The sequence below is a fragment of the Bos indicus x Bos taurus genome, chromosome 7, assembly GCF_003369695.1.
Source record: "Bos indicus x Bos taurus breed Angus x Brahman F1 hybrid chromosome 7, Bos_hybrid_MaternalHap_v2.0, whole genome shotgun sequence".
In the NCBI taxonomy this organism is placed as follows: domain Eukaryota; kingdom Metazoa; phylum Chordata; class Mammalia; order Artiodactyla; family Bovidae; genus Bos; species Bos indicus x Bos taurus.
This window is the reverse complement of record NC_040082.1, coordinates 5,799,280-5,871,368: the sequence shown is the minus strand read 5'-3', so window position 1 is coordinate 5,871,368 and position 72,089 is coordinate 5,799,280.

The window sequence follows — 72,089 nt, the reverse complement described above, 5'->3', positions numbered from 1 at the left end:
TATTCATATATAAATTACATATTACTTGGTATGCAGTCATTATATAACCATTATAACTCTCAAACTCTATGGCTATTTTATTTCACTTTGATATCTAATATTTACTAGGAGAAATCTACATTTAGAGTAATATACTTGCTTTGTAATTTAGCTCTTCGTTTCCTAACAGATTTGATTTAATTAAATTACCAGGCCTATCTACACAATGGTTATATTTCTTTATTTTTCCTGATAATAATGACAGCTTACTTAATGAGCTTTTCTATGTATTTAGTACTAAAGATTTTTTCTCTATTAAATTATTTAATCATCCTAACAATTGTGGAAAGTAAATAAGTGGTTTAGTCACTAAGTCCTGTATGACTCTTCCCACCCCATGAACTGTGGCCAGCCAGGCCCCTCTGTCCATGGGATTTTCTAGAGAATACTGGAGTGGTTTGTGATTTCCTTCTCCAGGGAATCTTCCTGAAGCAGGGATCTAAACCAGGTCTCCTGCGCTGCAGCCAGACTCCTTACCAACTGAGCTACCAGGGAAGCCCAGTAAGTAAATAATAGTATATTTATTTTCAAATGAAAAGAGTAATAGTGGCATGGAAAGCTGAAGGCACGTGGGTGGATCAAAACTCACCTAACAGCTAAACATGCCTGAATATGACCCCAAGTACCAGATTCCCTGCTTTTCCCAGGTGGCTCAGCAGTAAAGAACCCACCAGCAATGCAAGACCTGTGGGTTTGATCCCTGGGTTGGGAAGATCCCCTGGAGGAGGAAATAGTAACCCACTCCAGTACTCTTGCCTGGAGAATCCCATGGACTGAGGAGACGGCTGGGCTACATATAGTCCATAGGGTCGCAAAGCATCAGACACGACTGAAGTGATTGAGCACACATGCACACAATCATTTCCCACTACATATGCTTTCCAGGTTGGGTGATCATCATTTTTCAAGATAGAAGGAGGATATGTGATTGGTCAGAGGAGAAATTCTGATTGTGTAAAATCCTTCCAGTTTAAGTAAACTGATCAAATTACCAAAAAGTCAGGTTAGAGAAAAGTGCTTTCAAGTATACCTTTGTTTTCTACTTGTGCTTTCTTAGATACAGAGTATTTTTTATTTTGATTAATCTTCAACAGTTGTGCCACTCACCTGAAACCACATCTGCCCTTGCTAGTCAGTGGCATCTGAAGCTGAAGCCTTTTGCTAAAAATGGCTCATCCTACCAATAGCTGCTAAGTCACTTCAGTCGTATCCGACTCTGTGTGACCCCATAGATGGAAGCCCATGAGGCTCCCCCGTCCCTAGGATTCTCCAGGCAATAACACTGGAGTGGGTTGCCATTCCCTTCTCCAAAAAAGAAATGGCTCATCCTACCAATAGAGTCTGCAGCTAATAGGAGTTTTTCTGTTTTTGTTTTCTTTTCCCCCTGAAATGACTTGCCACTTAATATTTCTCGCTCCAGCCTCATGACGCTCCCAAAGCCATTTTGCTTGAGTTCTTATGTCTTAGCAACCCCTGCTTTCTTTTCGTATGCTTAGCCTTTGGCCCGAGCCATTTACAAATCAGAAAAGTGCCTCCATATTAAAAACAGTTATGAATTTGAGACTCACCTGAATGGGCTTTCTTCTCTCTGTAATTTTGTTCACAAATTCCAGGGCTGCCTTGGTCAATTATTTTCCAAGTTTTGTCTCAAATTTATAGGCTCTTGGTTTAGCCTCTCTGAAAATACAAGCATGATTGAAAAATCAAGTAAAATACATAAAAGAAAGGCAATGCAAACAAACAAGCATCAGAAAATATTAAAAGTTTTTCTAAAGTCCTAGTGATTAAAACTGCTGAATCTCAATATCTGTATACAACAGACATATAGCTAAATGAAACAATATACTGAATAGAACACCAAATACCAAACTAGACATAAACACATTAACTAAAGCAATTTAAAGAAAATACTTACTTCCTTGGAAATTTTTTTATAAATAAAAAGGTACAAAATCTCCAAAATTAATATGGCAACATTTTAAAATATTCTTGTAATGAGGAACATTTGGAAAAAACATTTAAATGAAGCCATAAAAGTAAAAGGATTAAATCTAACAGAACTTTTAATTAAAAAGAAATCATTCAAGAGAAAAGTCGTTTATTCTACATAGAACCTAATAGTTTTAATAAATTAGGAAAAATGAAAAGCTTGGACACAACAAAATAGAAAATATTTTTAAAAGCAAAAATAGACTTCAAATATGAAAAAAATATCATAAATAAATTCAATACTGAAATGACAGTCTTGAGGAAATAATTGCAGTGTCTTCTAGAGACAAAAGGCTAATCTCTTCAAATGTGTTCTTATAGAAATCAATTATTAAAAAAGGAAAAATTGGAGAAAAGATACCATTAGCTTGACACAAAAATATGAAATAAAACAAAATTAAACAAAATAAAATAAAGTCTCCCAAATATTTGAAAATGCTGTGTATCACACATAGCCTGAAAAATATGAGAAATAAAATTGCAAACTGTTATGTTTTACACACTGTAGTAAAATAAAACTTGCATATATTTGGTAAAAACAAAGGATTTGAAAAAATTAGACACAAGTATCCTTTTTGCTATCATTGTCAATTAATGCACATATTTCAGAAACTGATTTGGGTGTGAATGTACCAGTTACACTAGCAATCCAACTCTCTAAGAAGCTGCAGTACTTTGCCATGATACAAATGGAAGGATATTTACCATAGCATTGTTTTCAATATCATCAATCTATAAATAAAAATAAATTATCTAAATAGGATAATTGAAATTAATCTTGGTACAGTTTTAAATTGAAATACTGTGTATTCTTTAAGGCAAATGACATAACTATTTCTCCTGATTTGGAAATGTCACCAAAATATGTTGTTAACTAGAAAGAAGGTGTCACAATAATATGTAGAGTATTTTGTTTTAAAATAATATACACATTTCTGATTGAAAAGATTGGTAAGTTGATAAGCGAAATGTAGATTTCATTGTGTTTTTTTGTTGTTTTAGAGTAAATTGTTTTTTTTCATTTCCACTTTTTACTATTTGCTCCTATTAATTTAAATATAAACAGAAAAATGTGCATTTAATATAGACTACATTAAATTCAAATTATTTAATTTAAATATATTTAATGTTATATTACTATGTAATTTCAGGCTCAGAATAAGGGCTAATAAAATGTTTAAATTAATTTACTCTCCAAGTTCGTGAGCTGAACTTTCAAATATGCAAAGATAAAGAAAATATGTACATAGGAGATTTTCAGAGACTCTGGATTTTTCTTCATAAAGAATATGAAAAAGACACATTCCCCAGTGTTCACTGCAGCAGTATTTACAATAGCTAGGACACAGAAGCAACCTATATGTCCATTGACAGATGAATGGATAAAGAAGTTTGGTACATATATACAATGGAATATTACTCAGCCATTAAAAGGAACACATTTGGGTCAGTTCTAACGAAGTGGATGAACCTAGAGCCTATTATACAGAGTGATGTAACTCATAAAGAGTAAAACAAGTATCATATATTAACACATATATATGCAATCTAGAAAGCTCATACTAATGAGCCTATCTGCTGGGCAGCAATGGAGAGGTAGACATAAAGAAGAGACACAGTGGGGGAAGAAGAAGGGATGGATTGAGAGAGTAGCATAGAAACATATATATTACCTTATATAAAATTAGACAGCCAGTGGAAATTTACTCCAAGCCACAGGAAGCTCAAATCTGGTGCTGTATGACAACCTAGAGGTATGGGATGCGTGGAGGTTGGAGGGAGGCTCAAGGGGAAGGGACATATGTATAGCTGTGGCTGGTACATGGCATAAAGCAACACAGCATTGTAAAGCAATTATCCTCCAATTAAAAACAAATAAATTTACATTATAAAAAGAACATATACCAGTTTTCTATTAGATGTAAATAGAACTATAAGGACCCCAAAAATATAAAAACTATACATGTTACTGATTATGAAGAAAATAAAGTGACAACAATTGACAAACATAATAGGAAGTCATAAAGGAGATTAAACAATTTAAATCTTGAGGTCATGTTCCTTTTCTTTATCCTCTTCAATGAGGAAAGCAATCTATACATACAGAAGTGATTAATAGGCTTGAAATACAAGCTATCTGAATAGCTTCTGGCTCTTGGAAATGAGGTGATAAATGATTCAAAGTTGGGGACAGACAAGTAAGCTAAAGTAAAGTAAGAATGCTTAGCAAAATTTCTGTATAGTATCTTGATTTTAGCTTAAAGATGGCTAATCTCATGAAGGAAGACAGTTTCAAAACCTCACCTTGAATTTACTGTTAATGGCTAGAATAGTTTGGCTTTTATTATTTTTTCCCCCTCCAATATCTTAAAACAGGTTTTTGGGTTTTTTTTTCCTTCAGAAATAAGCTTCTTGGCATTTTTAGTATTCATGATTTTTTTCAAAATAGGGACACCTTGTATCAGGCAGCTCCTTAAAAAATAAGAAACTGTCAAATTATTTTCACGTATTATGAGTTGCCTATTTTGGTTTCCCTAATACATTATGGAGATTCATGAAGAGTTAGGGAATGATCATTGATTGACCTTTAATGAGAATTAACTTAAAATTGAAAAAATATATACTTTTTTCATTTATTTGGGAGTCATATTCAATAGAGAGTACTTTGTGTCAAGTTTTAAGATAATTGACACTGAGAGAGCATTTATTCTATGTCAAATATATTACACATGTTTCTCCAAAGCTTTCTTAAGTAGGTAATATTATTCTTGTTCATAAATGGGAAAATTGATCCAGAAAAGTATATTACTTGTCCAAGGTAATAGTGCTTAAACATAGCAAAGCCATATTCAAACCAAAGTGTTTCTAATTCTAAGGCCTAAGATCTCATTGACTCAACTTTGCCTTCTCCAGCAAAGCAATTGTAGATCAGAAGGTGAATTAATTAATACTGACCAATTGCCACTGAATATTAGGCTTATTGTTTTTTAATTTTGTATTACGGGGAAATTTTCAAACATACACAAAAGAGAAGAAATAGTACTATGAATCGCAAGTGCCAGTTATCAACCATAGTCAACAATATGCAAAGTTACACAGGTTTAGTGTTAGATGGTATTAATGAATTATGAACTTTAAGGGGTATAATAATTTCTTAATATCTCCTAATATCCGCCATGCACATTTCCATAAATTTTTAGAAAAATATCTTTTTTCTTGTTCAAATTTTTATCTCTTATGTTTTAAGTCTCCTTGAGTCTGCATTACCATTCCTTATATTTTTTCTTTCCAGAACACTTGCTATCAAAAAGATTGAATTGCTTTCTTATTGAATTTCCCACCTTCTTGACTTGATTTCTTATATTCTTGTGGTATATATATATAGATATAAACATAATTTAATATGTTTATCTATCCTTCATATTTCCTACAATCTTATAGACTTGATAAACCCACGTTCAATTTTTTAGAAAGAATACTATCTATATGGTGTGTTCTTCCCACTGTATAATATCAGAAGGCACTTTAAAAGTCCAATTTTGAATAAGTTCACTGCCTGTCAGATAGATTCACATATTATAAATTCCTCATCAATCTTTCACCTAATAGTTTTAATGTCAATGGATGACTTTATCTAGATGCATAAAATGTCATTGTTTTTTGAGATATAGTTTACATCCCATAAAATTCACCCTTTTAAAGTGTACACTCCAATGGTTTTTAGTATATTTGTAGGGTTGTGTGATCACCCCACTATCTAATTCTAGAACACTTCTATCATCCAAACAGAAAACCTATATCCATTTGTAGTCATTCTCAATTATCTCCTTTCTCCATCCTCTAGCAACCACTAATTTGCTCAGTGTCTCTATGAATTCACCTCTTCTGAGCATTTCACATAAGTGGAATTGTGAAACACATGGTCTCTTGTGCCTTTTTAATTTAGCATAATATTCACCCATATTGTTACATGTATTAATACTTCATTCACTTTGATGATTGATGAATATTCCATTGAAGGAATGTATCACAGTTTGCTTATTTATTAGTCAGTTGATGGCAAACATTTGAGTAGTTTCTACCTTTTGTGTGTCAGTTGCTTAGTCGTGTCCAACTCTTTGTGAACCCATGGACTGTAGCCAACCAGGTTCCTCTGAACATGTGATTCTCCAGGCAAGGATATGGAGGGAGTTGCCAGTTCTTTCTCCAGTGGATCTTCCTGACCCAGAGATAGAACCCAGGCCTCCCACATTGCAGGCAGATTTATTATCATCTGAGTCACCAAGGAAGCCTTAATTATAAATAATGCTGCTATGAATATTCATATTCAAGTTTGTTTATTTGTTCATTTGTTCATTGTAATGGATTAAGTCTTCAAGCCCTTTAGTTATATACCTATTAGTGGAAGAACCTAAATATAGACAGATAATATTAAGAAATATATAGGGAAAAATTGATAATAATACCATAATGAATAATGAAAGTGAAAGTCATTCAGTCGTGTCTCACTCTTTGTGACCCCATGGACTATACAGTCCATGAAATTCTCCTGGCTAGAATACTGGAGTGGGTAGCCTTTCCCTTCTCCAGCAGAGCTTTCCAACCCAGGAATCAAACCATGGTCTCTTGCATTGCAGGTGGATTCTTTGCCAATGGAGCTATCAGGGAAGCCCATAATTAAGTATAGGGAATTTTAACATCCCATTTACATCATCAAGATCATAAATTTAATAAGGAAATAGTGGCCATAAATGACAAACCAGTTGGATTTAATTGAAATCTACAGGTTTCCATACAAAAATGTAAGAATACACATTCTTTTCAACTACGCATGAAGCTTTCTCCAGAATAGATCATATGCTGGCCACAAAAGCAGTCCAAACACATAACAAAAGATAAAAGTTAAGTCAAGAACTTTTCTAACTACAACGATATGAAACCAGAAATCAACTTTATGAAGAAAAATGGGCAAATTACAAAGAAGTGAAAACTAAGCAACATGCTACCAAGAAACTGATGGGTCAATGAAGAAATGAAAGAGGAAATTATAAATAGCCTTAAGACAAATACAAATGACAACACAACATTGCAAAATTTATGGGACACAGCAAAGCTAACTCTAAGAGATAATTTTATAAATATATAGTATAACAGTACCTCAGAAAAGTAGAAAAAACTCAAATATACAGTCTAACTTGATGTCTGGAGGTATTAGATAAAGCAAAGAAGAAAATAAAATAAAACAAAGTTGCTCAGTCGCGTCCTACTCTTTGCAACCCCATGGACTGTAGCCCGTCAGGTTTCTCCCTCCATGGGATTTTCCAGGCAAGAATATTAGATAAAGAAGAACAAGTAAAACTCAGAGTCAACATAATGAAGGAAATAATAAAGGCCAGAGAAGGGATAAATAAAACAGAAATGAAAAGAAAAACAACAGAAAAGATTAATGAAACCAAGAAATGGTTTTATAAAAGGATAAAATATTGATAAACTTTTAGCCAGATTCATCAAGGAAAAAGATTAAGGATCCAAACTTTAGGTAGTTAGAATAGGAAAAAGGAGTCCAAAATGGTGGTGGCTAAAAGACAAAGAAAGGAAAAAAAAAAAAACACACACACACACATGAAAATGGAACAAAAGAAAATCAGAAGACCAGAGTGAGAGAGAACCTCAGGTAAAACAAACAGCCCTCCTGGCTAGCCCAATTTACATATGGAAGGCTCAGCAGGGAGGAGACAAACATATAAATGGAGGAAGCCAAGACCTCTCATTTGGGGTGGCCCACCCTCACACCTCAAGGGTGTACTTTCCTTTGCTTGTGGAATAAAATTCTGAGCTGTAACCAAGCTGTAACACTGGCCCACCGTATCAAATCTTTGCTCTAGTAAAACAGAGCCAAGGAAATTGCACACTCCCAGGACATATCTGGTGCTGTGTCTCAGATTTCACCTGGCTGAAACAACTTCAGCTTGGCCTCAGTGAGGCAGACACCAAGCACAGCAGGAGTCCAACTCGGTGAAAGCTCATGCTGTGGAAGCTGAAAGCGAAGGACACCCAGTGCAGTGGAAGTGACAAGAAGCCCAGCGTGCTGGAAACCAGGACAAAAAGGAGCTCAGCAGTAAGCTCATGCAGCTTAGTCTCAGATTCCAGAAGACCTTCAGTTAAGGTAGGAGGTCCCCACCCCTATGGCTGGAAGGACATACGGCTAACAAAATCTTACTTCCTTTACAATCTCTTGTTTCTTGTTTCCTCAAACCCCCTGTGAACAGGCGAGCAGCAGTGGGTGCAACTGAGGGGCTCTGGCAGGGGCTACTCCCCAGTGTGTCCTGAAGGCTCCACTATCTGCTGCGCCTTAGTAGCTGTTGCCCAAGGGGGTGAGGGTTCTGCTGTCCTTAATCTCCTTTGTGCAAGGATCAGGCCAATGAAAATTGTAGACACAGGTCACGCATTTAGCAGTTTTCCAGCAAGTTATGAAAGGAGTTCCTCGGCACGATTTCCCACTGCTTTTTCCTCCTGTCCTTCAGTTCCTCTCTCCATCTATGCCACTGTTTACAAAGCATTGGGCAGGCCATCATCTTTACATTTCTGAAAGGTGTGTTTGAAACTGTTTACCCGATTGGGACTTAAACCCATATGGCAGGGACTCTGTGCTATGCTTAGTCACTCAGTCGTGTCAAACCAGAACTTTAACCTGGCCAAAACCCATGGTTCCTGGTTTTAGGACCTAATGAAGCTCAGGTTCTTGACATCTTATTGCAAAAAGATTTCAGTGAGATACACATTGATAGGTAAGAGTTAGATGTGTTCAGATTCAGAGAGATGCACACTCCACAGAGTGTGGGCCATCACAGAGGGTGTATGCAGCGGCCATGAAATGTGGTGTGGTTAGTTTTTGTGAGCTGGATGATTTCATATGCTAATGAGTGGGAGAATCATTCCAACAACTGGAGAACCACCCACTCCATGGTCTTTTAATAGTGCCTTGCAACTGTCATGGCGCCTCTGTGTGTGTCACCACGACTGACCATTGGAAACACCCTAAACTGCTCTTATGGAGGACGAGGGAAGAAACCAGTGATTTACATTCCCTCAGAGCAATAAGAGGATAAGCCTTATGGCTGTTTTGCCAGGTTCCCAGTCTCAGGGCACAGGCTTGGATTGCTTTACATCATGGTATCTATTCCCATCCACAGTGGACAAACTGGCAATGAGTTAAGATTACAACCCCTTAATCCTACCCAACACTAGTCACTCTGGAGCCCTGGGGACACCCAACTCCAGCCCAGGGATCCCAGGAGGTTGACCTGCCTCGGCCTGCCTGAGAATATGGTCCTCAGCAGGTTATCACACTTTGATCTGCTCAGGAACCCACCAGCCCAGGGCTCCCAGGAGATCGGCCTGCCTCAACATGCCCAGGGACCCAATTCTCAGAAGGCTGACAAGCCTCACCCTGCCTGGGGATTGGATCTCCAGGAGATTGTTACACCTCAACCTGTCTGGGGATCTGCACCCTGACCCAGAGATACCGACTCTCAGGCTGCAACAGTACCGGGTAGGAAAAGCTTAAGGAAGACTCATCCCTAAGGAAGTTGACCCATGGAAACAGAAGGAAGCCTATTAGTTTTGGGACCATGCCCAGTCTCATCAATAACTCAGGAGTCCAATGAGAACCCCACTGCCTTTCTGGCAAGCCTAAAGTAGGCCCTCCAAAAGTTTACCAATCTAGACTTAGACTCTTATGAAGGAAAGATGATTTTAAAGGACAAATTCCTGTCCCAATGTATATCAGACATCAGGATAAAGTTACAATAGCTACAGTAGCAGGACCCTGCTTCCTCTCTAGATGAGATGGTCCAGACAGCCACCAATACCTTTTATAAAAGAGAACAGGGGAGGGAGGTCAATGCCCAGGAAAGGGAGAGAAGGAAAGAGACAAGGCATGCCCAGAAGCTGGCTGCCCTCCAGGGAAGCCCTATGGCAAACCCTGAGTCCTTGAAGGACAAGGCACGAGGCAAATGCCTAATCTGTAGACAGGAGGGATGTTGGGCCAGAGAGTGTCTAAACTGTGACAAGTCTCCTAAAATGGCTTGCTACAAATGCCATCAATTGAGACATTGGGCGGCACTCTGCCTTTGGGACCCAAGAGCCTCAAGGTCAAGCGCCAAGCCTTCCCTCACGATGGTTCAACAGGAGTGAAGTGGCCCGCTCCAGCCAGCCCACCTGTCACAGATAACCATCACGGGGCTGGAGCCAAGGGTGAAACTGGATGTGGCAGGTAGGTCCAAGAACTTCTTGGTTGATACAGGGGCTACCCACTTTTTCCTGACCTCCTACTCCAGAGCCTTCTCATCTCAAATCTGTTCCACTTTGGGGTGCTTCAGGAAAAACAATTACAAAATATTCACCCAGGCACTCCTTTGTTGCTGGGATGGACAAATATTTTCACACCAGTTTCAGGTAGTCCCTGAGTGTCCTACCCCTTATATGGAAGAGATCTTTCCCTGCCTTCAAAATCTTGCAGTTATTGCATTCCTGATAGAAGATGTTTTAAAAATCTCTCTTGGGGGCAAACTATTTTTACCAGCCACCAAGTGAAACAACTCCTGAATGGGGGGGGGGGGGGCATTTATGGATGTCTGATCAAAGGATCCTCAGATATCAAACAGTGCTAATGGAAAATCCAAGCCCACTGTATCCCCTTGTGAGGTTCTTAACCCAACTACCCTCCTGCCTACCCCCAAGGGCTCTCTTCCCTTTCACTCTTGCCTAGAAACTTTGGATCACTGGACAAAACCCTGAGAGGGATTGTCAGAAGATCCTCTGACCAATCCTGAGGAAATCTGTTACAGTGATGGAAACAGCTTTGTCTTGGACGGAAAAAGAAAAACTGGGATATGCCGTAGTCTCCAACTTTGAGATGATAAATAGAGGCTAACCCTTTGCCACCAGGTACTTCAGACCAAGTGGCTGAGCTTATAGCCCTAACTCAAGTTCTAGAGCTGGGAAAAGGAAAAAGAGCAGCCATTTACACTGACTCCAAGTATGCCTTTCTGGTGCTACATGCACATGCTGCTATTTGGAAAGAAAGAGGCCACTTAACCACCCGAGGGTCCCCAATCAAATATGGTGATCAAACGCTTAGGCTTTTGGAGGCAGTCCACCTACCCGCTGAGGTTTCAGTCTCCCACTGTAAAGGACACCAGAAAGGGAGCACAGAAGTGGCATGAGGGAACCAAGCAGCTGATCAGGCAGCTAAGAGAGAAGCATTATGGGAAAATGACCTAATAGGGGTTGCCACCTTAGTTCCACAGATCTAATTAGCCAAAAACTCCTTCATATACTAAAGGTGAGACTCTTAAAGCTAAGAGTTAAGGCTTTCAAGATGATCATATGGGGTGGTTCCAAAAGGAGGGACTCCTTTTTCTGCCTGGGAACGTCAGTGGAAGTTGGTTAACTCCTTAAAGGCCACTACTCATTTAGGGGAGAAGGCCCTCCAACGATGACTAGAAAGGTTTTTCAGAGGAACAGGCCTCCAAATGACTATAAGGCAAGTCTTATAGTCTCCTCTTGTCCACTTGCCAATTAAACAGCCCCCAAGGAGCTCAAAGACCCCAGCTGGCCCAGCCCACCCAACGGAATGGGGCCAACCCAAGAGAGGACTGGCAGATGGACTTCACTCAGACGCCAGTTCTTCAAGGGTACAAATTTCTACTAGTCATGATGGATACATTCACAGGATGGATTGAAGGCTTTCCCACCAACATTGAGAAGGCTGAGGAGGTGGTTTAAAAAAAAAAAAATCCCACAAGATATACTCTTGTGGAGTGTCAACCAGGACCCTAAGAATTCTAAAGAGCCACCACTCTATGCTCTAGGGACTCATGTCCTAATTAAAATCTAGTAAGATGGATCCACAAAGGCTCAATTTCAGCCCACATGGAAGGGCCCCTACCCTGTAATACTTTCTATCCCCAGAGGGGTCAAAGTTCCAGGACAGGACTCCTGGATTCACTACTCATGGGTCAAGCCATGGAAGAAAACAGAAGAGGACATGCAATATACCTGTGAGCTCCTGGGAGATCTCAGATACTTATTTAGGACTACAAGTTAGTGCCATTCTAATGGACACCCCCAATATTAAGTTTCTGGAGATAAGATGGCTCAGGATAGCTCTAATTAGCCAACACAGCTTGGCAGGGGTTGTACTCCAAAATAGACAGGAGATAGAGCTCCTGATCCCTGAATAAAGAGGGACTTTAGCCATCTTGAATGAGATGTGTTGTTTCTGGGTAAATACCTCCAGCTAAGTTATGACCAACCAGGACAACATATTCAAAAGCAGAGACATTATTTTGTCCACAAAGGTCCACATAGTCAAGACTATGGTTTTTCCAGTGGTCATGTATGGATGTGAGAGTTGAACTATAAAGAAAGCTAAACTCTGAAGAATTGATGCTTTTGAACTGTGGTGTTGGAGAAGACTCTTGAGAGTCCCTTCGGGTGCAAGGAGATCCAACCAGTCCATTCTAAAGGAGATCAGTCCTGGGTGTTAATTGGAAGGACTGATGTTGAAGCTGAAACTCCAGTACTTCGACCACCTGATATGAAGAGCTAACTCATTTGAAAAGACCCTGATGCTGGGAAAGATTGAGGGCAGGAGGAGAAGGGGACGACAGAGGATGAGATGGTTGGATGGCATCACAGACCCAGTGGACATGGGTTTGGGTGGACTCTGGGAGTTGGTGATGGACAGGGAGGCCTGGTGTGCTGCAGTTCATAGGGTCACAAAGTGTTGGACACGACTGAGCGACTGAACTGAACTGAAGTTAAAGAAAGTCTCACAGTACTCAAGAAAACCATTCAGATCCTATGGGGTCTCAAAGAACAAGCTGAAGAGATCTCAGGGTGGTTACAATCTTTTTTGTGGGGATCCTTTTCCTGGGGAGGGGGGAATTTGGAGTTGGCTAATGCCTCTACTATTCCCTGTTTCCACCGTATTGATGCTGCTTATGATTGCTGCATGTATCATTGTCTAACCTACTTTGTCTCTGCCCAGGTCAACTATAACATGAAGTGCCAGTTCAACAAGGATCTATAAAACTACAGCTGACCATAGAAAATATCACTCACCCTTAGACGGACACTGATATAAGGAGAGATCTGACAGAATGTGATCCACTGAAGAAGGGAATGGCAAACCACTTCATTATTCTTGCTTTGAGAACCCCATGAAAAGGCAAAATGATAGGATACTGAAAGAGAAACTCCCCAAGTCAGTAGGTGCCCAATATGCTACTGGAGATCAGTATGAAAAGTATGAACAGTATGAAACAGTATGAAAAGGCAAAATGATAGGATACTGAAAGAGAAACTCCCCAGGTCAGTAGGTGCCCAATATGCTACTGGAGATCAGTGGAGAAATAACTCCAGAAAGAATGAAGGGATGGAGCCAAAACAAAAAGAATACCCAGCTGTGGATGTGACTGGTGATAGAAGCAAGGTCTGATGCTGTAAAGAGCAATATTGCAAAGGAACCTGGAATGTCAGGTCCATGAATCAAGGCAAATTGGAAGTGGTCAAACAAGAGATGGCAAGAGTGAATGTCGACATTCTAGGAATCAGAGAACCGAAATGGGCTGGAATGGGTGAATTTAACTCAGATGACCATTATATCTACTACTGCGGGCAGAAATCCCTCAGAAGAAATGGAGTAGCCATCGTGGTCAACAAAAGAATCTGAAATGCAGTACTTGGATGCAATCTCAAAAATGACAGAATGATCTCTGTTCGTTTCCAAAGCAAACCATTAGATATCACAGTAATCCAAGTCTATGCCCCAACCAGTAACGCTGAAGAAGCTGAAGTTGAATGGTTCTATGAAGACCTACAAGACCTTTTAGAACTAACACCCAAAAAAAGATGTCCTTTTCATTATAGGGGACTGGAATGCAAAAGTAGGAAGTCAAAAAACACCTGAATTAACAGGCAAATTTGGCCTTGGAATACAGAATGAAGCAGGGCAAAGACTAATAGAGTTTTGCCAAGAAAATGCACTGGTCATAAGAAACACCCTCTTCCAACAACACAAGAGAAGACTCAATACATGGACATCACCAGATGGTCAACACCGAAATCAGATTGATTATATTCTTTGCAGCAAAAGATGGAGAAGCTCTATACAGTCAGCAAAAACAAGACCAGGAGCTGACTGTGGCTCAGACCATGAACTCCTTATTGCCAAATTCAGACTGAAATTGAAGAAAGTAGGGAAAACCACTACACCATTCAGTATGACCTAAAACAAATCCCTTATGATTATACAGTGGAAGTGAGAAATAGATTTAAGGGACCAGATCTGATAGATAGAGTGCCTGATGAGCTGTGGAATGAGGTTCGTGACATTGTGCAGGAGACAGGGATCAAGACCGTCCCCATGGAAAAGACATGCAACAAAGCAAAATGGTTGTCTGGGGAGGCCTTACAAATAGCAGTGAAAAGAAGAGAAGCAAAAAGCAAAGGAGAAAAGGAAAGATATAAGCATCTGAATGCAGAGTTCTAAAGAATAGTAAGAAGAGATAAGAAAGCCTTCTTCAGCGGTCAATGCAAAGAAATAGAGGAAAACAACAGAATGGGAAAGACTAGAGATCTCTTCAAGAAAATCAGAGATACCAAAGGAACATTTCATGCAAAGATGGGCTCGATAAAGGACAGAAATGGTATGGACCTAACAGAAGCAGAAGATATTAAGAAGAGGTGGCAAGAATACACAGAAGAACTGTACAAAAAAGATCTTCATGACCCAGATAATCAAGATGGTGTGATCACTGACCTAGAGCCAGACATCCTGGAAAGTGAAGTCAAGTGGGCCTTAGAAAGCATCACTATGAACAAAGCTAGTGGAAGTGATGGAATTCCAGTTGAGCTATTTCAAATCCTGAAAGATGATGCTGTGAAAGTGCTGCACTCAATATGCCAGCAAGTTTGGAAAATTCAGCGGTGGCCACAGGACTGGAAAAGGTGAGTTTTCATCCCAAAGAAAGGCAATGCCAAAGAATGCTCAAACTACCGCACAATTGCACTCATCTCACACGCTAATGAAGTAATGCTCAAAATTCTCCAAGCCAGGCTTCAGCAATATGTGAACCATGAACTTCCTGACGTACAAGCTGGTTTTAGAAAGGGCAGAGGAACCAGAGATGAAATTGCCAACATCCCCTGGATCATGGAAAAAGCAAGAGAGTTCCAGTAAAACATCTATTTCTGCTTTATTGACTATGCCAAAGCCTTTGACTGTGTGGATCACAATAAACTGGAAAATTCTGAAAGAGATGGGAATACCAGACCACCTGACCTGCCTCTTGTTGAACCTGTATGAAGGTCAGGAAGCAACAGTTAGAAGTGGACATGGAAAAACAGACTGGTTCCAAATAGGAAAAGGAGTACGTCAAGGCTGTATATTGTCACCCTGTTTGTTTAACTTCTATGCAGAGTACATCATGAGAAACGCTGGACTGGAAGAAGCACAAGCTGGAATCAAGATTGCCGGGAGTAATATCAATAACCTCAGATATGCAGATGACACCATCCTTATGGCAGAAAGTGAAGAGGAACTAAAAAGCCTCTTGATGAAGGTGAAAGAGAAAAGCGAAAAAGGTGGCTTAAAACTCAGCATTCAGAAAACGAAGATCATGGCATCCGGTCCCATCACTTCATGGGAAATATATGGGGAAACAGTGGAAACAGTCTCAGACTTTATTTTTCTGGGCTCCAAAATCACTGCAGATGGTGATTGCAGCCATGAAATTAAAAGACGCTTACTACTTGGAAGGAAAGTTATGACCAACCTAGATAGCATATTCAAAAGCAGAGTCATTACTTTGCCAACAAAGGTTCATCTAGTCAAGGCTATGGTTTTTCCTGTGGTCATGTATGGATGTGAGAGTTGGGCTGTGAAGAAGGCTGAGCGCCAAAGAATTGATGCTTTTGAACTGTGGTGTTGGAGAAGACTCTTGAGAGTCCCTTGGACTGCAAAGAGATCCAACCAGTCCATCCTAAAGGAGATCAGCCCTGGGATTTCTTTGGAAGGAATGATGCTAAAGCTGAAACTCCAGTACTTTGGCCACCTCATGTGGAGAGTTGACTCATTGGAAAAGACTCTGATGCTGGGAGGGATTGGTGGCAAGAGGAGAAGGGGACAACAGAGGATGAGATGGCTGGATGGCATCACTGACTCGATGGACATGAGTCTGAGTGAACTCTGGGAGTTGGTGATGGACAGGAAGGCCTGGTGGGCTGCGATTCATGGGGTTGCAAAGAGTCGGACACGACTGAGCGACTGATCTGATCTGATTTGATATAAGGACTCTGAGGCTTGAGACTTGCAAGAGGGGGAGGCCCATGCCCCCTCACCATCCCAGATCTCATGGAACTAGCCAAAGAGACCTCCCACCCCCTTCTCCCCAAAATTGGGCATCTCATCTCTTAAGGGGGGAACTTTAGGTAATTCAGTTTAGTTCAGTTCAATCACTCAGTCGTGTCCAACTCTTTGCGACCCCATGGAGTGCAGCACACCAGGCCACCCTGTCCATCATCAACTCCCAGAGTTTTCTCAAACTAATGTCCATTGAGTTGATGATGCCTTCCAACCATCTCATCCTCTGTCATCTCCTTCTCATCCTGCCTTCAATCTTGCCCAGCATCAGGGTCCTTTCAAATATGTCAGCTCTTCCCATCAGGTGGCCAAAGAACTGAAATTCCAGCTTCAGTATCAGTGCTTGCAGTGAATATTCAAGACTGATTTCCTTTAGAATGGACTGGTTGGATCTCCTTTCAGTCTGAGGGACTCTCAAGAATCTTCTCCAACACCACAGTTCAAAAGCATCAATTCTTCTGCCCTCAGCTTTCTTTATAGTCCAACTCTCACATCCATACATGACCACTGGAAAAACCATTTCCTTGACTAGACGGACCTTTTTGGCAAAGCAATGTCTCTGCTTTTTGATATCCTGTCTAGGTTGGTCATAACTTTCCTTCTAAGGAGTAAGCATCTTTTAATTTTATGGCTGCAGTCACCATCTGCAGTGATGTTGGAGCCCAGAAAAATAAAGTCTGACACTCTTTCTCCGTCTATTTGCCTTGAAGTGATGGGACCAGATGCCATGGTGTTTGTTTTCTAAATGTTGAGCTTTAGGCCAACTTTTTCACTTTCCTCTTTCACTTTCATCAAGAGGCTTATTAGTTCCTCTTCACTTTCTGCCATAAGGGTGGTATCATCTGCATATCTGAGGTTATTTATATATCTTCTGACAATCTTGATCCCAGCTTGTGCTTCATCCAGCCCAGTGTATCTCATGATGGACTCTGCATATAAGTTAAATAAACAGGGTGACAATATACAGTCTTGACATACTTTTCCTATTTGGAACCAGTCTGTTGTTCCATGTCCAGTTCTAACTGTTGCTTCCTGATCTACATACAGTTTTCTCAAGAGGCAGGTCAGGTGGCCTGGTATTCCTATCTCTTGAAGAATTTTTCACAGATTACGGTGATCCACACAGTCAAAGGTTTAGGCATAGTCAACAAAGCAGAAGTAGATATTTTGCTGGAACTCTCTTGCTTTTTCGATAATCCAGTGGATGTTGGCAATTTGATCTCTGGTTCCTCTGCCTTTTCTTTTTTTTTTTTTTTCCTTTTTTTTTTTTTTCTCAAAGTGGTTAATTTAATGTTATATAAATTTTACCTAAATTAAAAAAAAATTACAAAGCACACAAAAGTCCTAGTTAGTAGATCTCAGTTGTAGACAAAACAGTTTCTCAAAGATTAAGTGACTTATGAAAGGACAAAAACTTAGAAAACAAAAACAAGCAAATCAAAATGAAACAAAAAATCCACTCTGAGACCAGAATTTTCTGGTCCTCTTACAGGCCAGGTAGGTCTTTGCGTCCTTACAGTGATCCTGTTTTATGTGTGGACATAATATTTAAGTTTTCAAGCTGTCACCATTCTCCACTTTGGACTTTTTATATCAACTCCCATGCCCTGTTGCCTAATCCAGTCAGCATACTGCACATTCAGCCTCCTCGTCTCTTATTCACTCACAGAGATACTAACAAAATGATAATCTAGCCTAAAGGAGGTCTTTGGAAAACCAGAAGCGCCTCCCTCTTTCTCTTGTCTAAAGAGAAAGTTCCTGAATGCCTAGTAGTAAGTTGAGCAGATAGAGAGCTTTGTTAGAAACTTATTATCCTGGGTTCCAGCCAAGTCTAGCTAAATCAGAATCTGAATTTTACTAAACTTCCTGGGTGATGTGCATGCGTATGAAAAATTTAGACACACTGCTCTGGAGCTGTAGAATTGTAACAGAGTCCAGTTACATGAAGTCTGAGGATGTTGGAGATGTAAACTATAAGCTGTGTTGGCCTATTGGGCCATTTGTTCTGAGCAGAAAATATGTCCATATCCATCATCTTCATCAGAATTTACTGAAAAGCTTGTGAACAGTGGAGAAAGCACTTAGGCTCTTCACCAAGTGACATCTAATTTCACAGATATGATTAGCCTCCATGATTCTTCTGTACCCTGGGAACAATAATTCTACCTCTCCTGTTTTCTAGTAATACTCCCAGTTCACAGGTAAATGTCTACAAAGGGATTATTTAAACTATCAAACACTACAGTCCATGGGAACTTCAGAGGTCATCTGGCCAGTGGTTCTCAAATGTTGTTCTATTGACCTATTCTGAACTGGCTATGTCAGAATCACCTGGGAATATTTCAAAAAGGCAGAGTCCTAGGATCAACTTATGTCTGGAAGAGGCACTGGAATGTGTGTTCTTCAAAAGCTCTCAAGGTGATTTCAATGCATAGTCTGGCTCCGAAACCATCCATCTAACTCAGCCCACGCATCCCCTCCACAGCTTCCCCACCACTTCAGCCTAAAGACCTTCAGGGACAAATGCATTTCATTTCAGAGCGCTAACTTAGAAAATTCCTTCCAACACACTGAGTCAATACCAGTTCTAAAACCAGATTGAACATCTGGAAGTTCACGGTCCACATATTGTTGAAGCCATATTGTTGTTTAGGTAGTTAGAATAGGAAAAAGGAGTCCAAAATGTCTGTGGCTAAACACAAGAAAGGAAAAGCCCTCAAAAATGGAACAAAAGAATATCTGAGGGCTGGAGTGAGAACCTCAGGTGAAACACACACTCCTCCTGGCTAGCGCAATTTACATAGGGTGGCTTCAGGGAGCAGTAGACAAACATATAAAAAGAGGAAGCCAAGACTGATTTTAATTTTGGAGCCCCGAAAAATAAAGGCCTCTCCTTTGGGATTGACCTGCACTCGTGAGGGTGTAATTTCCTTCTCTTGCTGAATAAAACTCTGAGCTGTAACTGAGCTGTAACACTTGACTGCATTTCACATCTTGGCTGGGGTGAGACAGAACCAAGGAAATTACACACTCCCCCAACACAAATAAACAAAACATGAAATAAAAGAGTAATTATAATTGATATCACTGAAATGTAAACAATTATAAGTGAATATTATGACTAGTTCCATATCAACAAATTGGGAAACCTAGAAGAAGTAGATAAATATCTGGAAACATGTAATCTTCCAAAATGAATAAAGAAGAAAGGTTTGAATAGTACAGATCACTAGTACTGAAACGGAATCACTAGTCAAAAAACTCTCAAAAAGCAACAGTACAGTCCCAGTCCCAGATGACTTCACAGGGGAATTCTACAAACCATACAAAAAAGTGTTAATCCCTATACTTCCTAAACCATTTCCAAAAATTGGAGAGGTGGGAACACTTCCAAATTCATTCTATAAAGCCACTATTATCCTAAAACCAAAATCAGACAGATACTGCAGAAATTAAAACTGAAAAATAAAAGTTATAGGTTAATATCTCTGAGATATATAGATGTAGATATAATTTGTTAAGAAAATATGAACAAACTGAACTCAACAATAGATAAAAAGGATCATATACCATAAGCAAGTAGGATTTCTTCCCGGAACATAGAGGTGGTTCAATATATGCAAAAAATCAGTATGATATACAGTATATTAATAAAATGCAGGATGAAAATAATGTGATCATCTCAATAGATGTTGTAAAGCATTTAGCAAAATTAAACATCCATTTATGATAAAAAAAAAAACTCTTAGCAAAGTTGGTATAGAAGGAATTTATTTCAATAAAATAAAGACCACTGGGCTTACCTCATAGCTAAGTTGATAAAAAATCCACCTGCAATGCAGGAGACCCCAGTTTGATTCCTGGGTCAGGAATTTCTGCTGGAGAAAGGATAGGCTACCCACTCCTGTATTATTGGGCTTCCCTTGTGGCTCAGTTGGTAAAGAATCTGATTGCAGTGTGGGAGACCTGGGTTTGAGCCCTTGGTTGGGAAGATCCCCTGGTAAAGGAAAAGGCTGCCCACTCCAATATTCTGGCCTGAAGAATTCCATGGATTGTATAGTCCATGGGTTCGCAAAGAGTTCGACATGACTGAGCGAATTTCACTTTACTTCTTTAGGGCAAACCTACAGATAATATCATTCTCAGTACTCACATGTTGAAATTTTTTCCTCTAAAATCAAGAAAAAAAGAATTCCGGATATCACCACTTTTATTTAACATAGTATTTGAAGTGCAAGTCATAGCAATCAGCAAAGTAAATTAAAGGGCATCCAAATTAGAAGGGAAGACATAAAAGTATACTTGCAGATGACATGATACTTGGCATAAAAAACTCTGAAGTGTCCACCAAAAAAATATTAGAACTAAAAAATGAATCAGTAAATTTTCAGGATACAAGGTTAATACACAAAAACCTATTGCTTCTCTATACATTAATAATGAACTCTCTGTCAGAAAGAGAAAATCTTCCAAAAGAATGAAATATCTAGGAATAAATTTAACCAAGGAGGGCAACAAGATATACTCTTTAAAACTTCAAGGCATTGATGAAAGAAATTGAAGATGATACAAATAAATGAAAAGATATCCCAGTTAATTGATTGGAAGCATAAATATTGTGAAAGACTTCATACTACTGAAAGCCATTTACAGATTTAATGTGATTCCTATGAAAATACCCATGACATTTTCATGAAACTAGAACAAATAATCTTAAAATTTATATGGAAACATAAATAGCTCCTTCTTCTTCTTCTTCTTTTTTTTTTGGAAGAAAAAGGAGGAAAGAAAAGCTCCCAAATTGCTAATGAAATCTTGAGAAAAAAAATAAAATTGGAGGTATCATGCTCCCTGAGTTCAGATTACACTGCAAATATATGGTCATTAAAGCATCATAATGTTGACAAAAAACAGATACATAGATCAGTGAAACATAATAGAGAGCCCAGAAACAAACCCTAACATATACGGTCAACTGCTGCTGCTAAGTTGCTTCAGTCCTGTCCGACTCTTAGCGACCCCATGGACTGCAGCCTACGACGCTCCTCCGTCTATGGGATTTTCCAGGCAAGAGTACTGGAGTGGGGTGCCATTGCCTTCTCCATACGGTCAACTAATCTATTGCAAAAAAAAAAAAAAAAGCAAAAATATACAATGGGTAAAATACATTTGATTCAATAAGTGGTTTGGTGAAATCTTCACAACCCTATATAAAATTAGAACATTTTCTCACACCATACACAAAATAAATTCAAAATGGATGAAAGTCCAGGACATGAGACTGGAAATCATAAAACTCCTAGAGAAAATTGCTGCATAATCAATACACTCATTTATAGAAGGCTTAGAAACATTTTTTTTAATTTGTCAACATAGGCAAAGTAAAGAAAAGCAAAAATAAACAAAAAGAACATAATTATATAAAATCTTTTACCACAGTAAATGGAACTATCAAAAAAAAAAAAAAAAGAGAGAGAAGACAACTTACTGAATGGGAGAAACTATTTGCAAATGAGATGTATGATAAGTGGTTAATATTAAAAATATATAAATAGCTCATACAAGTCAATATCAAAGGAACAAAGAACTTGATTTAGGAAATTAATATATCTATAAAACAAAAACAGACTTACAGACATAGAAAACAGATTTATAGTTGTTAATGGGGAGGTGGGGTAGCAGAGGGAAAGGAATAGAAGTTTGGGATTAGCAGAGGCAGCCTATTATATATAGGATGAATAAGCAACAAGGTCCTACTGTATAGCATAGGGAACCGTTTTCAGTATCCCGTGACAAACCACAATGAAAAAGAATGTGAAAAATAATATATATATATATACATGCTGCTGCTGCTGCTGCTAAGTCGCTTCAGTTGTGTCCGACTCTGTTGACCCCATGGCGGCAGTCCACCAGGCTCCCCCGTCCCTGGGATTCTCCAGGCAAGAACACTGGAGCGGGTTGCCATTTCCTTCTCCAATGCATGAAAGTGAAAAGTGAAAATGAAGTCGCCTAATCGTGCCCGACTCTCAGCGACCGCATGGACTGCAGCCTTCCAGGCTCCTCTGTCTGTGGGATTTTCCAGGCAAGAGTACTGAAGTGGGGTGCCATTGCCTTCTCCGATACATATACATAGGTACATATATATATATATATATATATGTATATATATATATGAAGTATACTTGATCTGTAATATTGTGTTTTAACTTTGCTATACAGAAGAAATTAACACAATATTACAGATCAAGTATACTTTAATAAAATCTTTAAAAAAAGAAAAGAAAAAAATGGGGCAAAAGTCCCTAATAGGCGTTTTTTTTTTTTTTCAAAGAAGACATACAGATACCCAATGGACACATGAAAACATGCTCAATGAAAACTTGTCACCAGGAAAATCCTAATCAAAACCATAATAATATATCATCTCACAGTTGTCAGAATGGCTATGCACAAAAAGACAACAAATAACAAAGGTTGATGAAAGAAGTGGATCAAAGGGAACATTAGTATACTGATGGTTGTAATGTACATTGGTATAGATTCTGCTGAAAACAGTATAGAGATTTCTCAAAAAATTAAAAATAGAACTGTCATATTATTCAACAACTCCATTCCTAAGTATGTAGGAATGGAATGAAAGAATAAAGTTAAAACACTAATTGTAAAAATACATGCTGCCCAGTGTTGATAGCAGCATTAATTACAGCAGCAGAATATGGAAGCAGTTAAGTATCCATTAACAGAATGCATAAAGATGTGGTATTTGTGTATGGAATGGAATATTACTCAACCATTAAAATGAAATTTTGTCTTTTGCTAGAACGTGGATGGATATGGAGAGTTCTGTGCTTAGTGAAATAAGGCAGAGAAAGGCCGATACATATGCTTTCAGTTACATGTGGATTCTAAAATTAAGCAGTGATTGAGTATTATGAGACAGAAAGAGACTCACAGATACAGAGAACAGACTAGGCCTTACCAGTGGGAGGGGAGATGAGCAAGATAAGGGTAGGGGTTAAGAGGTACCAAAACTACATATAAAACAAAGAAGGTTGCAATGCACAGCAAAGGGAATATCACCCATATTTTATAATAATTTTAAATGGAGTGTAATTTATATTAAAAAGAAATGAATGGCTTTGTTGTTTGCTTGAAACTGGGCTTCCCTGGTGGCTCAGTGGTAAAGAATCTGCCTGCAGTGCAGGAGCCTCTGCACTTAGACTGCACTCAAGACTTAGGTCCGATCCCTGGGTCAGGAAGTTCCTCTTGGAGGAGGACAAGGGAACGCATTCCAGTATTCTTGCCTGGAGAATCCCAGGGACAGAGGAGCCCTATAAGCTACAGTCCAGGGGGTCGCAGAGTCGGACGTGACTGAAGTGACTTAGCACACAGCATGCACATATTTGAAACTAACAATTTATTGACCAGAGACTTATTAATAAGTCTTTTGTTACCTGAATGTTATTAACTGGAGTGTTTCAATATTCATTTACATCACTGGCCACAGACATTAGTTTCTGCAAAAATCCCCCAGTCAATAGTATGCTAATACACTATTGTAAGTAAAATATATTCAATAAAAAAGGGTGGGGCTAGCCGAGGGTATCCTGGTCATCAAACCAATTCAACAACAGTGAGAATTATCTGATTATAAAAAAACACATTTCACTCCTAGACGTTAAAGTAACAACAACAACAACGAAAAAAAAAAAAAATAGGGAGGTGAGAGACTAATAATAGAATCGTGAGTCTGCTAATTTCTTCTCTTTTTTCTATGTGTACTTTTATATAGTTAAAGGATATTTAACGTTACAAAATTAACATTGTATAACTTTACATAACTTAGAATTTTCACTATAATGTTCCTTGCTTTAAAACCATGATTCTCACTCTGACTTTTCACTGTAATCATATTTAAAGCTCTTGATAATCCAACCACACCCTAAATCAAAACCTGTGAGGGGGAGACTCAGATATCAGTATTGATAAGGCCTCTCTGTTGATCCAGTGTAGAGCTAATCAATTCTGGGTATATTTCTAAATTTAAATCAATTTTTAGTAACTGTATCTCTGTGGTAAAACAAACTTCATCTGAAATTCATTTTCATTAATTTCTTCACTTTGACTTTAGCTTCATTTTCTTTGTTTAAATGCTGCTGCTGCTGCTAAGTCGCTCAGTTGTGTCCGACTCTGTGCGACCCCAGAGACGGCAGCCCACCAGGCTCCCCCGTTCCTGGGATTCTCCAGGCAAGAACACTGGAGTGGGTTGCCATTTCCTTCTCCAATGCATGAAAGTGAAAAGTGAAAGGGAAGTTGCTCAGTCGTGTCCTACTCTTAGCGACCCCATGGACTGCAGCCCACCAGACTTCTCCATCCATGGGATTTTCCAGGCAAGAGTACTGGAGTGGGGTGCCATTGCCTTCTCCGTGTTTAAATGCAATGGCATTTTAAACATGTCTATCTAAAGTGGTATTCTTTCTGTTACTTTATCTATCTACCTGCCTATCTATCTTTGTATATCTTTATATACAGTAAAGAGATACTGTCTATAGCATAGATGAATCTTGTCAGAGACTGTCTTCAAGTGTTAGGAATTTTGTGCAAATTTTTAAGTTTGTTTCTTTCTAGTTTGACAATGTTTAACACACATCCTTCGTTTTTACAAAAACAAAAGTCTTATTTTTGAAGTTGTATTAAATGACTTTAGCTTCATATTATTTATTGTTTGATAATTGGTCATATCTAAATTTATAGTTACAGTAATCCTTAATTCACTTACTAATGATTGAAAATATCATTTTATTACAAGTATTTGAGAGCAAAATATCTGTCTACAGTTTGGTGGTTGGTTCTTATGTGCATGGAACTACAAAAAAGCAATGAGTATTCGCAGTTTAATTTTAACATTTCACAGCTTGCAGTGATGAAAAAATATGTAACTATGATATGATATTAAATGGGTATACATCAAGGCTAAAGAAGGAAATGAATATCCATAATTAAATTTTTATATGTTATATCTTGCAGGGGTGAAATAAATATCTGTCAATGACATGGATGTTAAATGGCTATGTGTCAGCATCTAGAGCACAGAAATTAATATCCTCAATTAAATTTCTATATGTTATGTAAGATTTTGACACAGAAATTTCTTACAACTTGATATTCCTTTAAGAGTTTTTCTATCTTAGAAATGATTATATCTGTATATTTGCCCTTTCTAAAAACATGGTAAGGTTGGAGGAGTGAGAAAATTTAATTTACAGAAATTCTGCAATTTTTAAACAGTAAACGACTCATAAGTCACTTCACAGGTCTTTTAAAATTTTCATTTCCTAGTACACCTAGAAGTTTAATCTTTTTTCCCCTTCATTTTTAGTCCTCTTTATCAATCATCTTTAACCACTTTGATTCCATTAAAAGTTAATAAGCCCAGAGGGATGGTACAGGGAGGGAGGAGGGAGGAGGGTTCTGGATGGGGAACATGTGTATACCTGGGGTGGATTCATGTTGATATATGGCAAAACCAATAAAATATTGTAAAGTTAAAAAATAAAAAATAAAAAAGTTAAGTTAAAAATATAACTAAATATAATCACAAAATTAAGGATTCTATGGGAGAAAATGTATCAAATTGTAATAAGAAAGTACATAAATGATATTTTATCAATAGCTTGTTATATAACACTTTATGTATAGCTTCAATGTTGTGAAAATAAATAAAAATTTCTATAAATATTTTCCTTATATAAATAAATATCATGCAACTCTGAATATCTCTTAGGGCTGCAGAACTCCATCTCCTAACAAATTCTAACTGTTGAACACTTCAAAGAACATAGTTATAGGGTCACAATGCTAAAATTAACTCAGAGACTCTCTTTACTAATTTTTTTAAATGATGCTTATTTTGGAAATGTGTGAATAGCAAATGGTAAACTCAGTAATCTCAGTTTATTTAATCTTTTTCTGGAAATTCTGTGAGGGCAATATTTACTAACTATGAAAAATAAATATAGAATCTAAATTTTTGGTGGTTGTCACAAATGTCGCATATACAGAAGTAGAAATATAATACTGTACACATGAGACATATAACATTAAATACCAACATTATCTCAATAAAAAATAAATGAAAAGTCAATTGTTGCCACAGTATTTAAACTGTAAGACTAAGCAGGTATGATAAGCTAATCCTGGAAATGATGCAATTTTACTACCTACTGATTTTATATAAGAAACACAAACTCTTTAACAAATATTAATAATAAATCATTATTTCTTCTCATGTGGTTTTCACAGAAGGAATATATATCTATGCAACTTTTAGTATACAGATAACACACACACATGTGTGCCTGCTACCAACTTTCTAAAATTTTTGTTTTGTTAACTTAGGGGAAAATCAGCATTTTCAAATTCTAGTTGCCACTCACCAAATCACCTTTCCTCCAAGATTGCTCCGTTTTGATGCCAAATCAAGCTGTTACATTATACCTTCATCAGGCAAGGTCTGCCCGCGTATCCCGGCAACCACATGTTGCCGTTGCCTTGACTCCTTGAAGCACAAGATGAGAAGGAGCTTGTGAAGCTCAGGAAACAAGTTTTAAGAAAAAACTAAGATAAATATATTATTTCTGAATTGTTTTTGAGCCAGAAGCTTTCCCACAAATTGAGTCAATAAACTCTTAATTTTAAAGACATTTGCATTTACCACCTAAATAAAAATGTCAGATTACAAAATAGAAATAGATTTCAGATTTATGACTGTGCAATATAGATACATATCCAAATACGAACACTTCAAATTCATTAACTGAATATTTCTTTATTCTAGCTTGGGGAGCTTTCCCATTTTCATGACTTCTGTAATAAAACATATCTGAACACTGAAAATATGGAATAGTTTGAACACATTGTTTTGCATATGCTGAGCATGCTAAAAATAAAAAGAAAAATTTTTTAAATGCTCTCCTTATTGATTTTAATTATTCCTGGTATCTACTCTGAACAGATTGACCTCTTAATTGCATCAAGGATGATGAAAACTGTCTAGTTCCAGTTACCATAAAAGTCATACACTTTCTCTAAATTGCTGCTTATGAGTTGAGACAGGTCAGTAAGAGGCACCTAAAAGCTGGCAATGGTCCATATTCTATATTATATCCACTAAAAAGACTAAAGTAAATATTCAACTAGACATATTTTTATAACTCTAGGCTCTGAACATGCAAACACACAGTGATGATAAAAAAAAAAAATTGAACATCTTAATACTTAGAAGACACACCTCCAATATATCAGAACACAAGAAAAAAAGAATTAAAAAACCTAAGGAAACTGGAAAAACAACAGAATAAAATCAAAGAAATAAAAGAGGATATTAGGATGGAAAGCAATAAGATAGAAAACAAAAACAGCCAAGATTAAAAAGAAATAAATGTTGTCAAAGATTGCTCAAGATTTTGAGTCATTTTGACAAGGCTGATGAAATACACAGACCAAAGATAAAATTGTTAAATTGGAGATTTAAAATACAGCACTAATAAATTTATATAGTTAATGGCAATGGATAAATTTCTTCACAAGAAAGACCAAAACTACAGGAATAATAAAGAGAAACTTGTAATCATGGACTTATATGGCAATAAATTTTCTTAGTAATTTAAGACTTCTCTTTGAAATCTATTAATACTATTCCATATGCTAATGTGGGCATATTTTTCTATTTTGTTTTAAAAATTAAGCTACAATTGATATACAATATTATTTTACTTTTATGAGTATTTTGTGTTCATTTGACATTTACATGCATTATGAAATGATCACTGTGATAAAGCTAGGAACCATCCGTTCCCATACATAGTACAGTATTACTGACCATATTCCTTATGCTGTATTCCAACGCTGTGGATTACTTATTTTCTAACTGGTGGTTTATACCTCTTAATACCCTTAACCTGTTTTGCTCCCTCACCCTCCTCTTCTCTGGCAGTCACACTCTGTTCTCTTTAATGACAAACCTGTTTTTCTTTTGCTTCCTTTTGTTTTGCCTTTCAGATTCCACATATACGTGAGATTACACAGCATTTTTATTTCTCCGTTTTACTTATTTCACTTAGCATGATACTCGTTAGAGCCATGCACATTGTTGCAAATGGCAGGGTTTCATTTTTTACAGCAGAGGGATATCCTACAGCAGAGGGATATTCTGCTGAATAAATATATATATACATTCCACATCATCCATATTCATTCAACTGTCAATAGATACTTAGGTTGACTCCACATCTTGGCCATACTAAACAACGCTGCATTAAACACTAATGTGCATTTTCTTTTCAAATAAATGTTTCCCTTTTTTTTTTGCATAAACATGCACATATGAAATGGCCTGATCTATTTTTAATTTCCAGAAGCACATCTACACCATTTTACAAATGGGCTGCACCAATTTACAATCCCACATTTTCTCCTCAAGTTGGCCAACCTTGATATTTGTTTTCTTGATGACGATAGCCATTCAACAGGTGTGAGATAGCATCTCATCGTGCTTTCGATTTACTTTTCCCTGATGATTACTGATATTGAATATTTTAATGCTTCTGTTGTCCATCTGTATATCTTAAGAAAAATGTCTTTTGAGGCCCATCACCCATTTTTAAACAGATTGTTTTTTATGTTGAGTTGTGCAAATTCTTTGTATATTCTGGATATTAACCACTTACCAGAGAGACTGCTTGCAAATATCTTCTCCCATTCAGTAGGCTGCCTTTTCGTTTTGTTAACATTTTCCTTTGATGCACAAAAGTTTTGTTTTTAATTTAAATTTATTTATTTTAATTGGAGGCTAATTACAATATTGTATTGGTTTGGCCACACATCAACATGAACCCGCCACGGGGGCACACGTGTTCCCCATCCTGTTTAGTTTGATGTGGTCCCATTTGTTTATGTTTTATAGCCCTTGCCTGAAGAAACAGACCCAAAAATGTTGCTAAGACTAATGTAAAAACAGCTTACTGTGCAAGTTTTCTTCTCAGATTTCTATGATTTCAGGTGTCATGTTTGAGTTTTTAATCCATTTTGAGTTTTTTTGTATATGGTGTGGAAAAATAGTCCATTTGTCTCTTTCACAAGTAGCTGCCCCGTTTTCCCAACACCATTTACTGAAGATGCCATCTCTTCTCCATCGAATAGTCATGCCTCCTTTGTCATAGATTGGTTGACTATACAAGCATGGGTTTACTTCTGGTCTCTACATAGTGAGAGAATTTGGGATAGTGAGAAGGATAGGGTCTCACGCCTCTTTCAATGTTTTGTGGAATTCACTGTGAAGCTATCTGAAAGTCCTGGACTTTTGGATTTTTTGGAGTTTGTTTTATCACTGATTCAGTTTACTTATTGATAATTAGTCTGTTCGTGTTTCCTATTTTTCCCCCCCAATTCAGCCCTAGGAGATTGTGTCTTTCCAGAAATTTATCCATTTTTGGGGGGGGGGGTTTCCATTTTGTTAGCATATAATATAGTTGTTTGTAGAATCTATCATGATCCTTTGTTTTTCTGCAGTGTTGGTTATGACTTCTCTTTCTGACTTCAGTAACTTGGGCTCTCTCATGACTCTGACTAAAGGTTTATCACCCGTTTATTTTTTCAAACTATAAACTAGTTTCATTGATTTTCTATTTTGTGTCTATATTAATTTTTTTGTACTCTAATCCTTATTCTTTTCCATCTACTAATTTTGGGATCTATTTCTTCTTTTTCTAGTCCTTTTAAATGTAAATTTAGGTTGTTTTAGACTTTTCTTTTTCCTGAGATAGACTTGAATGGCTATAATGTCCCTCTTAGAACTGCTTTTGTTATATCCAACAGATTCTGAATTTTTTTCCATTTTCACTTATCTCCATGCTTTTAAATTTCCTCTTTGATTTTTTTCCAATGATCCATTGATTGTTTTGTTGTTTAGACAATGCATTTTTGTTTGTTTGTTTGTTTGTTTGTAGATTTATTTCTAGTAGCTGACTTCAGGTCTCACAGCATCATAATTGGAAAAGATGCTTAATGTGATTGCAACCTTAAATATATTAAGACTTGGTTTTTGGCCTAACATAATTATTTATTATGAAGAATGCTCCATGTTCACTTGAAAGAACATGTAATCTCTTTTTTTCTATTTTATTGGATAGAAAGTTCTGTATCTGTTAAGTGTATCTGGTCTCACGTGTGACTATGTTTCTATATTAATTTTCTTTTTAGATGATCTGACATTGGTGTAAATGTGAGATTACAACCTCTTTGCTGTTGTTCAGTCACTAAATTGTGTCTGACTCTTTGCAACCCCATGGACTATAGCACGCCAGGCTAGCCTGTCCTTCACTGTCTCCTGGAGCTTGCTCAAACACACATCCGTTGAGTCGGTGATGCCATCCAAACATCTCATCCTCCGTCGTTCAGCTCTCTTCCTGCCCTCGATCTTTCCCAGCATCACAGTCTTTCCCATTTAATAGGCTCTTCGCATCAGGTGACCAAAGTACTGGAGCTTCAGCTTCAGCGTCAGTCCTTCCAATGAATGTTCAGGGTTGATTTCATTTCTCATTGACTTCTTTGACCTCCTTGATGTCCTAGGACTCTCAAGAGTCTTCCCCAGCACCACAATTTGAAAGCATCAATTCTTGGGTGTTCAGTCTTCTTAAGCATCCAGTTCTCATATTGTACATGTCTACTGGAAAAACCATAGTTTTGATTATATGGGCCTTTGTCAGCAAAGTGATGTCTCTGTTTTTTAATATGCTATCTAGGTTTGCCATGGCTTCAAGTCCCTAACTATTGTTAATTGCCTCATACTACCTATATTTGTGTTAATATTTTCTTTACATATTCATATGGTAATTTACATATTTATAAGTTACATATATTTAAATTCTTGTTGGATTGACTCATCCACCATTATGTAATGTCCTTCTTTGTCTCTTGTAGCAGATTTTGTTAAGGTCTATTTTGTCTTATATAAGTATTGCTTTCTTTCCATTTCCATTTGTATGGAATATCCTCTTCTCCACTTCACTTCTCTTCACCTGTTTTTGTGTCCCACTAGTCACTCTATGTCTTTTGACTGAATCATTTAGTCCATTTACATAAATAGGAATTTTTGATAGATGTATATTCATTGACACTTCATTACTTGTTTTCAGTTTGTTTTTGCAGTTCTTTTCTCTTTCTTTCCTCTTCTTTTGCTCTCTCCCTTGTGAACTGATAAATATTTTTAGTATTATGTTTGGAGTATGTATTATATTTTAGATTTTTGGTTTGTGCTTAACATAAGATTTATATATAATAATTTATATATGTGTGATTATTTTAGGCTTGAATGTGTTTTAACAACACTTTATTTTGCTTGCCCCCACATTTGATATATCTGACATTGTCTTTTACTTTTTTGTTTTGTGTCTCTTAAGTATTGGGGATATATATGATTTTACTACTTTTGTTCTTTTAATCCTACCAATGAGATTTTTCCATTCATAATTTTCATATCACTAGTCATATTATATCACTAGTGATACTAGACATGGAACAACAGATTGGTTCCAAATAGGAAAAGGAGTACATCAAGGCTGGATATTGTCACCCTGCTTATTTAACTTATCTACAGAGTACATCATGAGAAACGCTGGGCTGGAGAAACACAAGCTGAAATCAAGATTGCTGAGAGAAATACCAATAACCTCAGATATGCAGATGACACAGATGGCAGGAAGTGAAGAAGAACTAAAGAGCCTCTTGATAAAAGTGAGAGAGGAGAGTGAAAAAGTTGGCTTAAAGCTCAACATTCAGAAAACTAAGATCATGGCATCCAGTCCCATTACTTCATGGCAAATAGATGGGGAACAGTGGCTGATTTTATTTTCTGAGCTCCAAAATCACTGCAGATGGTGATTGCAGCCATGAAATTAAAAGACGCTTACTCCTTGGAAGGAAAGTTATGACCAACCTAGATAGCATATTCAAAAGCAGAGACATTACTTTGCCAACAAAGGTTCGTCTAGTCAAGGCTACGGTTTTTCCTGTGGTCATGTATGGATGTGAGAGTTGGACTGTGAAGAAGGCTGAGCGCCAAAGAATTGATGCTTTTGAACTGTGATGTTGGAGAAGACTCTTTTTTTTTTTTTTTTTTATTAGTATACATGTGTTCCCCATCCTGAACCCTCCTCCCTCCTCCCTCCCCACACCATCCCTCTGGGTCGTCCCAGTGCACCAGCCCCAAGCATCCAGCATCGTGCATTGAACCTGGACTGGCATCTCGTTTCATACATGACGTTTCACATGTTTCAATGCCATTCTCCCAAATCTTCCCTCCCTCTCCCTCTCCCACAGAGTCCATAAGACTGTTCTATACATCAGTGTCTCTTTTGCTGTCTCGTATACAGGGTTATCGTTACCATCTTTCTAAATTCCATATATATGCGTTAGTATACTGTATTGGTGTTTTTCCTTCTGGCTTACTTCACTCTGTATAATAAGCTCCAGTTTCATCCCCCTCATTAGAACTGATTCAAATGTATTCTTTTTAATGGCTGAGTAATACTCCATTGTGTATATGTACCACTGCTTTCTTATCCATTCATCTGCTGATGGACATTTAGGTTGCTTCCATGTCCTGGCTATTATAAACAGTGCTGCGATGAACATTGGGGTACATGTGTCTCCTTCCCTTCTGGTTTCCTCAGTGTGTATGCCAAGCAGTGGGATTGCTGGATCATAAGGTAGTTCTATTTTCAGTTTTTTAAGGAATCTCCACACTGTTCTCCATAGTGGCTGTACTAGTTTGCATTCCCACCAACAGTGTAAGAGGGTTCCCTTTTCTCCACACCCTCTCCAGCATTTATTATTTGTAGACTTTTGGATGGCAGCCATTCTGACTGGTGTGAAATGGTACCTCATAGTGGTTTTGATTTGCATTTCTCTGATAATGAGTGATGTTGAGCATCTTTTCATGTGTTTGTTAGCCATCTGTATGTCTTCTTTGGAGAAATGTCTATTTAGATCTTTGGCCCATTTTTTGATTGGGTCATTTATTTTTCTGGAGTTGAGCTGTAGGAATTGCTTGTATATTTTTGAGATTAGTTGTTTGTTGGTTGCTTCATTTGCTATTATTTTCTCCCATTCTGAAGGCTGTCTTTTCACCTTGCTAATAGTTTCCTTTGATGTGCAGAAGCTTTTAAGTTTAATTAGGTCCCATTTGTTTATTTTTACTTTTATTTCCAATATTCTGGGAGGTGGATCATAGAGGATCCTGCTGTGATGTATGTCAGAGAGTGTTTTGCCTATGTTCTCCTCTAGGAGTTTTATAGTTTCTGGTCTTACGTTGAGATCTTTAATCCATTTTGAGTTTATTTTTGTATATGGTGTTAGAAAGTGTTCTAGTTTCATTCTTTTACAAGTGGTTGACCAGATTTCCCAGCACCACTTGTTAAAGAGATTGTCTTTAATCCATTGTATATTCTTGCCTCCTTTGTCAAAGATAAGGTGTCCATATGTGCGTGGATTTATCTCTGGGCTTTCTATTTTGTTCCATTGATCTATATTTCTGTCTTTGTGCCAGTACCATACTGTCTTGATAACTGTGGCTTTGTAGTAGAGCCTGAAGTCAGGTAGGTTGATTCCTCCAGTTCCATTCTTCTTTCTCAAGATCGCTTTGGCTATTCGAGGTTTTTTGTATTTCCATACAAATTGTGAAATTATTTGTTCTAGCTCTGTGAAGAATACTGTTGGTAGCTTGATAGGGATTGCATTGAACCTATAAATTGCTTTGGGTAGTATACTCATTTTCACTATATTGATTCTTCCAATCCATGAACATGGTATATTTCTCCATCTATTAGTGTCCTCTTTGATTTCTTTCACCAGTGTTTTATAGTTTTCTATATATAGGTCTTTAGTTTCTTTAGGTAGATATATTCCTAAGTATTTTATTCTTTCCGTTGCAATGGTGAATAGAATTGTTTCCTTAATTTCTCTTTCTGTTTTCTCATTATTAGTGTATAGGAATGCAAGGGATTTCTGTGTGTTGATTTTATATCCTGTAACTTTACTATAATCATTAATTAGTTCTAGTAATTTTCTGGTGGAGTCTTCAGGGTTTTCTATGTAGAGGATCATGTCATCTGCAAATAGTGAGAGTTTTACTTCTTCTTTTCCAATTTGGAGTCCTTTTATTTCTTTTTCTGCTCTGATTGCTGTGGCCAAAACTTCCAAAACTATGTTGAATAGTAATGGTGAAAGTGGGCACCCTTGTCTTGTTCCTGACTTTAGAGGAAATGCTTTCAATTTTTCACCATTGAGGATAATGTTTGCTGTGGGTTTTTCATATATAGCTTTTATTATGTTGAGGTATGTTCCTTCTATTCCTGCTTTCTGGAGAGTTTTTATCATAAATGGGTGTTGAATTTTGTCAAAGGCTTTCTCTGCATCTATTGAGATAATCATATGGTTTTTGTTTTTCAATTTGTTAATGTGGTGTATTACATTGATTGATTTGCGGATATTGAAGAATCCTTGCATCCCTGGGATAAAGCCCACTTGGTCATGGTGTATGATCTTTTGAATGTGTTGTTGGATTCTGATTGCTAGAATTTTGTTTAGGATTTTTGCATCTATGTTCATCAGTGATATTGGCCTGTAGTTTTCTTTTTTTGTGGGATCTTTGTCAGGTTTTGGTATTAGGGTGATGGTGGCCTCATAGAATGAGTTTGGAAGTTTACCTTCCTCTGCAATTTTCTGGAAGAGTTTGAGCAGGATAGGTGTTAGCTCTTCTCTAAATTTTTGGTAGAATTCAGCTGTGAAGCCGTTTGGACCTGGGCTTTTGTTTGCTGGAAGATTTTTGATTACAGTTTCAATTTCCGTGCTTGTGATAGGTCTGTTAAGGTTTTCTATTTCTTCCTGGTCGAGTTTTGGAAAGTTGTACTTTTCTAAGAATTTGTCCATTTCTTCCACGTTGTCCATTTTATTGGCATATAATTGTTGATAATAGTCTCTTATGATCCTTTGTATTTCTGTGTTGTCTGTTGTGATCTCTCCATTTTCATTTCTAATTTTATTGATTTGATTTTTCTCCCTTTGTTTCTTGATGAGTCTGGCTAATGGTTTGTCAATTTTATTTATCCTTTCAAAGAACCAGCTTTTGGTTTTGTTGATTTTTGCTATGGTCTCTTTTGTTTCTTTTGCATTTATTTCTGCTCTAATTTTTACGATTTCTTTCCTTCTACTAACCCTGGGGTTCTTCATTTCTTCCTTTTCTAGTTGCTTTAGGTGTAGAGTTAGGATATTTATTTGACTTTTTTCTTGTTTCTTGAGGTGTGCCTGTATTGCTATGAACTTTCCCCTTAGGACTGCTTTTACCGTGTCCCACAGGTTTTGGGTTGTTGTGTTTTCATTTTCATTCGTTTCTATGCAAATTTTGATTTCTTTTTTTTGATTTCTTCTGTGATTTGTTGGTTATTCAGCAGCGTGTTGTTCAGCCTCCATATGTTGGAATTTTTAATAGTTTTTCTCCTGTAATTGAGATCTAATCTTACTGCATTGTGGTCAGAAAAGATGCTTGGAATGATTTCTATTTTTTTGAATTTACCAAGGCTAGCTTTATGGCCCAGGATGTGATCTATCCTGGAGAAGGTTCCATGTGCGCTTGAGAAAAAGGTGAAATTCATTGTTTTGGGATGAAATGTCCTATAGATATCAATTAGGTCTAACTGGTCTATTGTATCGTTTAAAGTTTGTGTTTCCTTGTTAATTTTCTGTTTAGTTGATCTATCCATAGGTGTGAGTGGGGTATTAAAGTCTCCCACTATTATTGTGTTATTGTTAATTTCTCCTTTTATACTTGCTAGCATTTGTCTTACATACTGCGGTGCTCCCGTGTTGGGTGCATATATATTTATAATTGTTATATCTTCTTCTTGGATTGATCCTTTGATCATTATGTAGTGACCTTCTTTGTCTCTTTTCACAGCCTTTGTTTTAAAGTCTATTTTATCTGATATGAGTATTGCTACTCCTGCTTTCTTTTGGTCCCTATTTGCATGGAAAATCTTTTTCCAGCCCTTCACTTTCTGTCTGTATGTGTCCCCTGTTTTGAGGTGGGTCTCTTGTAGACAACATATGTAGGGGTCTTGTTTTTGTATCCATTCAGCCAGTCTTTGTCTTTTGGTTGGGGCATTCAACCCATTTACGTTTAAGGTAATTACTGATAAGTATGATCCCGTTGCCATTTACTTTATTGTTTGGGGTTCGAATTTATACACCATTTTTGTGTTTCCTGTCTAGAGAATATCCTTTAGTATTTGTTGGAGAGCTGGTTTGGTGGTGCAGAATTCTCTCAGCTTTTTCTTGTCTGAGAAGCTTTTGATTTCTCCTTCATACTTGAATGAAATCCTTGCTGGGTACAATAATCTGGGCTGTAGGTTATTTTCTTTCATCATTTTAAGTATGTCTTGCCATTCCCTCCTGGCTTGAAGAGTTTCTGTTTAAAGATCAGCTGTTATCCTTATAGGAATTCCCTTGTGTGTTATTTGTTGTTTTTCCCTTGCTGCTTTTAATATTTGTTCTTTGTGTTTGATCTTTGTTAATTTGATTAATATGTGTCTTGGGGTGTTTCGCCTTGGGTTTATCCTGTTTGGGATTCTCTGGGTTTCTTGGACTTGGGTGATTATTTCCTTCCCCAGTTTAGGGAAGTTTTCAACTATTATCTCCTCAAGTATTTTCTCATGGTCTTTCTTTTTGTCTTCTTCTTCTGGAACCCCTATGATTCGAATGTTGTAGCATTTAATATTGTCCTGGAGGTCTCTGAGATTGTCCTCATTTCTTTTAATTCGTTTTTCTTTTATTTTCTCTGATTCATTTATTTCTACCATTCTATCTTCTAATTCACTAATCCTATCTTCTGCCTCTGTTATTCTACTATTTGTTGCCTCCAGAGTGTTTTTAATTTCATTTATTGCATTATTCATTATATATTGACTCTTTTTTATTTCTTCTAGGTCCTTGTTAAACCTTTCTTGCATCTTCTCAATCCTTGTCTCCAAGCTATTTATCTGTGATTCCATTTTAATTTCAAGATTTTGGATCAATTTCACTATCATTATTCGGAATTCTTTATCAGGTAGATTCCCTATCTCTTCCTCTTTTGTTTGGTTTGGTGGGCATTTATCCTGTTCCTTTATCTGCTGGCTATTCCTCTGTCTCTTCATCTTGTTTAAATTGCTGAGTTTGGGGTGTCCTTTTTGTATTCTGGCAGTTTGTGGAGTTCTCTTTATTGTGGCTTTTCCTCACTGTGTGTGGGTTTGTACAGGTGGCTTGTCAAGGTTTCCTGGTTAGGGAAGCTTGTGTCGGTGTTCTGATGGGTGGAGCTGTATTTCTTCTCTTTGTTCAGTCGCGCTGTGGGGAGGGAGGGAGGGATGCTGCAAACAAATAACACTGGCGTGCGCTCGCAGTGCCTCAGCCACACTGGGTCTGCCCCTGCTCACGGCGCGTGTAGCCTCCCTGCCCACACTGCTCGGGCTCTAGGTTGTTCTGCCGGGAACAATCCGAGGCTGGCCCTGGGTTGCATGTACCTCCCAGGTCCAAGCCGCTCAGGTTCAGGCACTCGGGTAGTCCTCAGAGGCGCAGACTCAGTTGGGCCTGAGTTTTGTGCTCTTCCCAGGTCCGAGCAGCTCAAGTGATGAGGTGTTTGGCGAGTGCCAATGCTGCGACTTATCGCCTCCCCACCACTCGGTTATCTGGGTGTAAAACCGGCGCACCTTCTCAGGCAGATGTTAACCGTCCAGACCCCCAAGAAGTTTTAGTTAGCAAAGAAGCCTGCTTACAGTTTTATAGATAATGTCTCTCTGGGGCTGCGATTGCCCCCTTCCGGCTCTGGCTGCCTGTCACCGGAGGGGGAAGGTCTGCAGCCGGCTATCTCTGTTCAGTCCTTTGTTCGGTGCGTGGGCCTGGCGGTCTTAGGTTAGGGCTGGCTTTTCGCGTGGTAGATATCCCACAGTCTGGTTTGCTAGCCCAAATTATTTCGCTCAGATAGTGCTCAGGGTATTCAGGCCAGATTCTTACTCTAAGCGATGCAGCCCGTGCTGGAGAAGACTCTTGAGAGTCCCTTGGACTGCAAGGAGATCCAGCCAGTCAATCCTAAAGGAGGTCAGTCCTGGGTGGGTTCTTTGAAAGAACTGATGTTGAAGCTGAAACTCCAATACTTTGGCCACCTGATGTGAAGAGCTGACTCATTTGAAAAGACCCTGATGCTGGGAAAGACTGAAGGCGGGAGGAGAAGGGATCGACAGAGGATGAGATGGTTGGATGGCAACACCAACTCAATGGACATGTGTTTGGGTGGACTCTGGGAGTTGGTGATGGACAGGGAGGCGTGGCGTGCTGCGATTCATGGGGTCGCAAAGAGTCGGACATGACTGAGTGACTGAACTGAACTGAAGTCATATTTTTTTCTTTTCTTCCTAGAAAAGATCCTTTATCATTTCTTGTAAAGTTGGTTTACTGGTGATGAACTCTTTCAGCTTTATCTGTAAAACTCTTTATGCTTCTTTCATATCTGAATTATAACCTTCTGAGGTAGTGCATTCTTGGTAGTAAGATTTTCTTTTCATCATATAGAATGGATTATGCCACTCTCTTTTGACTCACTAAGTTTTCAATGAAAAGTCAATGAAATTTTTCTTGCATGTAACTAATTAATTTCCCTTTGCTACATTTAAATTCTTTATCTTTAATTTTTCTATTTTAATTACAATTTTTCTTGGTGAGGATTTTTTCTGGTTCATCTTTTGGGGACTCTTTCAGCTTTCTGGATATGGATGTCTGTTTCTTTTAGCAGGTTAGAGAAGCTTTCAATTATTTGTTCAAATAATTTTGCCATCACTTTTTCTCTTTTTTTTCCTTGTGGAACTCCTATAATGTGAATTTTAGTTCCATTAATTTCCCAGATGAAACTTAAATTATTCTTACTTTTAAAAACTACTATTTTTTTTTTTTTTTTTCTGTTCAGCTTGGGTACTTTCAAATACTCTTGTCTTCTGCGTTGCTGATTTGTTTCTCTGTGTGATCTAACCTATTATGAATTCTTTTGAGTGTATTTTTGTAATAGTTATTTTATTTTTCAGCTCTGTTTGATTCTACTTCAAGCTTTCTCTTTGCTGAAATTCTCATAATATTCATTCACTCTTCTCTCAAGTTCAATTAATATCTTTGTGATCATTGCCTTGAACTCTTTGTCAGGTAGATTGCTTATCTCCACTTCATTTGGTTTCTCATCTGAAATTGTGTCTTGCTTCTTAGTTTGGAACACATTCCACTGTTTTCACATTTCACCTAGTGTTCTGTGTTTATTTATTTTTTTAAGTTTGGCAACCATATACATTTCTTTTGTATTATTCTTTTTCTTTCTTCTTCTTACATTATAAAGCTCTTTATTGGTACTGCCAAGTTACTTTTGGAGGTGGGCAGGCAGTTCAGGATGGGGAACACATGTACACCCATGGCGGATTCATGTCAATGTATGGCAAAACCACTACAATATTGTAAAGTAATTAGCTTCCAATTAAAATAAATAAATTTATATTAAAAAAAATGCCTTCAGAGGGGCATTCATACATTGCTGGTTGTAAGGTAAATTAGCACAAGCTTCTGTGCTTATTTCTATGTGTTGGGTCAATTGGTTATATTTCTTGATCTTAGAGAAATGGCCCAATATAGGAGACATCCTGTAGGGCTCAGTAGCATACCTTCTGTTTCCTAGAACTATATTCCCTAGGTATCCCCGATATGCAAGTTCTGTGCAACCCTTCTGTTGTGAAAGGGCTAATTATTGTGGGAGTGCTGTAGGCAGGTCTGAGCTCCTATCCGGCTTATTACAAGGCTGTCCTTTGTGGGGTGGCTGTGTGCCCACTGGAGGTAGGGGTTATCCCCCATGCAGTTGACTATGCAGCACAGGTGCATATGGCTCTCTGCACAGCCCATGGGGGCTTGGGGCTGGTGTGCACCCACTGGAGGACAGGGCCATACTTTCACACACTGTCTGCAGGGACTGGCAGGGCTCAAGGCTGGTGTCCACCCACTTGAGGGGAGGACTGGGACCCTCTTCAGCCATCTGCAGTTTCATGGCAATTGTGTCTGTTATCAGTCCAGTTGGAAACAGGCTAATAGGCTAGAAAAAGGATTTCCAAATGCTTCTTCTCTGTGTTAGTGTTATCACAGTAGAACAACCTTCCAAATTGATTTCTGCCTGCATCACTGGAGAAGGAAATGGCAACCACTCCAGTACTCTTGCCTGGAAAATCCCATGGATGGAGGAGCCTGGTAGGCTACAGTCCATGGGGTCACAAGGACTGAGTGACTTCACTTTGTATCACCATGACCAGGGAGATTTTCAGTTGCCTTTTACTTCTGTGGGAGACTCTTCAGTATCATTAAGTTGATCTTACCCAGATTTCTTTCAAGTTATTTCCTCTGTGCTGGAAGTATTTGAGACTTGTGTGCACCCTTCTGTTTCCTATAGCCTTCTTATGGTTCTCCCAAACATAAACCCCACTGGTTTTCAAACCCAGATGTTATAGGACTTCTCTTCTAGTGCAGGATGTACCCAGGTTGGAAAGCTGGATGTGGGGCTTGGGCACCCTCATTCTTTGTTGGGGTCCTCTATGATTGTGGTATTCTTCCAGTTTGAGAGTCACTGACCCAAGGGAATGGGTCCTGACTAGATCATGTCTTTTCCCCTCTTATTCTTCTTCTGGTTCCTTTTTTACATTGAGCTTATTTGTAGAATTATTTTCTGTTAGTCTTCAGGTCATTCTCATAGATTACTACACTATAAGTAGTTTTAATTTTACTGTTTCCATGGTAGGAGGTAATTTCAGGGCTTTCCTAAGCTATCATCTTGGCCCCCTCTCCTTTCTATTTCTTATATAATTAATCTTTATACTCAGTATTTTTTTTCAACAGAAACTGAATTGCTAAAATATGTGCAGTAATAACCATTCTGTTTTTAATTTTTCCTGGTATATAAGAAGCTTTTATATTCTGAAACCTGTAATTAGCCATAGATAATGATACACTGCACTTTTAAGATTTTAGGCAGAGCTTAAGTAAATGTTGTATGTATATATGTGTGTGTGTGTAATATATACATATATATATATAATGTATATATTTAAATATCAATGCACTCATCTTCATGTATATAATTGCTTCTATGTATTTCTTCATGCATATCATGCATGCATTTATTTATATGTGTGTATCTATAGATATATGGGCTTCCCTGGTGCCTCAGTAGTAAAGAATCCACCTGCCAATGCAAGAGATGTGGATTCAATAGAAGGAAATGGCAACCCACTCTAGCATTCTTCCCTGGGAAATCCTATGGACTGAGGAGTCTGGTGGGCTACAGTCCATGGTGTCACAAAAGAATTGACATGACTAAGTGACTAAACAGTAACAACAGTATGTAGATATCAGGCTTTTCTGGTGAGTTGGTGGTGAATGATTCACCTACCAATGCAGGAGAAGCAAGTTAGATCCCTGGGTCAGGAAGATCCCCTGGAGAAGGAAATGGCAACATTCTTGCCTGGGAAATCCCATGGACATAGGATCCTGGTGGGCTACAGTCAATCGGGTAGCAAAAGTGTCAGACATGACTTAGTGAATAAACAACAAAAATAGATATACACCACATGCATAAATATGCAGAAATGAACAATTAAGTAAAATAAACAGAAAAAGTATTGGTAATAAATCTATAATGAGTTATATTAATAATTTTAGAGGAAGTTATAAGATACATTAATCGTGGTAGCTTTTATAATACAATTAGTGGGTGTCCCAGTTACTGCACTTTGAAATCCATCACCACAGTTTTGCAAGCACACATGTTCCACAGTCTCTCCCAGTGAAGACTCAGTGCAGTAGAAATAGTAGGGAAGAACTGATTCAGTTACAAGCAAATTTCTCTAGTGACCAACACTGGCTTGAAGACTTCCAGAGTGTTTATCAAAATATCTTAGACTTCACAAAAGTCTAGGATGTTTCCAGCAAATTTTCTCTTCTTCTCTGGCACTTAGGATGAGATTTTCATTGCCCTCTCAGCTTGTCGAACTCCCTTTTTATTTTCTTTCACATAGACATTTACTTTAATGAAATTCTAATGGTATTTAATCATGCATCAGTGTTTGCTCCTCAGGGGAACTAGACTAAAACAAATTGTACAATCTATCATGTACTATTAACTTGAGTTAATCATTATCAAAACACAATCTGGGGTACTTCCAAGAAAATGTATCAGTAAATGTGTCTTAGTATGTTTTTAATGCATTTCAGAAAAGTTACTTATGAATACAAAAAAAAAAAAAAAAGACTGTGCAATTAAGGAACATTTACAACAGGTTCTGTTGTTGTTCAGTTGCTCAGTCATGTTTGGTTTTTTGCGAACCTGTGGACTGCCAGGCTTCCCTGTCCTTCCCCGTCTCCTGCAGTTTCCTCAAACTCATGGCCATGGGGTCCGTGATGCCATCCAACCATCTCATCCTCTGTCGTCCCCTTCTCCTCCTGCCTTCCATCTTTCCCAGCATCAGGGTCTTTCCCAGTGAGTCAGTTCTTCACATCAGGTGGCCTAAGTATTTGAGTTTCAGCCTCAGCATCAGTGCTTCCAATGAATAATCAGGGTTTATTTTCTTTAGGATTGACTGGCTTGATATCCTTCCAGTCCAAGGGACTCTCAAGAATCTTTTCCAACACCACAGTTCAAAAGCATCAATTCTTCGGCGCTCAGCTTTCTTTAAAGTCCAGCTCTCAATCTATGCATGAGTACTGGGAAAACCATAGCCTTGACTAGACAGAGTTTTGTCAGCAATGCAATGTCTTTGCTTTTTAATATGCTGTCTAGATTTGTCATAGCTTTTCTTCCATGGCTCTAGCATTGGTTTAAAATTTATCTTTAGTGCTATTTGGTACCAGTAAGTATGGATTGTTTTTGTAGACATATTTTAATAATTTAGTAAAATATTCTTAATGTTAATTAATTAAGATTAAGAATATTTTACAGGGTGCTTGGGGCTGGTGCACTGGAATGACCCAGAGGGATGGGATGGGGAGGGAGGTGGGAGGGAGGTTCAGGATGGGGAACACACGTACACCCTTGGCGGATTCATGTCAATGTATGGCAAAACCAATAAATATTGTAAAGTAAAATAAATAAATAAAACTGAGATTAAAAAAAAATTCTTAATTTTAAAAATTATAAAAGTAACTGGATAAAAGCCAGTAAAAAGAAATTTAAAATTACGAGTATCCTCTAAACTGCATGACCATCCTGATGATCATATAATGTTCTTTTGTAGTTTGGGAGATTATAATTACCTTTAGAAATCTGTTGAAATTTATAGAACTTCTCAGAATACTACACATATGTTTATTTTTTTTTCCCAACATGTATGTGTGTGTGAGTGTGTATGTGGTATTGTATAGCTCTATACCTCAGAGACATGGGAGCATATGGTTTTGAAAGTGGATTTTATTTTTCACTGAACACATTACAATGATTAGTGCATTATTCTTAGAATCATTAATTTGTAAAAAGTATGCTATCAGTTATATGATTTTTAAATAATTTAAATATTGTAGTGTTTAAATATTTGAGTATATGAAGTTACTTACATAAGATACATTTCCAGCAGAATTCCTTAATAAAAAGTACAAATGCAATAAAAAAAATACTCATCAAAAATGTAAGTCAAAACTACAATGAGATACCACCTCATGTTGATCAGAATGGCCATCATTAAAAAGTCTACAAACAACAAATGCCGGAGAGGGTGTCAAGAAAACAAAAACAAAAGCATGCTATGCTGCTGGTGGGAATGTAAGTTGGTACAGCCACTATGGAAAACAGTATGGAGATTACTCAGAAAACTAAAAATAGGATTAGCATATAACCCAGCAACCCCACTCCTGGTAATATACCAGGCAAAACTGTAACTCAAAAAGGTACATTGTGCCTATGTTCATAGCAGCAATATTCACAATAGGCAAAACATGGAAACAGACTAAACGTCCATCAACAGATGAATGGATAAAGAAGACATACATATACACAATGGAATATTACTTAGCAATATGAAAGAACAAAACAATGCCATTTGCAGCAACATGGATGCAACTAGAGATTATCATACCAAGTGAAGTTAAATCAGAAAGAGAAATGCATATACCACTTGTATGTGAAATCTAAAATATAGCACAAATGAAATTTTCCGTAAAACAGAGATAGACTCACACACATAGAGAACAGACTTGTGGTTGCCAAGGGGGAGGGAGGCGGGATGGACCAGAAACTGGGAAATGATGGATAAACAAGGTTCTAATGTATATCACAGGGAATGATATTTAATATCTTGAGATAAACCATAATGGAAAAGAACATAAAGAAGAATGTATATATGTGCATAACTAAGTCACTTTGCTGTACAGCAGAGATTGGCACAACCTTCTAAGTCAACTATACTTGAATAAAAAGTAAATTAATAGAAAAATACTCATTAAATATGTGTGTCTGTGTGTGTGTATATATATACATATGTGTATATATATAGAGAGAGTCAAATAGCTCTAAAAGAGAAAATAAAATATCTTTCTGAGCTCTCAATGTTACTTATTATAATCTATTTTAGTCTTCAATTAATTGAAGTTGAAATGTTATTTTAAGTATGGATTTTATTGATTTCTAGACAGTCTACGGAATCTCCATCTTTGCCCTACGCCATAATTGTTGCTGTTGTTTTGTCAGTTGTCTTTGTATTCATTTTCTACCCTAATAAGTCGAATTGCACTTATGTAGTTAGAAGAAAAAAATCTATTCTTACTTTTCTGGGGAAAATTCCCATTTGCAAATACTTTTGAATTATTTACAAATAATAATGTGTGTTCAGTTGGTCAGTCGTGTCCGACTTTTTGTAACCCCATGGACTGGAACCTGGTAGGCTCCTCTGCCATAGGATTTTTCAGGCAAGAATATTGGAGTGGATAGTCATTTCCTTCTCCAAATGGTAGAGTATAAACTTCACTTTAAAACATATTTCTAATAAAGATGGATTATTTTTATTGAACCCAGGAAACTAGGCAATAGAGATAATCAATATACATTCACTGTTTAAGAATTACTTAGATTACTTAGATTAATTTAATGACCAACTAATTCTCTGCAGCCTTTTATAAATTCAACCTAAATAAGAACTGTGGATATTGAAAGAAAAGAGGAATAATTAAGGTGAGAGTAGATTGCTGCTCTTTCCTTCTACCTTACAGAAATAATGGAAGTAATAGCATTTCACTCCTCAACTCTTAAAGCACAAAGATTAAAGTAGGTGTCATTTTTTTATACCTATTCAATCAAGCTAAAAAATGTAGCAAAAATAAAAGAGCCATTCTGATTGCTTTTCTGATAAATTCTAAAAATTGCTAGTCAGTGATTTACTGATTTTCCCATCATAAAAAAATTGTACATTCCTTAAAAACTGCATCTGTATTTTTTCATTGTTTTTTCAGTGACTAAGGACAGATATTCCACTACTGTCTATCTTTGTGCTCAGCTGACATGTGTATGTGTGTGTGTTTAGGCATAGTTAGTTGTAAGATAAAGTGTTGACTGAAGAGATACCGGCATTCACCTTTAGAGCACCTCCAGTGTATTATTAATAGGGGCATTTAACAGAGACCTTGGCTCTTTATTAATCAAAATAACATTCTTATCCAAAAGCTCTTTCAGAGAAGTTATCAATAAAGAATTTTATTGCAACATGAAATTGTGCCAGACCATTAATATAAAACAAATATAGATAGCACTTACAGATTGAAATCGGAAGTGGATGGGATGTCATGAGAAAATGGATTGAAAAAATGCTGAATCTCACTAATCCAATTCTTGACAGATCATAATTTGCAACAGTGATTCTACTTATAGGAGTTCTCTGTAGTAAAGGATAGTTAGATGGATGAACAACCATAAATTCTAAACATCTTTGAATTTAATACATTCTTGTCCTCTCCAGCCTGTTGCCTCAACCTACAGTTTTCTTCTATAGATAAAATCTTTCTTAATATGAAATATTTATATGAATATATATAAGCCATAACTATTTATAAGCTTAAATCTAAATTACTTTATTTTTAAAACATTTTCTATAATTATCACTCTTTCCTCATCTATATCTCACAAAATGAGGACTCTCTGCAGTGCAAGTAACAGAAGCCCATTCAATTATCTTGAGTAGAAAAGATTGTAGTGCTCTCAAAGAAGCTAAGGCAGATATAAATCCTATTGGAATCTACTGGAAACCAGGTATTAAAATTTCATCAAGACAGTATTTCTTCTTCTTTTTTAGTCTATGCATTTCTGCTGCTTCTTCACTCTTGCTGTAGAAAGTATCCCCTACTAGTTAGTGGAGCTGGCAAGTGAGTCACTGAGGAGTACTATATTGTACTGTTGGCACTAAAGATAGATTTCTCTTTTTCAGCCCACCTCTCCCCGTATCTTTCTGTCCCTCTCTCTCTTCTTCCATCCTGTCTTCCCTCTTGTTTCTGCTCTCCTCTCCTCCTTCTCTCTGCTGTCCCCTCTTCCTTCTCCCTGTGTATCTCATTTATTCTTCTTCTCCACTCCATTTTTAAAAAAACTTTTAAAGCTGGGAAAAAGGATTAGCCCAGATTGTGATAGGTGTCCCTCTTAGAACAATTCCAGAAAGAAAATATCATTTCATTTCAAATAAATGCTTCTTAGGATAGAAGACCAAATAATAGCGTTTCCCAGAAAAGGTGAGTGAAACTTAGTGAAGGACTGCTCTGCAGATAAAGCACCGGGCCCACACCTTAAACATATGCCACTAGCTGTGGGAAATCTATATTTCAACATCTTCTGCAGATTTCCCACTCACTTTCAAATTTTATTAGTGTACATATTAACTATACTAGTATATTAATATAAAGTATATAAATTATACTAAATATTAAAGTTATATATTAATTTTATATGATATTTCAATTTCTATGTTATTTAATTTCCAAAAAAATAACTCCAGTGGTAAACGTTAAATATTTTATGTTTCCATAGATATATCAATTGTTTATATTTCATTGTTAAGCTCTCCAGTTAAATCTTTATTTTTCCTTTCCAATTTTTGTTTTCTGTTCTCATAGCCTTTCTTCATTAATGCCTAAAATGTTAACCCACTGTTTCATTTAAAATCTCACACACAGTTTATGCCAACTTTACCAAAGCCTCATTTTTAAGATAAGTCTTTGGAATTTATTATTATCACTATTATTATTATTATCACTTAAAGGAAAAAATTAATGGGGTCATTCATGCAAAATTTTGCACCCCAAGCTACCTATCTAATTATGCTTTCTTGTAGTAGATTTTGCTGTGCTCCAAATTTATTCTCTTAAACAGTTCTCTGAAGTTCTGCAAGTCCACATAATAGCCTTTTGAAATGGTTTTTTCCCTTGAAAAATCGGTTTATCAAATTTAGTCAGAGAATAAACATGTCTATATTATGACAAAGTCTACCAAGTCAATCATGTTATGCTTGGTTATGGGAGAAAGTCAAGCTTGTGTCATGGTGAAGTTGTGGTGGCATAGGAAAGTACACAGACTTTACAACTAAATGTTCTGCCAGTACAAATGTACAACGTAGGAGCATTTTCAGAACATTGTTTATTGAGTTCATAAAATAATCATTTTAATAGGTCATATTAGCTCAAAATTCCTGGTATTGGAGGAATACAAATCAAGCTCCAATAAAGCTTTTATTCTTCTTAAATAGACATTCTAACCTTATATGCCAACATTTGGACAGCCTGTGTATATGTATACATATAAACATATGAACACATATACGATTGCTTATATGCTGGTTTCTTTCTCGTGCATGTGCCTGATTAGACATTTTAACCTCAAATGACAATATGGGTGCTTGTGTGTTTCTACGTGTGTGTATATATGTACACACGCAAACGTATAAACATATATATGATTGCTTATGTAACTGTTTCTTTCTAGTACCTGATTAGTTCTTTCATGGGTTTTATAATTTGAATATTTTAATATTAAACCAGTGTAAAATACAAATGATTTACTTTTATTGAAGTTCCAACACAATATTCTCTGTTGGCAATTTTGAAAGTGCATATAAATATTCCCGATACAAAATCTTAGCAGTGAAATCAGTTAACCACAAATTGATCTTGTAATTATAAATGCTGTATGTAGAACTCAATACATTTTTAATGCTCAAATTAAGACACACTAATTACACAGTAACTGCTAAATAAATGGCATGTAATTTAGTGCTATGCCAAAGAGTGCTATTCTGATTTAGATGCTTCTAATCATGGGGAAAACTTGCTCACCGCTGGCAAAATGTTAACTTTGATGAATAAACTGGTGATTATCCAAGAAAAGATCTACAAATGGAAATAGTGAGTTCATGTAATTTCAGGTATCTTTTTTTCATTGACCTATTTTTAAGATTGTTTTTAAACTTTTTTATGCCCATTTCCTGTTGACTTATGCAATGTTTCATAACAATGAAAAATTCCAACTTTAAAAAGATCTTTTTAAAAATGTCAAGCGGATTACTCACAGAAGCAATATTTTGAATACTGATGATGTTTCTGAGCACAGTAAACAAATATCAATTTTATCCCACGTTGGTTCTAAAACATATGAGTTTTCAATGTAATTCAATGGAAACATATTATGGTATTAATAGTAAAGAGAAATTTTGAATGGAAATTCAGAAGTTTGCTGTGAATTCTAATTCTTAGAGGATGAAGTGTTGTATTAAAGGAGAAAGAGAGAGGTACATGGAAGCTTGTGGAGATTCATTTGGAATTTCTAAATAATTTCAGTCTATCAGGATTAATGTGACATGTTTTCCTTAAGGGTAAATTCACTTAAAATATATTACTTTCATTTCTCTTGATAAATGTTTACCATTAGCTTTCCTTAATGTCTACTGTCCTTGTCACTCTTGTTGTTGAGTCACCCAGGCGTGTCCAACTCTTTGCGACCCCATAGACTTGCAGCAGTCCAGGTTTCCTTATCCCTCAGCATCTGCCAAAGTTTGCCCAAATTCAAGACCATTGCATCAGTGATGCCATCAGGCCATCTCATCCTCTGATGCCCTCTTCTCCTTCTGCCCTCCATCTTTCCCAGCTTCAGGAACTTTTCTAATGAGTTGGCTGTTTGTATCAAATGACCAAATCACTGGAGTTTTAGCTTCAGAATCAGACTTCCCAATGAGTATTGAGGATTGAGTTCCCTTAAGATTGACTGGTTTGATCTCCCTGCAGTCCAAGGGACTTTCAGGCGTCTTCTCCAGCACCACAGTTCAAACACCATCAATTCTTTGATGCTTTGCCTTCATTTCAGTCCAGCTCTCACAGCTGTATGTGATCACTGAGGAGACCACAGCCTTGACTATATGGATCTTTGTTCGCAGAGCAATGTCTCTGCTTTTCAACACACTGTCTAGGTTTGTCGTTAGTTTCCTGCCAAGAAGCAATCGTCCTCCGATTTCATGGCCGCGATCCCCGTCTGCAGTTATTTTGGAGCCCAAGAAGAGGAAATCTGCCACTGTTTTCACCTTTTCCCTTTTGTTTGCCATGAAGGAATGGGGCCGGATGCCATGGCCTTAGTTTTCTTAATATGTATATTTAACCTGGCTCACTCACTCTCTTTCTTCATCCTCATCAAGGGGCTCTTTAGTTCTTCTTTGCTTTCTGCCAGTAGAGTGGTATCATCTGCATAACTGAGGTTGTTGAAGTTTCTCCTGCCTATCTTGATTCCAGCTTGTAACTCATCCAGCCCAGCATTTCTCATGATATGCTCAACATATAGGTTAAATAAACAGGGTAATTGAATTCAACAATAGACAAGTCATTTCCTCAATAGAACTATTAATTTCTCTTCAGCCAGAGATGGAGATAGGAGTCAACTCTTCTTAGGCCAGGACAGTGTGGGGTTCACTATTAATGAAAATGGAGCTTGATTATGTCGGGTATTCATTTATTGTTGAATATGTACTGAGTGTGCTAGTTGCTCTGTCCTATCCAACTTTTTGCAACCCCATGGACTGTAGCCCATAAGGCTCCTCTGTCCATGGAATTCTCCAAGCAAGAATACTGAAGTGGATAGCCATTTTCTTCTCCAGGGGATCTTCCCAACCCAGGAATCAAACCTGAGTATCTCGCATTTCAGGCTTTAATGTCTGAGCCATCAGGGGAGCCACAAGTCCTATAATTATTAGTTTATTAGTTTTTCCTTATACCCCACCATTGTAACTTGGAATTTCTGGGGGAATATATAGGGACTTTCAAGATAAGGTATTTTGGTGTAGTTTTTTCTTCAGTTTCAAAATACAGAAAAATACCTTAAAATTATTGGTTCTTTGAGTAGTCATGTATGGATGTGAGAGTTGGAACATAAAGAAGGTTGAGCATTGAAGAATTGATACTTTTGAATAATGGTGCTGGAGAAGACTCTTGAGAGTCCCTTGGACAGCAAGGAGATAAAAGCCAGTAAACATTAAAGGAAATCAACCCTGAATATTCATTGGAAAGACTGATGCTGAAGCTGAAGCTCCAATACTTTGGTTACCTGATGAGACTCATTGGAAAACCCCTGTTGCTGGAAAAGATTGAAGGCAGGAGGAGAAGAGGGGCACAGGGGATGAGTAGGTTGAATGGCATCATCAACTCAACAGACATGCATTTGAGCAAACTCAGGGAGATGGTGAAGGACAGGGAAGCCTGGCATGTTGTAATGCATGGGGTCACAAAGAGTCAGATACGACTAAGAGTCTGAGCAGCAACAAGTGAGGCAATTTATTGACCAAACACAGAGAAATCTCAATACACTCAGTAGCGGGAAGAATACTCAGGCTTCAGATTCAGGGATGATCTTCTAGTTAGTTGTGACGAAAATGAGATCTCCCAGTGTATTTCCATTTACTTTTACAGAAACCATGAACGGTGCAGATTCACTACAAAGACAACTATGGGAGTTTAGTCAAGAGTTATAATGCCTGCTATCAATATGAATCTGTAACATTAACAGTACCATGTGGTACATCAACAGTACTCAAGTATCAAATGAAAAAAAAATGATAGCTTCAATTACTATCTTTTAACTTTTGTGATGGAAATTCATGCTTCAATCCATTATAACTTGTTCCCTTCTCTTACCACATCAGAAGACTTTATCCAAACTAAGATCACTAACAATTTTATAATTGATAACCCACACCCTATTTTTTTTTTGTTTTATTGAAGTATTGTTAATTTACAATGTTGCGCTAATTTCTGCTATGCAGTAAAGTGACTCATTTTAAATTTTCACCTCCTTTGATTGCAGAATAGTATTTGGCAATTGTGAACTTCCCACTAATATTTAAAAGGCTTGTCTTTTTTATTTTCTTCAGCACCACTCTTACTATTTATTTATCCTTTATTTTTGTTGTTTGCTCTCTTTCAACTTGATGAACTCCAGCCTACATTTGATTGAAGTTCCATCTAAGGTTTTATTATATTTTAACTTAAAATATTTCCTTTGGTCATCTGTTGTATTAATGTATTTCATTCATTATCATATATCACCAGAATGGTATGAAACTTTTGGTGTGTATGCATGATTGTGTATGCTCATTGAGATAAAAGCCCATATTACTTTAGGTCTATGAAATTTAGATCTATATCTCTACTGTATGCCTGTCTTCAAAGTGCTAAACTTATAATATTTGATCTTTAGCATAGCCACCTGGGGACCTGAAAACAATGCACAATTTCATTCATAGCAAGTACAAATGTGAATTTATTATTTCAAAAATATTTTCTACACTACCTATTTCTTTAGACTTGCTAATTGAATAACCTTTCAATATACTTGTGTAGTACAATTTTTGGTGTCAAACTTAGATTTTCTTTCTCATTTTCTAACATTTTAAACATTAAGTGTAAACACTATACCTAACCATTCCAATTCTTCTTAGGTAAGGACTCCTTCAGTTGCCTTTTAAATTGCTTATATAATATCCTCCTTTACCACCTTATTGCAGATTCTATACTGACAGTAGTTCATATCAGTTCAATGATTATAAGCAAAACAAAACAAAATTCTGCTAGAAGATTTTAGTCTACAGTAGAAAAACCTGACATGCTTCTCACAGTTTCTTTTCCAGCTACTTGTGTCTCAGATATTATTGCCATTATTACTCTAATTCTCACTATTCTCCAAATAGTCAAGCCTTTGATATTGTTCCCAAGATGGAGTTACCTATGTTTATACCCTTGCAAATTTCTATCTGTCCTTTAAAACTCTGTTCATCTCTTATATCTTCAGTGGAATTCTTCCCCCCAATTCCAGAATAAGTTTGGCTAATCGGCCTTATAGGTTCACATAGGAAGTATCTGCTATGTTTCTCAAATAATTAATAATCTGCTTTATACTTGTAAGATTTACACTTGTATGAATTTTCAAGTTAATATTTCTCATAATTTATCAATTCCTCACCATGAGTTCCTTGAAGACATTGTTTCCTACAATTCTTAAAGGTCTTAGACAATGAAATCATATACCAGTCTCATTAAGTAATTATTGGTACTAAATCAGACATGAGAAGGAAGAGAAACATAAAAGAACATCAAATAATTAGCACCTGTAATTACCTCATATTGAACAAGAACTCTCAATTTGAATTACCTATAGCCATCTTGCTTTAAATGATGCTTATATTGTATATTAATTTCTTCAATTAAAGAAAAAAACAACTTCTATTATCCTTTTAAAACTAAAGCTCAACTAACAAAGTATGAAGACTGTAATTTAATAATGTAAAAATTGTAATCACTTCATCTAAGAAATTTGCAGCTATCAATACATATTAAGTAAGTAAATAAGTGTTAGTCGCTTAGTTGTGTCCAACTCTCAGCAGTCCCACGGACTGTAGCTCCCAGGCTCCTCTGTCCACGGAATTCTCCAAACAAGAATACTGGAGTGGGGTGCCATTTGCTTCTTTAGGGGTGTTCCTGACCCAGGGATCGAACCCAGGTCTCCCGCATTGCGGGAAGATTCTTTATCATCTGAGCTACAGGGAGGAACCCTTAATACACATTTTATACAAAAGAATAATTCAGATTTGTAAGAGGTAAACAGAGACATTACTTTGCCAACAAAGTCCATGTAGTCAAAGCTATGGTTTTTCCGGTAGTCATGTATGGATGTGAGAGTTGGACTCTAAAGAAAGTTGAGCGCCAAAGAATTGATGCTTTTGAACCGTGGTGTTGGAGACGACTCTTCAGAGTCCCTTGGACTTCAAGGAGATCTAACCAGTCCATCCTAAAGGAGATCAGTCCTGAGTGTTCACTGGAAGGACTGATGTTAAAGTTGAAACTCCAATACTTTGGCCACCTGATGAGAAGAACTGACTCACTGATCCTGGGAAAGATTGAAGGCAGGAGGAGAAGGGGACGACAGAGGATGAGATGGTTGGATGGCATCACCGACTCAAAGATCATGAGTTTGGGTAAACTCTGGGAGTTGGTGATGGGCAGGGAGGCCTGGCGTGCTGCAGTCCATGGGGCCACAAAGAATCAGAAAGGACTGTGTGACTGACTGAACTGAAGTCATCAACATAAGGTAGGTCCTTCTCTGATAATTAAATTCACTGGCTTGACCAGTGTGCCCTTTAATACCTGTGCTCTCAGTAGACTACTATAACCTATGTGGAAAATATGTTGTTAGACACCTAATATCTTAAATTTTGCACTCTTGGGAGAGAGCAGATTATTAAGAAATAAAACTAGACATTTTCAGAAAATTTTAATTGATTCTTTAAGTCTCAAAAACCTCAGTATGAAAAGCTTGGAAAAATGCTTAAACCAATTATTATTCTTTTAAACAAAGAGTAGGATTTTCCCTGGTGGCACAGTTGATGGGAGTCTGCCTGCCAATACATGGGATGCAAGTTCAATCCCATTTTCCCCAGGGTGGGGAAAATCCCCTGGAGGAGGAAATGGCAACCTCTCCAGTAGTCTTGCCTGGGTAATCCTACCGACAGAGGAGCCTGAAGGGCTACAGTGCATGGAGTCACAAAGAGTCTGACAAAACCTAGCAACTAAGCAGCCTCACATAAGACACGAATAAATTCCTAGAAGTTTACATCCTACCAGGACTGAATCATGAATAAATAGAAAATCTGAACAGTTCAATATCAAATAAGGATAATCAGTAATTTAAATCAGTAATTAAAAACTTCCCACATAGAAAATCTTCTGAAAAGATTGTTTTCTTGATGAATTGTATCAACTAGTAAAGAAGACTTAACATCAATCCTTCTCAAATTCTTCCAACAAATTGAAAAACAGAACACTTCCAGATTGATTTAGTGAAGTCAGCATTAGCTTGATGTCAATGTCAGATAAGAATACAGGAAAACAAAACGGTTGTCCACTATTCCTGATGAAAATAGATGCATAAATTGTCAACAAAATATTAGCAAAATGAATTCTAGTGCACATTAAAAGGATTTACACAGAATGAGTAAGTAGGATTTATCCCTGGCATGTAAAGTTGGTTCGACATAAGACAAATAAATATATGTGATATAACACATTAGACAATGAGAGATAAAAGTCATGTAATCTTCCTGGTAAATTCATAGAAAGCATGTGCCAAAACATATCTTGCATATAATGATCCTCATCAAATTGGGCATAAAAGGGACATGTTGTTGTTCAGTTGGTAAATCACACTTCCCTGTGTGCCCAGGTCTCCCTGAGTTTGCTCAAATTCATACCTCAACACAAGAAAGCCCATATCGGACAAACCCACAGTTAATATTCTCAGCGGTGAAAGGTTAAAAGCTCTTCCTCTAAAATCAGGATCAGGACAAGTGTACTTTCCTCACACTACTCCTTTTCACTGTAGAACTGAAAGCTCCAGCTAGAGTAATAGTCAAGAAAAAAATAAATAGAATATGTCTAAATTGGAAAGATGAAGTAAAATTGTTTTTATCTACAGATGCTATCATCTTATATATAGTAAATTCTAAAGACCCAACTGAAATACTGTTGGAAATAATCAATGAAATTAGTAAAGCTGCAATCTATAAAATAAAAATACAAAAGTTAGTTGTATTTCTATACACTAACAGCAAAAAGTCTGAGACAGAATTAAAAATGCCACTCACTATAGTATCAAAAACAATAAAACACTTAGGAAAAAAAATTAACCAAGTAAATGAAAGACTTGTACACTGAAACTTATAAGACTTTAATGAAATAAAATTGAAGGAAACACTAATAAATGGAAAGATATCCCATGTTCACTATTAGAAGAATTGATATTTTTACAGTGTGCATGTTACCCAAAACTATTTATAGATTCAGTGCAATTCCTAATAAAATTCAAATGGGATTTTTTACATAAATAAAAAAAAGCAACCGTAAAGTTTGAAGTTACTACAAAACAGCCCAAATAACCAAAGTAATCCAATTAAAGAAGAAAGAAGCTAAAAACACCACACTTCCTGATTCCAAACTATATTACAAAATTTTAGTATTTAAAAAAGTATGGCACCAGCATAAAATTAGACACATAAACCAATGGAGCAGAATCAAAAGCCTAGACATAAACTGTTGCTTATATGGTCAACAAATATTTTACAAGGAAGTCAAGAACACCTAATGGGGAAAGAATAGTCTTTTCATCAGAAGATGTTAGGAAAATTAGATAACCATATGAAGAGAAATGAAATTGAATGTCTCTCTTACACCACTGATCTACATTAACCTGAAGCAAATTAAAGACTTAAACGTGAGTCCTAATATCATAGAACTTCTAGAAGACAGCATAGAGAAGACAATACCTGACATTAGTGTTCAATATAGTTTTTTTTTTTAATAAGATATCAAAAGCATAAACAACAAAAGCAAAAACCTACAAAGAAGACTACATCAAACTAAAAACAAACAAACAACAAGAAAAGAAACTTCTGTACAGAAAAAGAAACCATCAGCAAAACGAAAAAGCAAGCTAAAAAATAGGAAATAATATCCATAAATCATATATTGAATATGGAGCTAATACCAAAATATACAAAGGGGGACTCATATAACTTATCCACCACAAGAACAAAAGATGCTCATCATCACTAATTGGGCTTCCCCGGTGGCTCAGACTGTTAAGCATCTGCCTGCAATGCTGGAGACCCAGGTTTGATCCCTGGGTCAGGAAGATCCCCTGGAGAAGGGTTTGGCAACCTACTCCAGTACTCTTGACTGGAAAACCCCGTGGATGGAATATCTTAGCAGGCTAAAGTCCATGGGGATGCAAAGAGTTGGCCAGGACTGAGCAACTAACACTCTCACTTAACACTTTCAGCATCACTACCAATGAAATGCAAATAAAAATCACAATGAGTCATCACCCATATCTGTTAGAACGACAATTAAGAAGACAAGAGACAGCAAACATTGTGAAGGATCTAGAGATGAGAGAATCTTAAGCACTGGTGGTGGACATGTAAATTGGTTCAGTCACTATGGTAAACAGTATGGTAATTCCTCAAAAAAATTACATATAGAAATGACATAAGACCCAGCAATCCCAATTCTGGTTATATAAGCAATGAAAATGAAAACAGGATATTTAAAAGATATTGATACTTTCATGCTCCCCTGTATGTATGTGTGTGTGTGGCTCAGATTGTAAAGAATCTGCCTGAAATGCAGGTAAGTTTGATCTCAGGGTAGGGAAGATGCTCTGGAGAAGTGCATGGCGAACCACTCCAGTATTCTTGCCTGGAGAATTCCATGCAGAGAGGAGCCTGGTGGGCTACCTTCTATGGGGTCGCAAAGAGACACAACTGAGCAACTAATATTCTCACACTCACATATATATATATATGTGCACACATATGAAAAAGAAGGAAATCCTCCCATTTGAAAAGCATGGATGAACTTTGAGGGTGTTATGCTGACTTAATTAAGAAAGAAAGACAATTACTATAAGATAACATTAGTATGTGAAATCTATAAATGATGAACTCCTAGAGCAGAAGGGTGGTTATCAAGGCCTGGGGTTGGTGGAATAGAGGAGATGCTGTTAGGTGCAACACAAACTTCCACCTACAAGATAATGCACAGCATAGTTATTATAGTCAACACTACTTTATTGTATGCAGAGTTGTTAAGAGACTAGATGTTACATGTTCTTGCCATAAGAAAGAAATAATAATTATGTGCTCTGATAGAAGTGTTAGCTGACATTATGGTGGTTACTGTATTGTAATATATAATTGCATTTGACACATTTTTACATCTTACTCAAAAATAATAATAATAATAAAGGCACCAAAAATGGGAAACAAAAATGAGTCCAATTATAGTTGTTTTCTTCTTAAAGTCAAATAAAACTAGCTTTTTAAAAAATAAAACACTAAGTCTTACAGCCAACTCCTGTCAAAGTCCATTTAACCACCTTGTAAAGTACTTGTTAACTATTCATTATTGACAAAATAAATTGTATTTTCTCTGTACAAAGAAAAAGTCAAACTTGACTAATTAAAAAAGAAGCCAAATACCTTAACAGATAACTCACCAAAGAAGACACACAGATGTCAAGTAAGCTTGTGAAAAAGATGCTCCATACCTCATGTCATCAATAAATCACCCTCTTCCAACAACACAAGAGAAAACTCTATACATGGACATCACCAGATGGTCAACACCGAAATCAGATTGATTATATTCTTTGCAGTCAAAGATGGAGAAGCTCTATACAGTCAGCAAAAACAAGACTAGGAGCTGACTATGGCTCAGACCATGAACTCCTTAAAGCCAAATTCAGACTGAAATTGAAGAAAGTAGGGAAAACCAATAGACCATTCAGGTATGACCTAAATCAAATCCCTTATGATTATACAGTGGAAGTGAGAAATAGATTTAAGGGCCTAGATCTGATAGATAGAGTGCCTGATGAACTATGGAATGAGGTTCGTGACATTGTACAGGAGACAGGGATCAAGACCGTCCCCATGGAAAAGAAATGCAAAAAAGCAAAATGGCTGTCTGGGGAGGCCTTACAAATAGCAGTGAAAAGAAGAGAAGCAAAAAGCAAAGGAGAAAAGGAAAGATACAAGCATCTGAATGCAGAGTTCCAAAGAATAGCAAGAAGAGATAAGAAAGCCTTCTTCAGTGATCAATGCAAAGAAATAGAGGAAAACAACAGAATGGGAAAGACTAGAGATCTCTTCAAGAAAATCAGAGATACCAAAGCAACATTTCATGCAAAGATGGGCTCGATAAAGGACAGAAATGGTATGGACCTAACAGAAGCAGAAGATATTAAGAAGAGGTGGCAAGAATACACAGAAGAACTGTACAAAAAAGATCTTCATGACCCAGATAATCAAGATGGTGTGATCACTGACCTAGAGACAGACATCCTGGAATGTGAAGTCAAGTGGGCCTTAGAAAGCATCACTACGAACAAAGCTAGTGGAGGTGATGGAATTCCAGTTGAGCTATTCCAAATCCTGAAAGATGATGCTGTGAAAGTGCTGTACTCAATATGCCAGAAAGTTTGGAAAACTCAGCAGTGGCCACAGGACTGGAAAAAGTCAGTTTTCATTCCAATCCCAAAGAAAGGCAATGCTAAAGAATGCTCAAACTACCACACAATTGCACTCATCTCACACGCTAGTAAAGTAATGCTCAAAATTCTCCAAGCCAGGCTTCAGCAATACATGAACCGTGAACTTCCTGATGTTCAACTGGTTTTAGAAAAGGCAGAGGAACCAGAGATCAAATTGTTAACATCCCCTGGATCATGGAAAAAGCAAGAGAGTTCCAGAAAAACATCTATTTCTGCTTTATTGACTATGCCAAATCCTTTGACTGTGTGGATCACAATAAACTATGGAAAATTCTGAAAGAGATGGGAATACCAGACCACCCAACCTGCCTCTTGTTAAACCTGTATGCAGGTCAGGAAGCAACAGTTAGAACTGGACATGGAACAACAGACTGGTTCCAAACAGGAAAAGGAGTACGTCAAGGCTGTATATTGTCACCCTGTTTATTTAATTTATATGCAGAGTACATTATGAGAAACGCTGGACTGGAAGAAGCACAAGCTGGAATCAAGATTGCCGGGAGAAATATCAATAACCTCAGATATGCAGATGACACCACCCTTATGGCAGAAAGTGAAGAGGACCTAAAAAGCCTCTTGATGAAAGTGAAAGAGGAGAGTGAAAAAGTTGGCTTAAAAAAAAGTATGGCTCAACATTCAGAAAACGAAGATCACAGCATCCATCCCATCACTTCATGGGAAATAGATGGGGAAACAGTGGAAACAGTGTCAGACTTTATTTTTCTGGGCTCCAAAATCACTGCGGATGGTGACTGCAGCCATGAAATTAAAAGACGCTTACTCCTTGGAAGGAAAGTTATGACCAACCTAGATAGCATATTCAAAAGCAGAGACATTACTTTGCCAGCAAACATCCGTCTAGTCAAGGCTATGGTTTTTCCAGTGGTCATGTATGGATGTGAGAGTTGGACTGTGAAGAAGGCTGAGCACCGAAGAATTGATGCTTTTGAACTGTGGTGTTGGAGAAGACTCTTGAGAGTCCCTTGGACTGCAAGGAGATCCAACCAGTCCATTCTGAAGGAGATCAGCCCTGGGATTTCTTTGGAAGGAATGATGCTAAAGATGAAACTCCAGTACTTTGGCCACCTCATGCGAAGAGTTGACTCATTGGAAAAGACTGATGCTGGGAGGGACTGGGGGCAAGAGGAGAAGGGGACGACAGAGGATGAGATGGCTGGATGGCATCACTGACTCGATGGCCGTGAGTCTGAGTGAACTCCGGGAGTTGGTGATGGACAGGGGGGCCTGGCCTGCTGTGATTCATGGGGTTGCAAAGAGTTGGACACGACTGAGCGACTGCCTGATCTGATCTGATCACTGCTGCCACTGCTGCTGCTAAGCCACTTCAGTCGTGTCCGACTCTGTGTGACTCCATAGACAGCAGCCCACCAGGCTCTCCCGTCCCTGGGATTCTCCAGGCAAGAACACTGGAGTGGGTTGCCATTTCCTTCTTCAATGCATGAAAGTGAAAAGTGAAAGTGAAGTCGCTCAGTCGTGTCCGACTCTTCAGGACCCCATGGACTGCAGCCCACCAGGCTCCTCTGTCCATGGGATTTTCCAGGCAAGATTACTGGAGTGGGGTGCCATTGCCTTCTCTGGATCTGATCACTACACACTCATTAAAATATGAAACAGTGGGGACATCAAATGCTGGCAAGAATGTGCAGCAGTAGTAATTCTCATTCATTGATGGTGGGAATGCAAAATGGTAAATCATTTTGGGAGACATTTTGGTAGTTTCTTACAAACTAAACATGCTATTGGTATAAGACGCAGCCATCCCCCTCCATGTACTTAGACTAAGATGGTGAAAAATCTATGCTCTTAACGAAATATGTACACAGGTGTTTACAGCAGTCTTCTTCACAAGTGCCGAAACTTGGAAGCAGTCATGATGTCCATCAGCAGGTGAATGGCTAAAGTATTCCACATCCAGAAAATGGAATATCATTCAGATACAAAAAGAAAGGCACTAACAAGTCATGAAAAAAAAACCGGAGGAATCTTAAATGCATATCACATAGTATAGCATAATGTAGTATAAGAATATGGGAGAGTATAGATTACCAGTTTTTACATTTTATAGATCTGATGCATATTGGTAATATGTGATAAAATGCCATTCCACTATTAATCTTTATAATTAAATTAAAACTTCTCATAGAATTCTAAGACTATTTAAAATGAATACTTCCGTGTTCCCCATCCTGAACCCCCCTCCCACCTCCCTCCCCATAAAAAAACACACACACACAGTAAAAAAATAATAACAAATAAAATAAAATAAAATGAATACTTCCCAAATACTACAAAAATAAAGCAAATGAATTCTGCATTAAAATAAACCCATTGCAATGAAACAGAAATCATAAAATCAAATAAGTATGAGCAACTATATCATCTTGTCTAGCATGGCCCAAGTGACTTGAAATTTCATAATATGTTCAAAGATTGCAAATTGAATAACAACATATATATATGTTGTTATTCAGGCAGCCAGCCGTGGCCAACTCTTTGAAACCCTTGGACGGCAGCACACCAGACCTCTCTGTCTCTCACCATCTCCTGGAGTTTGCCCAAGTTCATGTTTGTTGCATTGGCGATGCCATCCAACCACCTCACCCTGTGATGCCTCCCTCTCCTTCTGCCCTCAATCTTTCCCAGCATCAGGGACTTTTCCAATGAGTCATATGTATGCATCAGATGACCAAAATACTGGTCATATACATTCTATATATACAGATATAAAATAAAAATCGAATTTAAAAAGGTTATATCCAAAAAATTCAAAAATAAAGAAACTAGATTTGGCAGTAATGGGAACAAACAGGCAGGATTTTGTTGGGAAAGGTATTCACGAGTGATTAATGACAGTTATCTTAATAGAACATAAGACACATTGAAAAACATCACAAGTACAGTAAAAAACAAAGTGTCAAAATATATAAATAAAAAAATGTGTAAGAAATTGACTTCATAAGACTGGAGAATTTTTCTACCACTTGTCAGAGAATAAATAAATAATTCCAAAGCATCTGATTAAAATAAATTATTCCAATAAACCCACGTCAAAGACTCATCCTACAGTATGAGAAATTTTGTTTTCATTTGAATACCTTTGTGGCATTTATACTATTATTAAAATTCAGGTTACAGAAAATCTTAATAAAAAATGAAATTAGATGTTTAGGAAATAGTCTCAGACCTCAGTATGAAGATGATTCCACAATAAAACCACCAACTTTGAAATTAATAAGTAAATAAATTGCTTCTATTAATATAAATTTGCTTAGAATGATTCCCCATAATTTGGATCAGTTACTTAAGTTATCATAATTTTCAAAGTGTTGTGTTTGCAGAATCTGGATTACCTCCTGGATACAAAAAGATGTATGTTACTATGTAAGAGATCCTACCCAACATAATAAGAAAAATAAAATGAGAAATAAAAGTTATAAAAACCTAAATATAGTTCTAGTCCATGGATTTCTAATATGGAAGACTGGTGAGACCAGAGCTGAATGACAGCATCTGTGCATGAAGCCTTACGACCTGGGGCATTTACCCTACCTCTCTGAGCTCCAATTTCCTCTTCATTCATGCAAAGACATTAGTCATATTTGCCTTCTAAGGTTATTTTAAATACAAAGTAAAATGTGTAAATTGCTTAGAATGTTGGGGTTTTTTTGCCCATATAATTATTTTATTTGGTTAATTGCTGTCAAGTCAATTAACAGTCCTTCTAGTATTATTATACACTTGTTCTCAATCTGGGAAATTGAATATTTGTTTATAAATAGAGTATCCCAATAATTTTTGAGACTATGCTATTCAGATGATGATACATTAAGAATTGCCAATAAGTCTCTATTGATAAGACAGCCAGAAGTACTCTGGTTCGTTTAATGTCTGAATCAGAATTTTTTTTTTTCTTTTTCATAAATCCTGGGAGCTACCCAGGATACATCCCTAAGTGTGATTCTTTTTTAATTTTATAATTATTTGAATAAATCAAGTCACATTTTATTGATTGCAATCAAAGAATCCTCTTTTGGATCAAAGGTGGTACCAGACTAGATACAGGCAAGGCTGATACACCACTTTGACTATTGAAAAATCATAAAAGACATGGAATAAGAAGCCTTCAGCCACTGACATACTATGGTAAAATCATGTAAGCAGACTGAGAATGAAATTTGCAAGGATTGGAAACTTTTCTCCACCAGTTTAATATAAATGCTGTCAGTTAAGCTGACACTGATATCGTCCATTAGGCTGGATGATTTGGCTACACCAGAACACTGGATAACTTAATGTGATAAATTCAAATCCCCAGGTGGCAGAGTGGTCAAGAATCTGCCTACCAACACAGGAGATGCAAGAGACATGGGTTAGATCTCTGGATAGGGAAGATCCCCTGGAGTGGGAAATGCCGATCCACTCCACTGCTCTTGCTTGGAAAATTCCATGGACTGAGGATTCTGGCGGGCTTCTTGCCAAATAAGCCTACCTATTTAATTTACAATTTCATCCTGACTTAAGGAGAAAATTAGGGAAATCTAAATATCTGGTTCAATTCCCGGGTCAGGAAAATCCCCTGGAGAAGGAAATGGCAACCCACTCCAGTATTCTTGTCTGGGAAATCCCATGGACAGGGGAGCCTGGTGGGCTACATTCCATGGGGTTGCAGAGTGGGACATGACTGAGCAACTATACACATACACATTGTCATTGTAATACTAACATTATAAGCTTTGGTAGACTTGGGTAACAAGAATAACTAAACTCCTTGAAATAGCACACTGCATAGTTCTTTTTGCAGAGCCCCTTCCTTTTTCATAAAACCAAGTTCAATGTCCCTGAATCTTCTACTTTTTTTTCTTAGCCTGGAGCCAGAATTTAAATTCAACCATGATTGATCATGAAGAGATGGAGGAAAATAAAGAAAAATTGAAGGACAGAAAAGGTATAACCAGAAAAAGCTGCTCAAGTTGGCTAAAAAGCATCTTAAAAATCGGAAGAATATTTGTAGAAATACTTTTAAAAGTGTCGAAAAACGTAAAATGAACCAAAAGTTTAAACCCAAGTGATATATTGACACTGAAGCACTCTGCAGAGATTCTGGCAACTGGCCTAAGTTCTAATAGATTTTGAGTTTGAATAATATAAAAGAGGGGGCTTCCAGGGTTGTGCTAGTGGTAAAGAATCTGCCTCCCATTGCAACAGACATAAGAGATGCAGGTTTGATCCCTGGGTTCCCCTGGAGGAGGAAATGGCAACCCACTCCATTATTCTTGCCTAGAGAATCCCATGGACAGAGGAGCCTGGTGAGTTATAGCCCACATGGTCACAGAGAATCAGACCCGACTGAGCAGGTAAGGTACAGCATGAGGTACCCCCACAACACTTTCCTCTCTTTCTTCCCTTGTGAAATACTATGGTGAGGAAGGTAGCAAAATTCAAATAAACAGATCAAACCAAATTTGCAATTTTCTTTAGGCCTGGAAAGCTGGGGAGAAGGCAACAATTGAATAGCATTCCAAGGAGAAGTCTACTGTGCCTAACAAGAAAAGTGAGTCTCAGTTGTTCTGTTGTGTCCAAATAGTTGCAACCCCATCAACTATGGCCCACCATGCTTATCTGTTCATGGAATTCTTCAGGCAGGAATACTGGAATGGGTAGTCATTCCCTTCTCCAGGGGATCTTCCCAACCCAGGGATTAAACCCGGGTCTCCTGCATCACACGTAGTTGCTTTACCCGGAGGGAAGCCCCTGAGGTAGTGGTTAATTACAAGACAAATGCATAACAGGAGTTGGGGTGGGCAAGGATCTTTGGAAATAATCATATTAATTAATGAAGTTCATAATAATTAATAATGGGATTTGTAGTACTTAAATCTCTAGAAATTTCACTGACATCTTAAATTATTTGCATGCAAAAAAATGACAGAAAGGATAATAAAAATGTACAATGCTCAAATATGAATAACCAGATGTCTAAATGACAGTACTAAGCCAGAGGCAGTCTGCCCTATTCTTTAGATGTGTGTTAATTCAGAGTCACAGAGTACATAAATGGTTTTCTTGTTTTAAGGAAGGAACTTATTAAAAATATTACAAGCAGGTACCTGCTGCAAGACTTTACCTTCATTCCATCAAGTTATGAATCCATATAACCATTTACCTAAACAACCAAAGACTAAGGACTATGAATACCCCAAGTAGTGACAGATTACTGCACGTCAGTTCTGAGCTAATTCATATACCCGAGAACCTACAGAAGTTATAATATTATTTTCCACAAAATAAAGATGTTTAGACTAAGTTTGTGCTTTGACAGTTCAGTTGCATTTTTTAATATAAATTTATTTATTTTAATTGGAGGTTAATTACTTTACAATACTATATTGGTTAAAGCTCAGTTGCATTTTATCATCGTTGGTATGATCTTGAAATGTGTTTCAAAATAATATCGATCATGTTTATGCACAAGCTAACTTAAAACATGTCTCAAGGTACAAGATTTTCAGTTGAATGTCATTTTATTTAAGTATTTATTTATTTTAATATTTAATAAGTATTTATTTATTTATGTCACTTAAGCTAGAAGCAGCATAGAAAACATATCATGAAAATTTCAAATTGAACATTTCTACATTCCAGGGGAAACTGAAATATAATGTGAGGTTGAAGGCCAAGGTGTGACCAGTAGTATCAAGAACCACAACATCAAGGGACTCAATAAGATATTTTTGGTAAATTTATTCAGCGTATGTTTATTGAGATCCTACTAAGTGCTAAGTGTGTTCTAGGTGCTTACATATATCAGAGAACTTGACGAGAAACAATAAAGGCCTTGTCTCCAAAAAGAGAAATTTTTCAGTGCAGAGATATGGACGATAAGTTATATATTGTACTGCATTGGAAAGTAGTAAATGATATGGGGAGAAATTAATATAATAAATGGGGAAAACATGTACCAATGATGGAAAAATTGCAGTGTTAAATAGGGGATGACTGAGGATGTGTCATCTGAGCAGAGACTGGAAGAATTTGAGAGATCAAACTTTGCAAGTATTTAGGGAAAAAACATTCCAGGTAGAGGGAATGTCACTGATTGTAAACCAACATTTATACAAGTCTTTTCTTAACTAACCTAAGATGAATATTTAATTATATTTTACCAAAAAATGGGGCTATAGAAACCATAGCTAAATAAAACTATATCTATATACCAATGTATATATGCTTCTAACATCCTATTATTATTCTTTGTCAGAAGAAAGATACATTTTTACTGTTTGTTTATTGAAAAAGTAGCCTGCAGATATTTATCACTTATTGATGCTTTTGAACTGTGGTGTTGGAGAAGACTCTTGAGAGTCCCTTGGACTGCAAGGAGATCCAACCAGTCCATCCTAAAGGAGATCAGTCCTGGGTGTTCACTGGAAGGACTGAGGCTGAAGCTGAAACTCCAATACTTTGGCCACCTGATGTGAAGAGCTGACTCATTGGAAAAGACTCTGATGCTGGGAGGGATTGGGGGCAGGAGGAGAAGGAGATGACAGAGGATGAGATGGTTGGATGGCATCACCGACTCAATGGACATGGGTCTGAGTGAACTCCAGGAGTTGGTGATGGATAAGGAGGCCTGGCATGCTGTGATTCATGGGGTCACAAAGAGTCAGACATGACTGAGCAACTGAACTGAATTGAACTGAACTGAATCAGCATGTTGAATAAGAGAGATTGATAAATTTACAGAAATATCAGACTCAAACCCTCATCACTTTTCTGTCATAAGCTTATAACAAATTTGGTGTGAATGTCATTTTGTAGAAATTAAGGTGTTTCAAAGGAGGCAGTACAAATAACATCTCTAGGTGGTGGCTTGTTACTTGTGGTACAGTGACATTGACCTTAAGCAATTCTCAACACGGGTAGAAATTTCTTAAACACAATAGGCATAAATAAATGGGTATAAATCTCTTAAATGGTTGTAAATCTCCTATGTATACCATGGTAAGCATGATTGGAGGAGAGCTGTGTTTCCTCTGCCCATCCATTTTGGGTATGTTAGAGACATGATAAAGATTTATCCTCGTGGAATCAAATCTTGAGTAAAGATTCCTGTTCCTCTTACTTCGCATCCATGTTAGTCATCCCATCACATCCTACTTAAAAACTATGTCAAGATAACAAGTAATCCTTATATCCAAGGTAGGTTGCAGTAGCTGAGGGCCCATTAAGTTGTGGTAGGTCAGCAAATGCCTCTCATGAGCCTAAAGCTATCCAGGGCAAATCCTGGGAACCTATGAATGTCTTAGTATTTAAGAAAAAAAAAAAATCTTTTACAGATGTGGTTTATCTGAGGATTCTGAAATGTGCTAATTTTGGATTATGCAGGGGAACCCTAAATCCAACGATAAGTGTCCTTACTGCAGAAAGACAGAAGGAGGATTGGGACAGAAAGAGATTACACAAGGGAGGAAGAGACAGAAGGAGGATTGGGACAGAAAGAGATTACACAAGGGAGGAAGAGACAGAAGGAGGATTGGGACAGAAAGAGATTACACAAGGGAGGAAGAGACAGAAGGAGGATTGGGACAGAAAGAGATTACACAAGGGAGGAAGAGGCAGAAGGAGGATTGGGACAGAAAGAGATTACACAAGGGAGGAAGAGACAGAAGGAGGATTGGGACAGAAAGAGATTACACAAGGGAGGAAGAGACAGAAGGAGGATTGGGACAGAAAGAGATTACACAAGGGAGGAAGAGACAGAAGGAGGATTGGGACAGAAAGAGATTACACAAGGGAGGAAGAGACAGAAGGAGGATTGGGACAGAAAGAGATTACACAAGGGAGGAAGAGACAGAAGGAGGATTGGGACAGAAAGAGATTACACAAGGGAGGAAGAGACAGAAGGAGGATTGGGACAGAAAGAGATTACACAAGGGAGGAAGAGACAGAAGGAGGATTGGGACAGAAAGAGATTACACAAGGGAGGAAGAGACAGAAGGAGGATTGGGACAGAAAGAGATTACACAAGGGAGGAAGAGACAGAAGGAGGATTGAGACAGAAAGAGATTACACAAGGGAGGAAGAGACAGAAGGAGGATTGGGACAGAAAGAGATTACACAAGGGAGGAAGAGACAGAAGGAGGATTGGGACAGAAAGAGATTACACAAGGGAGGAAGAGGCAGAAGGAGGATTGGGACAGAAAGAGATTACACAAGGGAGGAAGAGACAGAAGGAGGATTGAGACAGAAAGAGATTACACAAGGGAGGAAGAGGCAGTGTGCCCATGGAGGCATATAGGAGAGCTTCAGCCACGGGCCAAGGGTGTCTGGCACCACCAGAAGCCTGAAAAGCCAAAGAACGGAAAGTGCCCTTTTGTCACCAGAGAAGGGGCTGCCCTAGACACCCTAATTTCTGATTCCTGACCATCCCCAAGGAAAAGGAATGCAAAAAAGCAAAACAGCTGTCTGAGGAGGCCTAACAAATAGCTGTGAAAAGAAGAGAAGCCAAAAGCAAAGGAGAAAGGGAAAGATACACCCATCTGAATGCAGAGTTCCAGAGAATAGCAAGGAGAGATAAGAAAGCCTTTCCCAGTGATCAGTGCAAAGAAATAGAGGAAAACAATAGAATGGGAAAGATTAGAGACCTCTTCAAGAAAATTAGAGATACCAAGGGAACGTTTCATGCAAGGATGGGCTCAGTAAAGGACAGAAATGGTATGGACCAAACAGAAGCAGAAGAGATTAAGAAGAAATGGCAAGAATAGAAAGAAAAACTATACAGAAGAGATCTTCCGACCAAGATAACCATGATGGTGTGATCACTCACCTAGTCAAGTGGGCCTTAGTAAGCATCACTAGGAAAAAAGCTGGTGGAAATGATGGAATTCCAGTTAACCTATTTCAAATCTTAAAAGATAATGCTGTGATGTATGGCAAAACCAATACAATATTGTAAAGTAATTAGCCTCCAATTAAAATAAATAAATTTATATTAAAAATAAAATAAAAGTTAAAAAAAAAGTTCTGCAGTCAATATGCCAGCACATTTTGAAAACTCAGCAGTGGTCACAGGACTGGAAAAGGTCAGTTTTCATTCCAATCCCAAAGAAAGGCAATGCCAAAGAATGCTCAAACTACCACACAATTGCACTCATCTCACACTCTAGTAAAGTAATGCTCAAAATTCTCCAAGCCAGGCTTCAGCAATGCAAGAACCGTGAACTTCCAGATGTTCAAGCTGGTTTTAGAAAAGGCAGAGGAACCAGAAATCAAATTGCCAACATCCGCCAGATCATGGAAAAAGCAAGAGAGTTCAAGAAAAACATCTATTTCTGCTTTATTGACTATGCCAAAGCCATTGACTGTGTGGATCACAATAAACTGTGGGAAATTCTGAAAGACATCAGAATACCAGAACACCTGACCTTCATCTTGAGAAAACTGTATGCAGGTCAGGAAGCAACATTTCGAACCTGACATGGAAAAACAGACTGGTTCCAAATAGGAAAAGGAGAATGTCAAGGCTGTATATTGTCACTCTGCTTATTTAACTTATATGCAGAGTGCATCATGAGAAACGCTAGGCTGGATGAAGCACAAGCTGGAATCAAGATTGCCGGGAGAAATATCAATAACCTTGGATATGCAGATGACACCATCCTTATGGCAGAAAGTGAAGAACTAAAGAGCCTCGATTAAAATGAAAGAGGAGAGTGAATCCGTTGGCTTAAAGCTCAACATTCAGAAAATGAAGATTATGGCATCCGGTCCCATCACTTCACGGCAAATAAATGGGGAAACAGTGGAACCAGTGACAGATTTTACTTTGGGGGGCTCCAAAATCACTGCAGATGGTGATTGCAGCCATGAAATTAAAAGACGTTTACTCCTTGGAAGAGGACTCATGACCAACCTAGACAGCATATTAAAAAGCAGAGACATTACTTTGCCAACAAAGGACCATCTAGTCAAGACTGGTTTCTCCAATAGTCCGTGTATGGATGTGAAAGTTGGACAATAAAGAAAGCTGAGCGCCGAAGAATTGATGCTTTTGAACTTTCGTGTTGGAAAAGACTTTTGGGAGACCCTTGGACTGCAAGGCGATCCAACCAGTCCATCCTAAATGAAATCTGTCCTGAAGATTCCGTGGAGAGACTGATGCTGAAGCTGAAACTCCAATACTTTGGCCACCTGATGTGCAGAGCTGACTCATTTGAAAAGACCCTGATGCTGGGAGTGATTGAAGGCAGGAGGAGAAGGGGACAACAGAGGATGACATGGTTGGATGGCCACACCGACTCAATGGACATGAGTTTAAGTAAACTCTCGGAGCTGGTGATGGACAGGGAGGCCTGGCGTGCTGAGGTTCATGGGGTCACAAAGAGTCAGACATGACTGAGTGACTGTACTGACTAACTGACTGAATGACCTTCAAAACAGTGAGCCAACAAACCTATGTTCTTTAATTCACCAAATTTGTGGGATTTTGTTATAGCATTCCAAGGAAGCTATTACCGGAATTATAGTATAAACATTGTTCAGATTTTTTTTTTTCATGTTTACCTGAAATTTTGAAGAAAATATAATTAATGTGGGATTTTAGGAATCCATTTTTTTCATAATTTTAGAATTACTGAAGAGAGTTCAGAAAGTGTTTACACCTGTAGCAAGTACCCACATATCTCTGTGGGTACAGATATCCATTTTTTCACATTAAAGATGTTTTGACTGAGACATTTGAAATGTAGGATACTGAAGTATTAAAGTCCCATAATTTAAACCATGAAGGGAAATATTTTACCTTGTTGTATATCTTTAACTGATTTTTGTAAGTTTAAGTTAATGAAGGAGCATACAGAATACTCCTCAGAATACAAAGAAGAGTGGGGTGAAATAGAATAAGGTTTGATAAATAACCACTAAAACATAGGAACTTTGCTAAACTCCTTCATATATCACGTGTTGTCATCTCATTTAATTATTATCATAATCCTAAATGTAAGCAAGTGTTGGTATAAGACTAAAAATAAATATTTATTTCATCTGGGTTGGTAAATTTTGATTCAGCATTAAAAATTGAAAAAAACTCACTTTTACTACCCTATTTGAAGTTCCTCTATTAAAGTTCTGTTCAAAATCATGATAACAGAGAGAAACATTTTAATTGATTTTAGTGAGTAAAAGGATATCTAAAACATAGGATCCGTCTAGACGGATTCAGTAAGCTGAGGATACATAAGTGGATTAAAGCTGAGAAGTATGATAAAATAAAGAGCAAATTTTCCCATATTCAAGCTTCTGCACTGATTATACTTGATACCATTGGGATAAACAGCCCTTGACAGCATAATAGAAAAAAAATCCTTCTTCTTTAGCACGACTTCCTCTAGAGAAAGTCATAAGTACGTATTTCTAATATATACTCTGAGATACACAAATTATGGAAACTGTGATTACAGGATCAAAAAATGTGTGAAAATCAATGAATGATCTATGACTGTTTGTCTTTCCTTCTGGAGAGTCACAGTGAATATCACCAATTTATAAGCCCTGAAAATCTGTTAGGTTAAAAAAAAATCTTGTTTAATCTTTTCAACTTATCCTAAATGTATTTGGCCATGTATTCTTCTTTTCATCTAACATTTGTTTTTCCAGAGGAACTCACATTGTATATAATTTGCAGCTCAGTCATTTTTGACAACATGCAGTAAGACTGATTCAGAGGACAGTACTGACCAGAAGTTGTAAAAAGCCAAAGTAAGCATGATATCTCTAGATTTCTGCTATTCAGGTTATATCTTAATAAACAAAGCCATGGCAAATTTATAGTACAATGATTTTTAAGGCTTT